The sequence below is a fragment of the Puccinia triticina genome, chromosome 5A (genome assembly GCF_026914185.1).
Source record: "Puccinia triticina chromosome 5A, complete sequence".
In the NCBI taxonomy this organism is placed as follows: Eukaryota; Fungi; Basidiomycota; class Pucciniomycetes; order Pucciniales; family Pucciniaceae; genus Puccinia; species Puccinia triticina.
This window is the reverse complement of record NC_070562.1, coordinates 6,178,846-6,250,934: the sequence shown is the minus strand read 5'-3', so window position 1 is coordinate 6,250,934 and position 72,089 is coordinate 6,178,846. Positions and strand designations below refer to the sequence as shown.

The window sequence follows — 72,089 nt, the reverse complement described above, 5'->3', positions numbered from 1 at the left end:
TTCCCCTGAAGATTAATTGTGTACCTTGAATGACCACAATACCCCCAAATGTAGCAGCTAGGATGTGATCAGTTGCAAAATATCACTAATTTGGTAGTTTCTGGTGTTTCTGCCACTATATCTCAGCGCAGCGTGGGATTTCTTCCATAATATTGGTATCAAAATGATCAAATTCCCTCGGAGGTTCATTGAGTACCTGGATTGACCACAAAACCCCAATATGTAGCAGCCACAATGTGATCAGTTTCCAAATGTCACCAATTTGGTAGTTTCTTGGTGTTTCTGCCACTATATCTCAGCGCAGCGTGGGAATTCTTCAATGATATTGGTACCAAAATGATTAAATGCCCTCAAAGATGAACTGTGTACCTTGAATGACCACAAAACCTCCAAATGTAGCAGCTACAATGTGAATGGTTGCCAAATATCACTAATTTGGCAACTGATCACAGTGTGGCTGCTACATTTGGGGGTATTGTGGTCATTCAAGGTACACAATGAATCTCCAGGGGAATTTAATTGTTTTGGTACCAACATCATGGAAGAACTCCCACGCTGAGCTGAGATATAGTGGCAGAAACACCAAGAAACTACCAAATTAGTGATATTTGGCAACTGATCACATTGTGGCTGCTTCATTTGGGGGTCTTGTGGTCATTCAAGGTACACAATGAATCTTCAGGGGCATTTGATCATTCTGGTTCCAATATCATGGAAGAACTCCCATGCTGCGCTGAGATATAGTGGCAGAAACACCAAGAAACTACCAAATTAGTGATATTTGGCAACTGATGACATTTTGGCTGCTACATTTGGGGGTTTTGTGGTCATCCAAGGTACTCAATGAATGTTTGAGGGCATGTGATCATTTTGGTATCAACATCATGGAAGAAATCCCTTGCTGCGCTGAGATATAGTGGCAGAAACACCAAGAAACTACCAAATTAGAACATTTGCCAACTGATCACATTGTGGCTGCTACATTTGGGGGTTTTGTGGTCATCCAAGGTACCAAATGAATGTTTGAGGGCATGTGATCATTTTGGTACCAATATCATGGAAGAACTCCCATGCTGCGCTGAGATATAGTGGCAGAAACACCAAGAAACTGCCAAATTAGTGATATTTGGCAACTGATAACATTGTGGCTGCTACATTTGGGGGTTTTGTGGTCATCAAAGGTACTCAATGAATCTTTGAGGGCATTTGATCATTTTGGTACCAGTATCATGGAAGAACTCCCACGCTGTGCTGAGATATAGTGGCGGAAACACCAAGAAACTACCAAATTAGTGATATTTGGCAACTGATCACAGTGTCGCTGCTAGGTTTGGGGCTTTTGTGGTCATTCAAGGTACACAATGAATCTTCAGGGGCATGTGATAATTTTGGTACTAATATCATGGAAGGTCTCCCACGCTGGGCTGAGATATAGTGGCAGAAACACCAAGAAACTACCAAATTAGTGATATTTGGCAACTGATCACATGGTGGCTGCTACATTTGGGGGTTTTGTGGTCATCCAAGGTACAAACGGAATCTTCAGGGCCATTTGATCATTTTGGTACCAATATCATGGAAGAATTCCCATGCTGCGCTGAGATATAGTGGCAGAAACACCAAGAAACTACCAAATTAGTGATATTTGGCAACTGATCACAGTGTCGCTGCTACATTTGGGGGTTTTGTGGTCATCCAAGGTAACAAATGAATTTCTGAGGGCATGTGATCATTTTGGTACCAATATCATGGAAGAACTCCCATGCTGCGCTGAGATATAGTGGCAGAAACACCAAATTAGTGATATTTGGCAACTGATCACATTGTGGCTGCTACATTTGGGGGTTTTGTGGTCACCCAAGGACCTCAATGAATGTTTGAGGGCGTGTGATCATTTTGGTACCAATATTATGGAAGAACTCCCATGCTGTGATGAGATATAGGGGCAGAAACACCAAGAAACTACCAAATTAGTGATATTTTGCAACTGTTCACAGTGTGGCTGCTACATTTGGGGGTATTGTGGTCATTCAAGGGACACAATGAATCTTCAGGGTCATTTGATCATTTTGGTACCAATATCATGGAAGAACTCCCATGCTGGCCTGAGATATAGTGGCAGAAACACCAAGAAACTACCAAATTTGTGATGTTTGGCAACTGATCACATTGTGGCTGCTACACTTGGGGGTTTTGTGGTCATTCAAGGTACTCAATCAGTCTTTAAGGGCATTTGATCATCTTGGTACCAATATCTTGGAATAACTCCCATGCTGCGCTGAGATATAGTGGCAGAAACACAAAGAAACTACCAAATTAGTGATATTTTGCAACTGGTCAGATTGTAGCTGCTACATCTGGGGGTTTTGTGGTCATCCAAGGTACTCGATGAATGTTTGAGTGTGTTTGATCAGTTTGGTACCAATATAATGGAATAACTCCAATGCTGCGCTGAGATATAGTGGCAGAAACACCAAGAAACTACCAAATTAGTGATATTTGGCAACTGATCACATTGTGGCTGCTACATTTGGGGGTATTGTGGTCATTCAAGGTACACAACAAATCTTCAGGGGAATTTGATCATTTTGGTACCAATATCATGGAAGAAATCCCATGCTGCGCTGACATATAGTGGCAGAAACACCAAGAAACTACTAAATTAGTGATATTTGGCAACTGACCACATCTTGGCTGCTACACTTGGGGGATTTGTGGTCATTCAAGGTACTCAATCAGTCTTTGAGGGCATTTGATCATCTTGGTACCAATATCTTGGAATAACTCCCATGCTGCGCTGAGATATAGTGGCAGAAACACGAAGAAACTACCAAATTAGTGATATTTTGCAACTGATCACATTGTGGCTGCTACATCTGGGGGTTTTGTGATCATCCAAGGTACTCAATGAATGTTTGAGTGTGTTTGATCATTTTGGTCCCAATATAATGGAATAATTCCAATGCTGCGCTGAGATATAGTGGCAGAAACACCAAGAAACTACCAAATTAGTGATATTTGGCAACTGATCACATTGTGGCTGCTACATTTGGGGGTTTTGTGGTCATTCAAGGTACCCAATGAATCTTCAGGGGCATTTGATCATTTTGGTACCAATATCATGGAAGAACTCCCATGCTGCGCTGAGATATAGTGGCAGAAACACCAAGAAACTACCAAATTAGTGATATTTGGCAACTGATCACATTGTGCCTGCTACAATTGGGGGTTTTGTGCTCATTGGAGGTACTCAATCAATCTTTGAGGGCATTTAATCATCTTGGTACCAATATAATGGAAGAACTTCCATGCTGCGCTGAGATATAGTGGCAGAAACACCAAGAAACTACCAAATTAGTGAGATTTGGCAACTGGTCAGATTGTAGCTGCTACATTTGGAGGTTTTGTGGTCATTTAAGGTACACAATGAATCCTTGGTGGCTCTTGATTATTATGATACCAATATCATGGAAGAACTCCCAGGCTGTGTTGAGATATAGTGGCAGAAACACCAAGAAACTACCAAATTAGTGACATTTGGCAACTGATCAGATTGTAGCTGCTACATTTGGGTTATGTGGTAATTTAAGGTACAAAATGAATCCTTGGGGGCTATTTATCATTTTGATACCAATATCATGGAAAAAATCCCACGCTGTGTTGAGATATAGTGGCAGAAAGGGCCAGAAACTACCAAATTAGTGATATTTGGGAACTGATCGCATTGTTGCTGCTGCATAATGGATGCGACCCCAAATAAATTATATTTTAAAATATTTCTGGGTTTTGTATGCAGAAAAATTGTCTGATGAAATTTTATGTGGAAATATTCCTCATTAATCTGTGGTTGATAACAGAAGTAGATAAAAAAAAGAACCTGACAAAAATATGCTAAACCATGGTAAACTAATTTCAAAAAGGCCTTCTATGCATGTAGCACTTCAAGTATGATATGCAATATCTTGAGCAAGTTCAACCAACCAAATTAACAATGTGTGCAGGATGGTATCATGAGAGAGGTCAGGGGTCAATGTTTTTCCTCTTCTGAAAAAAAGTCAATTTGGAGACTTCTGATAACATCAATTGTTGAAGTAAAAAAAAAAAAGAAAAAAAAAATTGAGACCCCTCAGCTACCCTGGATTAATACTAAAACTTGCAATGTCTTTTTTTCAGGAAGAATTGAGTGGTGTATGTAGAAATTTATGAATGTTATCAGGCAAAAGAAAAAAAAAAATCCTGTGGCTTGAAGCTAACACAGGCTGAAGGAGAGAGATTATAGAATAGTATCAAGGAGACATGGAAAACAGACAAAGGTATCAAGAGGAATAATCAAAAAAAAAATTGATCAATATAAATAGATCAATATATGCTATATTGATCAATATACGACATAGCAAATTCATCCATCTTGGTAGTGATCTGTATGCCTGCTCGCCAAGGATTTCTCTTGTCAAGCAGGTATACATGCACCTGCCCGCGGAGGGGCTCTCGGTGAGCAGGCTCGGCGTGCAGGTGTTTGTATACCTGCTCGCCAAGAGTTATCCTTCTCGGCGAGCAGGCAAGACTCTCGGCGAGCAGGGATACATAAACCTACCCGCCGAGCCTGCTCACCGAGACCCCCTTGGCGAGCAGGTGCATGTATACATGCTCTCTGAGAGGTTCTTGGTGAGGTGGGATCTGTACCTGCCCGCCGAGGGGCTCTTGGCGAGCAGGTATACTTGCACCTGCCTGCCAAGGGGCTCCCGGCAAGCAGGCACGGTGTGGCGGCGTGCACGCCCTCGCACGGACTTGCAGGCCCTTGAAAAAGGGTGTGCGGTCCCACGCGCCCTTTTCGAAGGGCGTGGGCGTGCCCCCGTGGGACGGGCGTGCGTTTATCAATGCCCGTTCTTGCTCAGGCAAAGGCTGAGCAGTGGCTTGTCCCGTGCCAAGACTGAGGGGCAGCTGGGCCTGGGCCAAGGCTAAGCAGCAGCTGGGCCAAGGCTAAGCAGGAGCTGTGCCTGGGACAAAGCTGAGGAGCAGCCTGTGAAAATTCCAGAGGCTTCAGCTGTGCCAAAATGGGCACTGAGCTGTGTGCCAGCCAGCCCTGCACTAGCAGATGGAGTAGCTTGGTAGCTGAAACCAGAGCTGTGTTATGTCAGTTGTCATCAACTGACTACTTTTTTTTCCTGGTGATAGGACCATTGTTGCTACAATGTGATCATTTGCCAAATATCACTAATTTGGAAGTTTCTTGGTGTTTCTGCCACTTTATCTCAGCCCAGCGTGGGAGGTCTTCCGTGATTTTGGTATCAAAATAATCAAAAGGCCCCAAAAATTTATTGTGTACCTTGAATGACCACAAAGCACCCAAATGTAGCAGCTACCATCTGATCAGTTGCCAAATCCAAGTTCATTAGAACCACATTTTCACAGGAACTGAATTCATGGGTTCATGCTGCATTTCATTGAATGAAATTGCAGGCAAAAAACCAGGGGAGATATGTTCCCACTCCCCAGGGAGTGCAACCGCTGAATTTTATGTGAGTTTTGGTTGGATGTGAGCCTGATGGGAATAGTAACTTATCCCTACATGATTGTGAGCTTGGTCACAAGTGAGTCAGACATGATTTGAACTTCATTCAAAAGTGATTCACCATTGATGCATCAGTAAGGTTAAAAAATGAGGTTGTATTGGGTCTCAAGTCAGCCATAAAACTATTGGGATCTAATACAATTTTATGTAGAACGCTTTGATTTCCTCTGGGTAAATTGAGGTCAACTGATTATACATTGAGACATTAATTGACTACATTTGACCAGTAAATCTAGTTGAATTTGTGTGGAACACCAGATCAACTCAATCATAACTCCAGAAAAGATTTTCATTGTCACCTGCCCTTGTGAAAAAGATTGCTGTTCTCCACTTCAAAACCAATTCCACTGTGACAGACAGGCACAATGAATGTGACTTCTTGAAAGGCTGTGTTATATTGGAAAATTCTGCTACTTGAAAAATGGAAAGAGCCATAAGACTAACTAGATGGGAATGCAAGATGAACTTCACTTCATGTTTCATTCATGTGAGGTACCTATGCTTTTGGAGAAATGTTATATTTTGCAGTTGCAAATGTAAAATGAATCCAAAACAACTGCATCACTGTCAGAGTAGGTCTCTAGAGTGACTGTACTCTGAATAAAAAGGAGGTTGTTTTACAACCAAGCTTGGCTCTACGGAGCAAGAATACAAGCAGCTAAACTCAACTCTACCAATGACGGGAGGAGGAGCCACACCTCTTATAGTAAGAGGAGCCTGGGTAGAGCTTTGTTGTACCGGAATCCAAGGGATCCACTCAAAAGGGTAGTTATATAATAGAGATGAAGAAAAAGCCGGCTAGCTTACCTGACCGGAGATGGAAGCAGATCCAATGTGAGCGAGTTAGTTCCAGAGGGAGTGGGTTGAGAAGATGCTAGGATGAGAGACAGAGAGGATGAGGTAAGGGTGGTAGTAGTGAAAGGGTGGTGGTCAAGTTAGTACTGGAAAGGCCCCAATTGTTGATGATGATCAACAATGTGGTCGGGCTTGGTACCAATTAACTCTGGGGAACTTGCTTCAGGCAAGAGCCCCGTACTATATAGGAGGAGAGGTCCTCGACCTCATCTTCCAGCCTCTTCTTGCCCGCTGTTAAGCGGGCACATAAACTCAACTAGCGCACGACTTCTGGGTAAGTCCTGGCCGTACGCACTGCTTTCTGGCTGACTTGCCCGGCAGTTACATGGATCCTGCCAACGGAGACACCTTTGAGTCTCTTTGTTGGCTCTCCGCGCTGTCTGAGTTAGCGGAGGGCTGACACTTGCCCCCACAAAAAAGGACGGCTTGTATACAGGCCTCAGGCTTTCTCTTCTGCGCCCGGAACCTCCTCAGTAAGGTGTCCGCATTGGGTATTGCCGACTTGGGAAGCCATTTATTGGCATCAGTGGACTGATTTTTAAATTTTGTCAGGTAAAGACAGCAGTCTTGGCCTTGGACGCTGTGGAACTCCGTCTGTGCCAGGCGGCAGCAGCTGTTGGAGGGGAAAAAGATTTGGGGGAATGCCCTCCGGGGATGGTTGCAGAAAGAGGGGGGGATCTGAGAGCAATGAGGTATGGGGGTGTTTGATTTACGACGGCGTTGAGCGCCCGTCGGCGGGGTTGTGAGTTGAAAGGAGGAAGAAAGAAAACCGGGAAGGTTGAGGAAAGTTTGAGCATGAAGGGATTGTTGAAGGGCGCCGGAAGGCGGAGTCAGAGAGGAAGAAGATTGACAAAACTACGCCACGTGCGTGATAAGAGTCCTGCAAGCCGGCGGGATGGATAAAGCTCTGAGAATACTCAGGATCGCAATGAATAATGAGGATCAATAAAATTTTGATGGAAAATATGGTTCAGAGTGTTTCCCATGCCGCCCCATCATCTGAGTTTGAGCTGAACTCAGATTCTGGGGTTGTGACATGCTGCGGGACAGCTCATCATGCCCCGTGCGCATAACAAACACAAGAAGAAAAGAGACAGACAAAAAGAACAAAACCAAAACAAAACCAACAAAACTCAGACAAAACCAACCCACCACATAGCCAAACCATCCAACACGCGCAGATAAGAAACAAAACAGTAGACAAAAGTAGAAATAAAGAAAAGAAAGAACATGAGAAAATGGACACAAAACTACATAGAGGAAAAGAGAACCTGCACGCCAATCCGCGTGCCATTGTGAATTTTGATCTTGACACCGCGTGTACCAGATAGCGCACCACAACGCGCACAAGCTTTTCATCCAAAATTTTTGATGGAAACCCCCTTTCCGCTTCACCCTCTGCCTTGGGTAGTAAAACAGGCGGGGGCACTTCGCTGTTGGTCCCATCCACAACATACTTTTTTGACAGGCTCACCGGGAATGTCGGGTGTTTAATATCATATCCCTCGGTGAGTATCAACTCGACCGCGTTGCAGCCATGGAGTGCCTTAACAAAGAAAGGTCCCACGAATGCATCCTTCAATTTCCTATTACCTCCCAGGTTTTGGAAGTTGACGGTTGACACCAATACTCTGTCTCCCACCGCTATATCATGCTCGCGGTGAGTCTTATCCCAGCGCTCCTTATTATAGGCCACTGACTCCTGGACGCACCGGCTGGTGTGCTTTTTGGCGCTCAGCATCATGTGTTGGAACCTTTCCGCCAAAGGATGCAATGTAACAGCCTTGCTGAGAATCAAGTCGCGCGGCATGTGGGGAACCCATCCCTTCTCTAGCTCAAAGGGTGTCTTCCCCGTTGAAGCATGAATGCTAGAGTTATAAGCGTACTCCAAAGCGGGTAGCAAGGAAACCCAGTCGTGGGTATAGCCTTTGCTATCCTTAAAGTTAAGACCAAAAGCACAGTAATGCCGTATCATATCCTCGAGCGTCTGGATCATACGTTCTGCGAGGCCATCTGTCTGAGGATGGTACACTGTCGAAAAAGCCAGTTTTGTGCCCAGCAAATCAAAAAAGTTCTGCCAGAACTCCAACGTAAACTTGGGGTTGCAATCACTGATGATAACTTTGGGGCACCCAACGTCGCTGATGATCGAAGACCAAAAGAGTAGTGCAATGTCCATCGCAGTACTATCTTTATAACACGGCAGAAAACGCGCTCTCTTCAAAAATTGATCAACTATCACTAGCACTGAGTTGTAGCTGTCCTGCCCTGCGGTTGGTAGTGCCGTGACAAAGTCCATATTAATAACCTCCCATCTCTGTTTTGGCTCCTCAATCGTCTGGAGCAGCCCATAACGCTTACCAGTGGATCGGTTGGCTTTCTGACACCGGTCACAGCTTCGGCAATACTTCTTCACATGCTTGGGCCAACCCGGCCACCAAGCCAAAACCCCCAATTGCTCAATGGTGCGGTCTTTAGAAAAATGACCCAACATTATATTGTTGTGGCATTCATGGAGCATAGTTTTGATGTGTTCTTCCGACACCAATACTAGTGCACAGTGGTTTCCGCTGCGGTGATAAAGTAGACCATCAAGCAGAACAAACCGCCCCGCCGCGAATTTAGTTTTCCAAGGCTCATCTGGCTGAGCCACCAGGTCTTGCTGCACGTGCTTTGATTTCAAGATACTCACTAAGCAGGCTGTGTTCTTCTTGACACCATAACTCGCCTCTACCAAGTCCCAGAAATCGTCCACCAAGCCGCTAATTGCAATGGCCATGATAGGCACCTTGCGAGTCACCTCCTCAAGATCGGATGCTGGGTTTGTTTTGTTGTTGGGTAATGCCCAATGCAACAACCCATCTGCGTTCTTATGGATCAAACCATCTTGGTGGACAATAGTCATAGAGCCTCGCCAGTCCTGCACGGAAATTTGCCATTGCAACATGTGTTGGCTGGGAGGCTTCATATTAAGCAGGTACTTCAGCGCAATACAGTCCGTAATCACCTCAAACACGCATCCATCCAGGTAGTAGTATAATTTATTTAGGGCCCACACCAGGCACAGGCATTCCGACTGGGAAGCTCCATACCTCTTCTCTGACTCCTTTAACTGACGCGAGATGAAGCATATAGGGCCCTCCTGTTTCTTGTCACCGACAATTTGAATCTGATGCAACGCTGCGCCCAGGCCCTCCATACAGGCGTCAACATATAGCCAGAATGGCCTTTTAGGATCCGGGTAAAACAGTAAAGGTGCAGTGGTCAGCGCTACACGCAGGGCTTTATAGGCCTCCACCCTTTCTTGATTCATTTCAAACGCTACATTGGGACTACAGATCTTGTAAAGGCTCGAAGCCATCTTGTTGAAATCCTTGATGTGCAGCCGGTAGTAGCCCGCAAAACCTAGAAAGTACTGAAGCTCCTTCACCGTGACTGGTATTGGTTTCATCAAAACCGCAGCTACCCGGCCTTGGTCTACCCCCAACGTCAATCCGTTGACAATGTGACCCAGAGCCTTCAGCTCCGAAAATCCAAACCAGCATTTGGTCAGCGAAATTTTCATTGCCATCTTGCTAACTTTTTGCAGGACTATGGACAGCTTATTCATATTGTCTTCCCAAGTTTTGGTGAAGATAATAAGGTCATCTATGTAAACAATCAGCCACAGTTGACTGAGCTCCTTGTGGAATTCATTATCCATCATCCTTTGGAAATGGGATGGAGCGTTCTTGATTCCAAATGGCATTCTCAAATACTTGTGGAACCCCATGTGGGATATTATTCGGAGATACTTCCTACTATCTTCTTTCACCATGTTTTGGTGGAACCCTTTTAACACATCCATACAGGTAATGAATTTTGCGCCATGTAGCCTGGTCAGGGACTCTGTGATCATTGGCATAGGGTACCGGTTGGGCGTAGTATACGTATTCAGTACCCAAAAGTCACTTACAAGTCGTGATTTCTCCTTATTCCAGGCAATGATTACTGGTGTTGTAATGTCAACACCCTTGTTAGACCCTACCTTGCAAATAATACCCATCTTTGTCAAGGTGGCAATATGCTCCTCAATAGCTACTCTGGTGTGCGGACTGGCTGGGTAGGGTGCCTTCCGTAAGGCAGGTGGATAAGGCTTGTCCACCGTAAGGGTTATCTCCACCTTGTGGCCCTTTATAGCACCAAAAGGCTTGTCCGCGCTTGCGAACGCCACTCTAAACTTCTCCAATGTGATCATCAGGTCGGTCTGTTGTATAGCGGTTAACTCGTTGGAAATCTTAGAGTCGCAAAGGACTTCTTGTCTAAATGAGTCTCCGGGCAACTCCTCGGGTGTCACTGCGTTGATAGATTCGTCGAAATCAAAGGTTTTTTTACCAATAGTAAACTGCCGACGCTCCCCATTGAGAAGGGAAATTTTGTAGTGTGCTAGATAGTCATTACCCACAATAAAGTATATGGAAGACATGTTCTCCATGACCACAAACCGCATCGCCATTTGCATATGTCTGAGCTGCAATCTAATATTCACTACCCCCAGCGGAACAAGAGCTCCCGATGCGCTATGAAATTTTCCGGTCTTTGTTGGCAAAATGAATTTCCTCCAACCCGGGCAAAATTGTTGAAGGTAATCCTTCCCCACCACTGACCACACTGCACCGCTATCTAGAAGGACCATGCAATCCAGCTCGCAGCACCTCATTTGCACAAGATTATTCTTTCCGGACGGGGGGCCAATAGCAAATGCTCCTTGCAACGTTTCACCAATGATGGGACCTTCAGGGTCGTAAACGCTAGCTTTGTCGTCTTCATTGGCTTGAGGATCCTCTTCACTAACATTATTAACGTTCTTAGGGCATCTTCTTGACGTATGCCCGGTCTCCTTGAACGTGTAACAAATGATGGCCCCCGTCACCGCCGGTGCTTTGGCCTTTGCGACCGGAACGGCGGACGCCTTGTCTGTGTTTGATACTCTTGTTGCGAACCGCTTTCTACCTATCCTAGTTTTGTCGCAAATGTCTTCCAGAATGTTTTTGAATTCCCTAAGGTCCGCCGCAGGGTTCCTCATGGCTGTCTTAACGGCAAACTCCACTTTGCTATCCATCAAGCGAAGTAACTTAAAGTTGATAGATTCTTGTGATATACCTGGTGAGAAGCATTGGAGCCTGCCATACTGGCGCGTGACCCAATCCGAAGGGACTGTGTCCCCGGGAATGAACTTGTCAGCGTCAAAGGCATCCTCCTTCTTTTGCTTCCAGCTTGAAGTTCCACACTTCTTGCAGATCTCGGCTCGCCAAAAACTCCATTGTCTATTTTGATGTATAGCTTCCATTGTCTTGAACCAAGAGCGAGCCCCGTCAGTGAGAACCGTGAGCAACTTGAGCACTATCACCCCGTCGTTCAGATGACTGTGGCGCTTAGCCAAGTCGATCCAGTGAATGAAATCCATGTGGTTGTACTCGCCCTTACCGGAGAAGGTAGGCCAGTCCGACTTTGCAATGGCATTAGTCAATTGTTTTTGGACCTCTAAACTCACATTCTCCTGCCCATCACCTGAACTTTCTGCTTGGCCTCGATCTTCTGGCTGGCAAGGGATGGTCTCTGCGACATTCACGGCTTTCACTAATTTAGCTAGGTCGCTAATCTTGGTCCTCAGCCTGGCCCCTTTGGACCGGTTCTGACTCATCATGGTGTCAAACCGTTCATTGAGCTTAGAAAAATCCCTTCTCTGGCCTCCTCAATGCGGGATTGTAACTCCTCAGTTATCTCTGCGTCAAGGATCGCAGGCTCTTTAGCTTTAGCAAGAACGCGGTTTATCTTATCCACATAAGTACTCATGGCTCGCTGTACCTCAGAAGCCACTTGCGCCCCCACATCAATTGCTGCAGGTCTTGCGACCAAATTGGTTGCCAGCAACTTATCAAACTGGCTGTTCACCTTAGCCATTGTAGCCTCAATGGCCGCCGCCACGCTTTTTCCATTGTCTACCGGCCGTGACTTGGCCTCAATAATTTTTTCCAGGCGCTCTAGCCGACCCACTATGTCCACTTTGAGCTTCTTATTATCCAAAATAAGAGGCTTCAGCTTGACAGCCGCCTGCAAGCAATGTACCTTAGCATCCAGCTCTTGAAGGACCTGTACTACTTTAGCCAAATCACACTGCGGGCAAGAGTCCAATGCCGTCAATATAGACTCATTGGCGCTACAAAGGGAATCAGATAGAAGATCTCCAAAGCCCGTTGTGTTCTGCACCGCTCCAGTGACAGACAACGACTGCAGAGCGCTCACGGACTTGCTTAACAGCTTAAGGTCTCCTGCTACTCCATCTATCCTTTTAACAGCCAAATGTGCGGCTGCCAAGGTTGTATTAGCCATAGCAGTCAATTTTGTTAGAGAAAATGTCACTGATTTAGAGTTAGTCGCAATTAGATCCTGTAAATAGGATATCTTGTTGGACAAAGGCGTGGAGACTTTGGAAGAAAGAGTAGAAATAAACTTTGTCATAGATTTATCAAGGTGAGCAACTAATATCTTAGAGTTCCCGTCCACCACCTTCTCAATCTCCCGGAACATGTAAGAAAGGAGACGGCTGGCCTCCTTCAGGGTAAGTCCCGCCGGTTCCCTCGGTTCCGGCTTCGCAAGTGATTGATTGCTTGGTAACCCCCTTGGATCGTGCGACTCATGCAAAAGAGCTCGCCGTACACCTGGTTCCAATACTGCTGACGGCCGCGCATCCGACCCTGACCTCTCTGGTTCACCTGCAGTGCGTGTGCTGGTCTCCTCTGTTGGTCTGGCTGGCTGTGCTGCAGCGGTTGACGGTTTCTCACGTTCCTGGCGTTGGGGCGAGCCGCTGCCGGTTGAGCCGGCCCTCTTGGAATCGGAGCCGGTGCTTGGGCGGGCCTGGGGCGCGTGTTGTGAGGGTTCCAACCCTCCACTATATGGGATAACCCCTCCCACCCAATCAGTCTCACTAAGGTGTCGTGGGTCGGGATCGATTGGTCCCTGAAAAGCACCATCTGCTTGTAGCTCAAGGCCGCCATTGCTTGCTGCAACGCCTCCCGGAATTGCAGGTGGGTCTGGATGATTAGCTCTGTTGCCGGACTGAACTCGACATCCTCCTCCTCCTTGCTTGAATTTGCCGGCTGGGACAAGTTTGGGCTTTGAGGCCCTGGTGCAGGTTGATTTAGGACCAGGGTTAGTGCTGGTCTTCTTTGGAGGAACCATGACACCTGGGTAGTATAAGAGGCAATTGACTAACTATCAACAATAATTTCCGTGCCGGCTTCCGACTCCGGTCAAGGGTGAACAGCCGCAGTAGGATTACCGCGCAACTCTTGATCGACTAGATCGGTTGATGCTACGGGCTGGATCTGGTTTTGTGTAGGCGCCACTGGCTGGGGCGCTGGTGGAGCTTGGGCGTGAATTCTATTGATGAATCGTCGCAAAACGGGGTTTGCTGCTGGGGTGACTGGAGAGTCTGATCTGACTGATGTTGCGGTCGACGGCTCCGGGCCAATATTTGCTGGTATGGCCCCTGTAGCCTGGTTGGTACTGGCTGGAGCTCTAGCCGTATTCACCCTAGGACGGAACAATGAGTTGAATAGAGCCGCTACTCCGTTTTTGGTGGATGTTGGCCTGTTTGCCGTTGGGGCGTTGGGGTTAGATCTAGTATCTGCTGTCTCTACTGCTGGCGGAGCCGAACTTCAATTGTTAGGGGCTGCAGGAGTCCCACGGTTCAACACAAAGAAGTTATGTAGTGATATCTGACGGGGCGCCACTACACTTGTTTTTGATGAGCTTAGGCCTTTTTAGAGAACGGGACTAAAGAATTTCCGCTTACTGATAACGCAACAACAACGTAGACAATCTCGCTATTTGGGCAAGACAATCACGGACAACTGTGGTCCTAGCTGAGCTCCCGAGGGACGGAGGAATACAAAAGGAAAAAGGTGGAATAAGCTTTTAGTCAAAAGGAACTGGGCTCAATGAGGCCAATAACACAGGTCTGGATAAATAGGATGAGGCCCCCAAATTTCAGAGTAGGTCTCTAGAGTGACCGTACTCTGAATAAAAAGGAGGTTGTTTTATAACCAAGCTTGGCTCTACGGAGCAAGAATACAAGCAGCTAAACTCGATTCTACCGATGACGGGAGGAGGAGCCACACCTCTTATAGTAAGAGGGGCCTGGGTAGAGCTTTGTTGTACCGGAATCCAAGGGATCCACTCGAAAGGGTAATTATATAATAGAGATGAAGGAAACCCGGCTAGCTTACCTGACCGGAGATGGAAGCAGATCCAATGTGAGTGAGCTAGTTCCAGAGGGAGTGGGTTGAGAAGATGCTAGGATGAGAGATGGAGAGGATGAGGTAAGGGTGGTAGTAGTGAAAGGGTGGTGGTTGAGTTAGTACTGGAAAGGCCCCAATCGTTGATGATGATCAACAATGTGGTCGGGCTTGGTACCAATTAACTCTGGGGAACTCGCTTCAGGCAAGAGCCCCGTACTATATAGGAGGAGAGGTCCTCGACCTCATCTTCCAGCCTCTTCTTGCCCGCTGTTAAGCGGGCATATAAACTCAAATAGCGCACGACTTCTGGGTAAGTCCTGGCCGTACGCACTGCTTTCTGGCTGACTTGCCCGGCAGTTACATGGATCCTGCCAACGGAGACACCTTTGAGTCTTTTTGTTGGCTCTCCGCGCTGTCTGAGTTAGCGGAGGGCTGACAATTACACATAATGGATGTTTCTTTTCAGTCTCTCATTTCCACCTTCTCCAATTTTATCCTACCAACCAGATCCAGCCAAAGACCCGCTCTTAGACACATTTGTTTTCTTTTATTCCCTTTTTCTCTGCACGCCATTGTTGGTCTACTTTATCTAATTACAAGAAATACAACTCTTAGTTCTGTGGATTCTTACAGACATCACACAGGAATCATAGGAATTGCAGAGGGAGTTGAAGTAACTATTGGGAAACTTACTCAAACAGTCCATTTCTGGGTAGTGTGCGGTGCCTTAAAACTTATCTTTGGAAAACTCTTCCTAGTTGACATAATGGCAACAATTGAATATAACAAAACCGGAGGTGAGTCATTAGCAATGATGGACAAACAAGGCCAGACGTACTTAATTCCAATAATACTCACACCTCAGAATCAGAAGTTTGAAACTGTTCTGCAGCCAAATCCAATAACTCGGGATTTTTTAGACTAGATACAGGGCTTTGGCTGTCTAAACTAGACGAGGTTCTGGGTAATCAACAAGAATATAGCTGTAACACAAAATATAGTACTATAGCAAAGAAAATTAAACCAGTCAACATACCAATGCTGTTATCTATTAATCCTCCACTTTCTGGGCTGCCTCTTTTGCAGGATCCTTATTAAACTACATTCACCCCAAATCCACCCCTTTTTGAACCTACAGATTAAATTACTGAAGGGAGATTAAAATTATTAACTTTGGGCCTCCTAATTGATTATCGGACAAAGAATCCAAGTTTATTAAAGACACAGTTTTTTCCAACTCACAAAAAAAAAAAATCCAAGGGTTTCCCCTAAAAATAATCAAGGGTTTCCCCTTTTACAAAAAATCATTCAAAAAAGCACAAATCTCCCTTAATTAATGATAAAAAAAAATCTCAACCTAGCCCCCCAGCATCAGCAGAAGCGCTGTGTCCACAGGCTCACCCCCCAGCCTGTGTCAAGTGCACAGGTCAAAAGGGATGGACGTGAAGGCCCCCAGCCCGCAGCTAAGGCTACAGACCAGTGGGGGGCCCACTCTTTAGCCCCCCAAACTGTGCAAGTGCAACAGCGGAGGGGGATGAGGGCAAACCACATGCTGGAAGTACAGCGGCAGAGGACACCCTGGGGAAAACACAAACACACATCCCCTGCTTTTATATTTGGTCCATCCCCCAGATCCCACAAGCCACATGCACGCCACACAAGACAAACCGGCCAAGTTGGTATCCACCACTGCCCTCAGCCAATCCACTGTTCCCCTAGGCCCAACTATGTAGCAATGTGTAACCAACTAGGCGGTAACAACGGGCTCAAAAACCCCAGACAAGGTACTCAACAAGGCTTTGCTGATCAATCCAGAAGCGGAAAGCCTTGCCCCGGCCTCTACAACCAAATCCTACGCCTTGACACCGTTGCCCCAGATGAGCACTCCCCAAGTACCACTTCAAGCTGTATGTATCATCATCATCATCATAGTTTCCTTGGGGTCCTCCTTTATCTCTGCATTCTCCCTTACCTTGCAGCCCGCTAGCGTCTTCCTCATCAACAAGTACAGCAACAAACACAACCCCAAGTGTAAGCAAATCACTTGTACCATTCATCCTGCCACACACACACTGTATTGACTGTATCGGATGGTTGTCCAACAGACTTTTGGTTCAAGATCTTGCCAACACCATCAGCCAACCCTGCTGTCCTCAGCTAGCTTCCGCTTGGGCTTGGCCGCCAGTGCGCAATCCCCAGCCTCCTTGCAATTATCCGCTGGCTCCCAGAGCCTGCCCAGCTTGGCCTGCAGCCACCCCCACCGGTCCCCGCACCTCCTCTGCCTCAAACCACTGTCCCGCCCCGCCCCCGACCAAGGCCTGCGCTGGCCCTAACTATATATTTTGTGGGTGTATGTGATCCCTGCCGGTCTTGTCACCCTTTTTGGTACCTTCGTGGTCACCCAAGCTGTCACAATTCTTGTCCCAAGATGTTTTCTGATTGAGCCCACAGCTCAAGAATCCTTTTCCGATCAAGAGCAGTCGGTAGCCAAACCTTCCAGTCTTCCTATCCCGACTTTTTGAAGCTGCCTGGCCAAGGAAACACCCAATGAATTGGTCCCAGCAGGCCGTGGACAATAACTCTTCAGACATGAACAAGCTGAAAGGTCTTTGCAGGTAGGTGCTGCAAATTTTCTTCAATTTGTCTTTTTTTTTGCTTGGCGATTGAGTACACATCTGACTGTTGGGTCCTTCATGTCCTGCCCGTCAATTACAGCTCTGTGATCAAATCAGCCCTTGGACATATTGAATCGGAAAATGTGAATGAATTGATCCTCTTGATCAACTCATCCCGGTCCTTCCGTCACAAACAACAATCTGGGATTTTGATCTGTCCGCTATCAACCTGCAATCAACCAGCCGCCGATGGAAATGACGCCAGTTGGCTCAAGGTCCCATCGCGCTCCTTTGGGGCACTTCGAAGGCCCCCCTAAGTCTCTTTAACCAAGGACCTCTTTGACATATGATCAACAAGATGAGCAACCTGTCCAAGTGCTCCCTAGACGCCTCCTCAGACCCCAACCGCAAGCAGCTCCAAGAAAAACTGGCCCAACTGAGCGACATCTGCTGGCTGTCGGCCCAGATCAAGCAGGCTATCCTGGCCTTTGAGGCCGACCCCAATCTGCTCCGCCAGCGCAAGGACCACGACAGGAACCTGTCAGTCCACATGTACCAGCTCGCCACACTCAAGAAGCGGTTTGTTGAGACCGACTAGTGCTATGCCAAGGTTAAGCAGGCTGCCCGACAATCCATGAAGTCCCGCATCAAGCGCCAGGTCCAGATCATCAACTGTAGCAGGGCCCGCTGTAGGTTACTTGTGTTGCAATTTCAAGGTGTTTCCAAGGGAAGTAGCATGCTTCTACTAAATAAGCCTGGGATGAAGATGTCACTTCCCCCATGAGCATGCCTGCAAGCCAATTGATGCCATGCTTGTTTTCAAGCTATGTTTATGTCTTGGCTGGCAATTACTGCCAGGTGGCAAGTGCACCCCTGCCATCTTCCTGTATTCCTAATGACCGTTGTCACTTGCTTTGCAAGAAAGAGCCACCAGAGAAACTGTCTTGTAAGTATACACACAACAGATGTTCAGGATTGGTTGACAGACCTGGCGTGATCCTTTGGTGTAAACTGGCACCCTCTTTCATCACAGGTAACAACCTTGTCCCTAAGCTAGACAGCCAAAAGGCCTGCAAGGGATGGATTGCCCTGCCTGGGGCTAATGAGTGCCCTGGATGAAGGCATAAAAAATGAACTAAATCCCTCCTTTTCCTGTCCCTTAGCAGGAAACAGGTTTTCCAAGTGTTCCACTACTGAGATGTTCTCAGCACCATTACTTTCAATAGCTCTACTCATCTTGGCATCATATTTCCCTAGAATGATTTAGCCTCCTTTGCAGTGGTTTGCTGCTGAAGCATTAGCACACCAGTTTAATTCTGGTTGGCCACTGATTTAACACGCTTAAAATCAACACTTTTTTCCAGTTATATCAATCAGTGGTTAGTGCATTGATTGGACCGCTGGTTTTCAGCGCAACACAGCAGTCAAAAAGAACACTTCACTGAAGGCTTTGCTGTGCTTTTTGATGCACTGTGGTTTCACACTTTCCAAAAGTGTGTCATCCACATGCCAATGATCATCATCTAAATTGCCTTTTTAGTGAGATATGTCTTACATAATCAAAGAATTCATTCTCTTGTTGTGAGATTTATCAATAGGGGGTATCAAATATGACCAAACCCACCATTACCTAATCAACGGGTCTCACGCAATCCTTGATTGCAAAATCCTCAATTGCAAAAGCAAAAAAATGTTCTTTTTTGGCCAGGGCCTGTCAAATATAAGACAAAAAAATACCTGTTCTCAACCAAATACATCTGATTTTGAAGTACAAATCAAATCATCCCAGCCAAAATATCATCCACACACCAACCTCAACCAGCCCGACTTCATTCAAATCTGTTTTTTCAAGGTAAGTTTTAACTCCACATTGATTCAAAGTATACTTATACCTTTGATCCCATTGATCTCTTTCTCATCCTTCTTCATCATACCAACAGAATGGCCCGAAACAAATTTTTGGCAGCGAAGAAACCAACATGGAAGGAATCAAGATTGTTCCTTAAGAACCGATTCCCAAAGAACAATTCAGGAGAGGGGGACGAAATCGCTACTACCCAAGGTCATCTGAAGCAAGAAGATTACCTTATCATAATCAACTGGCTCAGAGACAGGAAAAACTACATTGCTTGTTTTGGAGACAACAAGGCCCCTAAAGTTGGACGACCAGTTAAAGGGAAGATCAACGGTTACGAGTTAATGGCTATCAACCTTTGCAATCAGTCTCCCTCAAAAATCGATCTCACACCTCAACAAATGAAAGATTGATTCATGTCTTACCGGACGAAATACAAGAAGGCTCATACACAATCACTTTCTGCTGGATTTGGTCTAACCCCCAACGATCAACAAGCTGGAATCAGTACAATTGCTGAGAAGCTTGACAGCATGTGTACCCTTTATGCTGAAATGGACGACTTATTTGGTAATCGTCCAGATGTGAATCCTTGGTGTTGGAAAGATGCAGAGGATTCAAGTCATTCTTCTGAGGATCATTCAGATGACAAAAACCAAGACGGCTCTGATGGCTCCGATGAAGAGAAGCAATCAAACTCCTCCGCAATCGATCCTTTGTTGAGAAGTCCAAAGAAGCATCAAAAAATTGGACCCAAACCAACCTCTGATGACGATAGCTCAATTGAGTATGTTGAGGAGAATCGAGTGAGTGTAAGCACACCTAAATCATTCATACAAATTGTTTTGTTTCATAACTAAACTGAATACAAATTGAAATTCTTAGAGCGAACATTCAGATCATTCAAATGAAAATCAAGGAGATCCAAAAGCTGTGGTAAGATTAGATGTACGTTTTTAATTGAAATCAAATTCATTGAAATAATGTTTACTGATACATGCTCCTGTCCAGCTTTCCAAGAAATTGTTTGTTCAACAATGTGATAGCCTTCCATCAGGCAACGATTTTATCAACACCGTAAGAAATTCTAAAACGATCAATCTGGCCTCTCAAATTGATCTCAACAACACTTCACAAGATATTGGCCTGCGAGACGACAATGATTTTAACGACTCTCCATTGAAGAAAATGGGATCAAAGAGGAAGCGCAAGGAACTTTATAAATCAACTTCAATATCATTCACCAAACCTTCTCAAAAGGACGATTCTGATCAAAGTGAAGCTGCAAGCCCAACAAAGAAAACTGCAGCAAAGAAGAAGAAGTCCACATTTTTCTCAGCTGCCGAGGTTGCAGTACACGATACAACTGATGAAGACTCCAGTCGACCTAAGGAACCAGCTTCAAGAAAGAAGAAGCACAAATCTTCATCCACTGGTTTGACAGCTGCTGAGCTTGCCTTGGACGATTTGACAAATGACGACACATCTTCTGAAACTCCGAGGCCTAGTCCAAATAAAGGGAAACACCAAGCTTCAAAATCCAGAAACATCAACCCTAAAAGCCAGTCTCGCCAAAGCAGTGTTCCTAGTCCTTTTGTTGCCTATGAAGATTACGCATTGAAGAGGGAAGCTGGTCCGTCATCCTATTGAATTTTTGTTTGGAATCGTAATTGATGCAATTTTTTTGGATGTGTTTTTAGGCAAGTCTGAGGTTGCTTGAGAGAATCTAAACTTTGAGAAGATGAAGTATCACCTATTGATTGAAAAGGATAGTAAAGGAATCGATTTGGACGAAAAGAAATTCAATCATACAAAGAAACTTGAGGTAAAAAAGTGGGATCACGGAATCAAGTTGGAGGAGAAGAAGTTGACCTTGGAGAAGGAGGAGAGGGACAAAGATCGACAGTTTGAATTGGAAAAACTCGATCGCCAAGGTTCTCAAGAGAATAAGTCAAAGAAGATGGAGTTGTTTGCCAAGTTTTTAGATGCTGGAAAGTCTATAGATGAGATTGAGAGAATCGCTAAGCTCTTGAACTAACTCGCAATTTTTGTTTTATGTGACTTGGATTTTGAATTAGTTAAATATTATTATCAACTTTGTCTTTATCATTTTAAAAAACGAAACACATCAAGATAAAAACTCAAAATGAACCTCATCAAAACAGGGTTATTTGCAGACAAATATATGAGCTCTAAATGACAAATTATTTTTTTTGTTTTTTTTTTGGCTTGACAAGTGAATCTTCAACATTTTTTCTCTTCTCTTTTTTAGGATATGCAAGTGAATCATGAAGTAGTTTAGCTTTATCACGAGGAACCCAGTCTTTTTTGTCTTTACTTTTTTTGTAGTACTCATCTTTGATCCGTTGCAAAGCTCTTTGGGTTTTGGCAGGCAGCTGGACGGAGTAACCAAGTCGAGTATGTGAAGACAAAATGGGACTAGTGGAAGGGAAAGTAAGATGAGCATAGTGTGTAGCTTTCCATGCACACTCAACAACACCTTGAAAACCTGAAAAATCAAGACCAAATCCATTTTTAGGGAAGACAAATTTGCCACCGTGCCCATCTAACTTGCCTTCAATTAAGTCACCAGTGGATTTGTCAATTGGGAGCCATGTGACAAATTTGTAGGGGGTTGAGTCTGTTGTGGCGGGACTATGGCTTTACAGATTATTGCATATTTCTCATCATCTTACTCCATATCTACATACTATCTACTTACACTTATTTACATAGTTCTAGTATTTTCCTTTACATAGTTTCTCACCAACCCAATTACATACTTGTAAATACTATAAATACCGTAACTCTATGGCAATACTATTTTCCCCTTGGGGGAGTTTTCCTTATTTCTCATTATACTCAACCGCTGCGCTCTACAGGTTATGAGCCCGCGCTGTTACCAGCGGGGTTTTACTTTATTTTATTAAGCAAAAGCAGTATATTTTGAGAAATCTTGTTATTAAGGATCTTTCGGCTATAGCTGACATCCGCGCAAACATACTCTCCTCAAGGGATCTTTCAAAACTATAACTTTGATATCCCCAAATCATTTAAGATTTTTCAAAGACTTACTTTTTCGATATCTTACATTAAGTTTTTATGGTCAATACTCGGTCCAACCATCCTCACATTTTGAAACCTGACTTTACTTCTCGCGTAACTCCTACCAAACCCAAAGTTCTCATCTCAACTTCTCCGGCGATGTCTGATCACGAAGAGTCCCGAAATCCCTTCTTTCCCGGTCTCTACCCTCAGCCTCAATCCCCTCCCGAACAACCATCGGCTAGCACTTCCAAAGGCAAATCACCAATGCGACCAAATCCATTCGATGATCCGGTGGCGACTGACCCAGCTCCGGCTCAAAACAACACTCAACCACCAGAACAATCGATTATTCCCGAACCGGATTTCACGTCGATGCTAAATCAGGAGATCATCCGAAATGGACTCTCAAACTTTGACAGTGACATGCTCAAGCTACTGCTCATCAAGAACCTCACGGTGTCGCAATCGGCGGTGGTCGGGAATCAGCTCAAATGGCAACAACTCGGCAAGGATGTTCAACCATTGCTTCTACTTGACGGTTCCAACTACCCACACTGGGCGGCTTCTGTGAAGGATCTGGTCGAGACGGTCACCAAGAAGGACGATTACTTCAAGGAGGATTGATATGAACAGAATCCGGACGTCGCGTGTGGAGTCCTGGCAATCATCAAGGCTTCAATCAATTCGGCGCTGCGCTCATTGCTCAACGGGATGAATGCGCACGGGGCTTGGATCTCGTTAGAGAGGCGATTTGCAAATCCCTCCTGGTCGCTTCTTGTTAGTCGATGGTCTGACATTGCGCTAGCCCCGGATGGCTCAGACTCACCAGCTGCCAGCTATGAATCTATTAAGAGGAGCTGGCTCGACTTAGACAAGCGACTGGGGGGGTTGACTATAGATAAGTTGATCTCCGTCTCTTATCTGGTCAGCCTCAAACGTTTCACCCAGCCGCTGACGGATGCCTTGGATGCCCAACAATTGATCAAACCGGACTTATCAATCAAGTCGGTGGAGCTTCTCAACATGGCGTCTCGGCTTTGACAAACCAAGTCGTCTTCTTCTTCTCTGATGGGGATGGCTTCTCAGCGTGGCTCTGGATCGGGCAGAGGCGGACGCGGTTGAGGCGGACAGTCATTCAGAGGTTATCAAGGGCGATTGAGTGTTTTGACTTCTGGTTCGCATAAACAACACAAGCCAGATTCGTGGGGCAAGCAGTACCTCACCGCTGCATTTCCGTGTAATGTGTATTGGGAGTGGGGTCATTGGGCGCAAGATTGCCCACGCGTTAAGGCCGGTCTGCCCCCCCTTGAAGATCCTCGAAAGCACATTTCTGGTTGGCAGCCGAAGAAATCCTCGGTTTTATCGGGTCGCTTGGTTGTCTCGGACGGTACTTTGGCGTCTGTATCAGCCAACCCGGAAAATGCTGGCGATGTACTCTGCGACACAGGAGCAACCAACCATGTAACGTCGCAATCAGATTTCTTCACTTCTCTGAGACCCGCTAATATCCGACTCCGTGTTGCATCCAAAGAATGCATTCCCATAGAAGGCATTGGGGATGCTTGAATTCCCACGGCGCAAGGCATTCTTTGTCTCAGCAACGTTCTCCTGTGCAAACAAGTCCGCGGAACGGTTCTCTCAGTCGGTTTTTTCGACAGATGGGATGGTCAAGTTACGTTTCAAAACGGTCTTTTCTCTTTCACGCAAGGTCACTGTCAATTCTCCTCATATGTCGACAACTATCGATGGTTCATTTCAACCAAAATTTCCGACGCATCTGTTTCCTCGTCTTGTCTTTCTTCTGCTAGTCATGTCTTATCCTCATTGTCTTCTCAAGTCTGGCATGCTCGTCTCGGTCACTTAGCAATGCGAACAGTAAATAAATCCATTGTCAACAATGCCACCCTTGGTCTACCTGATAAACCAATCAGCCAAATGCGAGGAAAATGTGATTCTTGTTCCCTTGCGAAGAGCACACACACACCGGTGAAATCTCCTCCCCAAATTCTTGCTGATAAACCAGGCGCAATTGTATCCGTGGACCTAGTTGGACCATTTCCTCCTGCATTGGACGGCAGCTGCTACGGTCTAGTGATACACGACATTTTCTCACGCATGACTTCGGTGATTGGTTTGAAAACCAAAGACCTGGCAGGAAAAGAGGTCATTTCTTGGATCGAGAAATTCAAAAAGCACTGTTCTCACGACGTTCTATGTATCAGGTCAGATTGCGGCGGAGAGTTCATCTCCAATAAATTCAACAACTATCTCAAGAAACACGACATCAGGCACGAGATGTCTGTTCCATATGAACATCATCAGAATGGAAGTGTGGAACGGACCAACCAATCACTGTTAGATATGGCCAGGACTTTCCTCATTCATGCAAAGCTCCCTAACTCACTCTGGTTTCTGGCATTCAAGCAGGCCGCTTTCATTTTCAATCGCATCGTGCATGACAAAGCAGTCAAAACACCTTACGAGATCTGCATGGGGAAAACCCCTTCGTTAGACATGGTCAGAGTCTTTGGTTGTCGGGCGTATCTTCATAACATCAAGTACACCAAACAGTTTGTACCGCGATCGTCTCCATTCATCCACGTCGGCGTATCGGACACCTCTCATGGCTGGATCCTCTGGAACCCAGTGTCCAAGAAGCTGGAGGTCGGAGCCTCGGTCATTTTTCACGAAGATGAGCTTCCTTCCCAAATGACAAACTTGGGCACGCTTAATGCAGTTTTGAATTCCATTCAGGCTCTTCATCTAGGCGATTTTGCGCAGATCAAGGAGTTTGAAATCCAAGATGCATTCTTGGCCTTGGCGGTTTCAATATCTTCTTTCATGTCGGATGCCCCAAACACTTATCACCAGGCCGTAAATTCCGATCTTAGCGCTGAGTGGCTGAAGGCTTGCGAAGCTGAAATCTACATGATGCTCTCGTTGAACTTCTGGGAAGAAGTCCCCAGCTCGGATGACTACGAGGTTTTGAATTGCCGATGGGTTTTCGCTCTCAAGCGGGATCAGGAAGGAGAAATCACGAAATTCAAGGCAAGGATTGTCGCGCAAGGTTTTCGTCAAGTACACGGCGTGAACGTAGGGGAGACTTTTGCTCCAACTCCTACTTTTCCGTCTCTGCGATTGCTACTAGCAATGGCTTCCCGGTTTAAATGGCCGGTTGCTTCTTTCGATGTTAAGTCTGCCTTCCTACACAGCGACATTGATCACGACGTGTACATCAGACCCCCTCCAGGTGTCAAGGTCTCTCCTGGTTGCGTCCTTAAGCTACGGAAAGCATTGTACGGAACCAAGCAAGCCAGTTGGTGCTGGTGGCTCCATCTCAAGTCAAAACTGGAGTCCATTGGTTTTCGTCCTAACCTCAAGGATCAATCAACTTACATCTATAAGTCGGGCGATGGGATGGCGTTTCTGTGGGTTCATGTAGATGACGGACTATTCACGGCGAGCTCACAGGCCTTGATGGATCGGCTAAAGAAGGCTCTTGATTCTGCTCTTGATCTGAAGTGGGATGATCGACTTTCAAGCATCGTTGGTATCAGAGTGAAAGAAGTAAATGGCGGTTTCACACTCGATCAGCCAATGCTTGTGGAAAAAATCTTGAGCTATAATCCCTCCAACATCAAGACCCGTTCGCCGCTTCCTTCATCTGACTTGATTTCTAATCCTGCGGTAAAGATGGATCGAGAATACCTCTCTCGCATCGGATGCATTCTTTATCTAGCTCAGGGATCTCAACCGGATCTTTTGTTTGCCGTCAACTACTTGGCTTGATTTTCAATGGCTCCTGATCAATCCCACTGGGATGCTCTTGAACATCTTATATCTTATATTCGTTACACGGCACATCTTGCCCTCCCAATCAAATTGACGGGCAATGAACTTGACTGCATCACGACATTCGTGGACGCAAACTGGGGCGGTGAAGGTTGGAGATCGGTACACGGATTCATCTCTACCATCTGGGGTTCTCCCATCTCATGGGCTTCTAAGCGGCAGTCCTGCGTAGCTTGATCCACATGTCAAGCCGAGTACATGGCTTTGTCCTTTGCTTCGAAGGACGCATGCTTTCTCCGCTCCCTCCTGTCCGGTTTTCTCCCAGTTCTCCCACCTCGCATCTGTTCCGATAACAAGGCTGCTGTTTACATAGCAAAGGACTGCGGCACCAGGAAAGAACATTGCCACATCGACCGAGAATTCCACATCATCAATGAATTACTCTACACCAACAAAGTCCGGCTAGAATGGATTTCGACAAACAATCAACTGGCCGACATCTTCACGAAGGCTCTTGGTTGGCACAAGGTCTCGGACTTTTTATCTCAGACGGGGCTCAGACCGCCGTCTCATACCTTGGCAAGTATTGGGGGGAATGTATGCGCTGGCTGCGATGATCATACGCCCCCCGTGATTGTTCGTCTCTCTCCGGGGTCCATTGAATTTAAAAAAGAAGCAGGGTCTTGATTGGTTCAGCAGAAGTTAACCTATTTGTCTTTATATTGTGTCTGTCGATTTATCCAGGATCTACTGCTGGTGGTTCTTTTCTCATCATTCGACCGTATTGGACCAATTCCTATTCTTATGTCTCTTTTTTGTATTCCTTGGTTTCAATACTTTTCACTTTTGTTTCTCTACTCATCAGTGTTTTTCTTATTTTTTACTGTTAATTTCATAGGTTCTATATTTTGTTGTTTTTCTTCCTTCAATTGTTTTCTTGGTTTCTTTTCTTTAGGGTTGTTGAGGGGGGGAGTGTTGTGGCGGGACTATGGCTTTACAGATTATTGCATATTTCTCATCATCTTACTCCATATCTACATACTATCTACTTACACTTATTTACATAGTTCTAGTATTTTCCTTTACATAGTTTCTCACCAACCCAATTACATACTTGTAAATACTATAAATACCGTAACTCTATGGCAATACTATTTTCCCCTTGGGGGAGTTTTCCTTATTTCTCATTATACTCAACTGCTGCGCTCTACAGAGTCTCGATTGGTGTGGCAGTTGTTTGCAAAATTGTTGAGGGTATAGGATAAGTGACAAGTAAAAGCTTCAGGATCTGTGACGAAATCTGGAGACAAGCCTGGAGCATTCAATGGCTGAAAATGTTCTTTGACTTCATCAAACAGAGGTTTAGAAAGGGCCTCAAATTGTTCACCAATAAATCAATTGACTTCAGGCCAGTTTGAAGTTCTTCCCACCCATCACAATCACGAGCTACCTTCTCCGCAATACCCGTTATTCCAATTGTAGTCTTTGCTTCGTACGCTTTCCGCCAACCTAAACTACAAAGATTGCCTTTGTATGCTGGACCATTTGAGGTGTTGGGATTCTGGAATTTGGATTGCTGGATTAGATGGCGGCTGAGATTTTGAAATCGGGCTTTCAATGAGCTGTCCATGGTGGCAAACGGGTTGAATTTGACTACACAAACAATGTGTTTGCGGCTGCTGTTGGCGTAGGAAATGAAGCTCTTGCGAAACATCCGAATTCCTGCATTGTGGTCCTTCCCGCAAACATGTGCCGTAATTTGTTCTTTGCCAGAGTATTTGAGGTTGGCCTTCTGCCTGTCTTGAAGTTGTTTGGCTGCTTTGAATTCTCGATGTCGTAGCTGCTTTTTGGAGAGGAATTGTAAGGCAGGTGGAGCACATGGAGCATGACGGTTTGAAGTTGGTGGCCCAATGCAAAAAGGCAGCCCTGATACATCAGGTAATCTAGGGCATTGATTCTGGATGTTTCTGACACACTCAAGAGGATCGTGGGAGTCGCCAGGACAGGTTTTTCAAACAGGGGTTTCAAGGGTGTTTGGCGGTGGATTGAAGTACTTCTTGGTTGATGCTTTGCTGAGCCGGATTAAGCGCTTTGGGGTTTGCAAAGCTGCATGTGAAATCCGGTTTGGAGAAAGCCGCTTGTTCAACTGATGAAAAAGAGAATTCACAAGTCAGAAACGTAGGAATTCCCCCATTCACCTGAACCATAGCCCATCTGCCGATCCCATCCATGAGGGAGGCCCTGACTCTTGGGTTGATGCAGGGCATCTCAAACGGATGGTTCTTACACACTCCAGAGGAGGCCTCCTGAGGATGGGATCTGCAGATGAGCATTCCACCTTCCCATATACCATTGGCCATGAATATCCTTATAGGAGGCTTTGCCTCTGGCAGTACATAGGGCATCTCAAACGGATTGGTTCTGATGTACACCAGAGGAGCCTCCTGAGGATATTCATGTCAATGGTAATTAGGGGAGGTGGTGGTTTACATCTCGAGGCTTGGGGTGGCTTTCATAGTTTGGATAGTGAAAGGACTTGCCTGTGAGCTCATGATGATCGGTGAATGCGTGTGATAACACTCCAGGTGAACACAAATCCTAAAAGGAAAAATCCTCCGCGAGCTGACAGAACACCACAAGGCCTGGATAGTCAGCCAGGCCTCAGAGATAAAAAAAAACATGACCTCGATCGATCGATTGAGGTCCAGGACTGTTGTACAGAAGCCCAGGCTCACCTGGGTCCGTTGGGGGGTGATCGCGTCACCAGGGTGGGTCTGGGGCGAGTAGGGGTGCAAGGTTTACTTCAAAGGTCGTCTGAGGTACTCCGCGAGCTGACAGAACACCACGAGGCCTGGACAGTCAGCCAGGCCTCAAGAATCAAAAAAAACATGACCTCAATCAATCAATCAAGGTTCAGGAGTGTTGTATAGAAGCCCAGGCTCACCTGGGTCCGTTGGGGGGTGATCACGTCACCAGGGTGGGTCTGGGGCGAGTAGGGGTGCAAGGGTTGCTTCGGAGGCCTTCTGAGGTACTCCGCGAGCTGACAGAACACCACAAGGCCTGGACAGTCAGCCAGGCCTCAAGAATAAAAAAAACATGACCTTGATCGATCGATCGAGGTCCAGGAGTGTTGTATAGAAGCCCAGGCTCACCTGGGTCCGTTGGGGGGTGATCACGTCACCAGGGCGGGTCTGGGGCGAGTAGGGGTGCAAGGGTTGCTTCGGAGGCCTTCTGAGGTACTCCGCGAGCTGACAGAACACCACAAGGCCTGGACAGTCAGCCAGGCCTCAAGAATAAAAAAAACATGACCTTGATCGATTGATCGAGGTCCAGGAGTGTTGTACATAAGCCCAGGCTCACCTGGGTCCTTTGCAGGGGGATCACGACCGCACGGCGGGTCCGGGGCGAGTAGAGGTGCGAGGCATTGGGGGGGGGGATCGCAAACACACGGCGGGTCGAGGGCAAGTGGAGGTGCAAGGTCGAGTTTGGAGGCTTTCCGAAGGTTGTCCGCGAGCTGACAGAACAAAGGGAGGCCTGGAGAGTCAGCCAGGCCTCAAATATAGATATAAAACAAGGCCTCAATCGATCGATCAAAGCCCAGGACCATTAAAGGGAACACCAGACTCACCTGGGTTTGTTGGGGGGGGGGGGGATCGTGTCACCACGGCTGGTCCGGGGAAAGTTGAGGTGTGAGGTTGAGGTCCCGCGAGCTGACAGAACACCGCAAGGTCTGGACAGTCAGCCAGGCCTCAGATATCAAAAAAACATGGTCTTGATCCATTGATCAAGGCCCAGGACAGTTGAACCGCCAAAATGCTCACCTGGGTTTGTTGGTGGGGGATTGTGGCACAAGGGCAGGGTCCAGGGCGAGTTGAGGTGCAAGGACAAGGTCAGAGGCCTTCTGAGGTCGTCTGCCAACTGATAGAACAGAGAGAGGCCTCAACAGTCAGCCAGGCCTCAAAGATTAAAAAAAACCCTGGCCTTGATATCACCCACCGTTATTTGTTGACTGGGTTTCCGTGGCAGTGACTATGAGATTGAGAGTTGAGGGGTTTTATGCGCTTGGGAAGGCTTTTGATGAAGAGTTGAAGCTTGGCTTGGTCAAAGGGAAGAGGATGAAACGGCAAACATGAATCCACTGACTCAAGTGGAAGAGTTTGTCTGGGAACGGAGGAAAAAAAATCAAAGGTGAAACATGAATATGATATTGGTGACACTGTATTATTTGAAAGGAAACCAAAGTAACGCCGTGGCATGAAAATGGTTCCAGACCACTTCAAGCGGTTTAGAAGACCCAATCTAGGTGAATAGAAATCAATTTCAGTCAAACAAAAATCATCCCCCCCAGCCCCCCCCCAAATGATCCACTTGCCTTATTCAAAGTGGGCCAGTGTGATGGGACGCAAGATACGTCTCAGATCATACAAAGCTTTGTCAGTGTGGGGTGCTATTTCAGGGGGTGGTTCAGGAATGTCATCTTCATAGAGCTTGTTCCATTGATCTTTGAGGTCTGCCAGCAGATTATGTAGAATGATGCATGTAACAATCCATTTGATGGCTTCCTTCATCTCTTCCTGCCTGCCTAATTGACTTCAAATCTCACATAGGCTAGCAAATCGACCTTTGAGAATCCCAATGGCATGTTCAATTCTGACTCGAGATTGGGCAAGGCGGTAGTTGAAATTGACGTTTCGCTGGTCAGATAATTCTCTGGGTCCTCTGTATGCAGGGACAACATATTGATCATTGGTGTAGGCTGAGTCTGCAAGTAGGAATTGGTTTTGATCAAAATATTGTTCTGGTTCCTGGGCAACCTTCATGTGTGAAAAAACATAAGCATCATGACAGGAGCCAGGGAATCCCGCCAGGTACGATATGAACTTCTTGTTGACATCACATATGAGAGTAACTGAGATTGAGTATCTGAGGGGCAGGCCAAATATAAAAAAATCAGTCAACATGTTAGAAGATTCCTTTATAGAAGATAGTATCAAAAATATGACCTCTTCTTTCAATCAAAGTAGTGATTCCCACCTACTGGGGGCTTCTGACTCAAGGGAATTAACATTCCATCAACAAATCCGACACAGCCAGGAAATCCTTCCTCTTGCATGACCTGTGATGATTTGATTCGTTCGGATTTGGTTGGCCATGATATTAGAGAAGTTCGTAATTTGTAAATAGCATTGATGACTCTTCTAGTATACAGGTCAATTGTTCCAAAGCCAACTTGGAAAAGATTTTTCAGCCTTAAGACAGCTGACCCGTTGCCATTTGATCCAAGACGGCACAGAGCAACGGCAATTTGAATAGGTGGTTCACGTTGGGGGTTCTGAGAGTTGTTGTAGAAGATGGGGTTTTGTTCGATAAGCTGGAGGAGGTTGAGGAAACATGGAAATGTCATACAAAACAGTTGTAAAAAGCTTGAGGCTGATAGGTCTTGAAGTTCAAACATGTCATAGCAAGGATTTAAGCGAGTGGTGGAATTGCGGTCTTCTAGGTATTGTCTCTGAAGCTGATGCATCGAAAAAGCGTAAAAATCTTCAAGGTCTGAGTCATAATCAGAATCAGAATCAAGCATCAAGGCAAGGGCAGCAACATTGGCCCCTTCAACTATCTTTTTTCTTCAAGATACTTTTGGCATGATTGCTTTTGAGCTCTTGAAGGTTCCAGGAAGTGAATTTGATCCAGGTATCAGTTTGTTAGAAGGCTCCAGGAAGTAAAATTGATTGGGGGTTCAGTTGGGTAGAAGGCTCCAGGAAGTGATTTGGATCGGGTGTCAGTTCGGTCAAAGGTTCCAGGAAGTTAATTTGATCGGGGTGTCAGTTGGGCCAAAGGTTCCAGGAAGTGTATTTGATCGGGGTGTCAGTTGGCTTGAACGTTTGAGGAAGTGAATTTGATTTGGGCATCAGTTGGATTGAACGCTTGGCAAACTGAATTGGGGCTCAGGTTGCTCAAGTGGGGTGAGTTGAAAAACTATGATAATTTGAATCGACTGATTTGAGTGAAAAAAGTGTGATTTAGCTATTTCAAAATCCACCTTGGTTGGGTTGGTGGGTTTCAAAAACCCGTCAATTAGGAATTGTGGATTTGGCAATTTCTAATTGACTGGTTTGTAATGGTGGATTTCTCATATTTGATACCCCCTAATAGCACTGTTCCAAGGGGTTTATTTTTACTAATTTGAATTGAAAAATGAGATCAACATTGGGAAAAATCATGGTATAGAAATGTTTGAGTTAGGGGAATATTTACATACTTAATCTACATCAAGGAGGTGGGAGACTGAACCCCACAGCGGCGCAGCCGCCTTGGCCTCTAGTATAATTTATTTTTTAATGTTATCAAAATCCAACAGAAAGTGCTAGCCTTCACAGAGTCAGATCGTGGAATCCTCAAGCATTCTTACGGTAAACCTTATGTAATACCGGTTATTCTGCACAATCTGTGGCAATTAACACCCATACCAATTCCAGGAACTATTAAAGAAACTTTTATTGAGTTAATTCAAGAGTGGCTACAAACCGGTCTTTATGAGCAATCATTTTCTAGCTATTCTACTCCCGTCTTTTGTGTCAAGAAGCAGGACGGAAAATTTTGAATTGTACACAACTTAAAACGGTTAAATACAGTTACTATTAAGGATTCAGGACTTCTGCCATCAAAAGAAGATTTAATTCAGTCATTTACGGGCTGTGCATGCTATGGTTTAGGCGACATAATGGGTGGTTATGATGAAAGATTACCTCAGGGGGCCACAGATTCTGTTGTGGTTTATCAAGCCCAAATGATGTGGATTCTCCAACCAGAAATTTGGCAACATGTTGGTATTTTTATTGATGACGGTGGGATTAAAGGACTGGAATCAGACAAGACTCTAAAATAAAATTCAAAAATTAGGTGTTTTATCTATGAGTACGCAGTAACTTTAGAAAGAATTCTATTCAGAATAGAAGAGGCAGGGCTTACAATTTCAGCTAAAACATTTGCCTGCTACGTACCAGCGTTGGATCTAGTTGGTTACAATGTATGTAAAGAAGGTTGATGGATGTTGAATAAAAAGTTGAATAAAGTCAAAACCTGGCCAATTCCAAAGAATGTAACCAAAGTCAGAGGTTTTCTAGGCGTATGTGTATATGTACAAATTTTTATGAAGGATTTTTCAAAAGTAGCAGCACCTCTTTGCAAACTTACTTGAAAGGACGTGGCTTGGGAATGGACAACAGCTTGCCAAGAATCCTTTGATGCGCTGAAAAAGATTGTTGGTAGGGATATTACTCTTAAAAATCTAGATTAGGAGAAAATGCAGATAAAATTAAATTATCAGTTGATTCAAGTGTCATTGCGGCGGGCGCGGTTCTTATGCAAGAAGGTGACAAAGATAAGGACAGACCTGTCTTATACAAATCCATAGTTTTCTCTAAACGCAAGTCTAGCTATTCTCAATCAAAACTTGAGCTCTGGGGAGTATCTAAAATACTTAAAAAAATACAGACAGTATTATGGGGTCAACATTTTCAGTTAAGCGTTGATGCTAAGTGTTTAATTGGGATGATCAATAATTCCTCCTTACCAAATGCGCCAATGAACCGGTGGATTGCTTTTATCCAGTTATTTTCTTATGATTTAGTTCACACCCCCGCCAAAACATTTACAATGCCGGACGGTCTTTCTAGACAACCGCCGGATTCTGATGAAGAAGATGTGTAGTGTTGTATTTTGAAAAAGATGAAGAATGGAGTAATCCCCCCCATCCTGGTTTTGGAACTAAACAGGCCTTTTTCAGTTCAGCTGTTGGGGACAACAGCTAAGTTGGGGGAGGATGTTCTAGTTTTGCAAGAGGTATTTTTGAAGAGGTTAGAAATTTACTTATCCACAATGAATAGCCACCAAACACTAGCGCTGAGGAATTTAAAACTATTATTCAAAAGTCTTTCTTCTTTTTTATTTTGAATGGAGTGTTGCATAAAAAGATTCAACCTTTTTCTCAGGTAGCAGCTACACCGCCGCAAATACAGAAGTAAAATATTACAGGCTTTACACAAGAGTCTTGGGCACCGGGGAACTAAAGAAACGTAATGTTGAATTAAACTACGCTTCTGGTGGCCAAATTTAAAGAAAATACTTAAAAATTGGGTTTTATCCTGCAAACCGTGTCAGAAAAGAAGCAAGCTTTTACCTTCAGAAGAAAGAAACCCTATGGGAGAATCAACAATCTTTGGCAGAGTTAGTTTAGATACGGTTCACATTAAAGCGGGAAGATGGAAGTATCTAGTAATTGCGCGGGATTATTTATCCGGTTGGATTGAAGCTGTGGGGATGGAGAAGATTCAGGCAAAGAAAACATCTCACTGGTTTCAAGAAAATTGGATTTACTGTTATGGAGCGCCAAGAACAGTTGTGGTAGATTTGGAGCTCAATTCCAGGAATCAATTAAAAACTTTGACATTAAGGTTAAAGTCACAACACCATACTATCCTGAAGCTAACGGCATGGTGGAGCATGGACATCAAGCAGTAAAAGATACTTTAGTTAAACTCTGCGGCAAAGAAGGCAAGAAATAGCACCTTTTTCTTCCGCTAGTACTCTTTGCAGATAGAATATCAATGAAGAAAACTTCTGGATATACACCTTTGGAGCTTGTTTTTGGACAACAAGCTATTTTACCGCTGGATCTGGAGCTGGAAACCTTTCTGGGAATCAATTGGGAACAGGTTGAGACAACTCAGGAGCTTCTAGAGGCTCAGGTACTTCAATTGTGTCGACGGGATAAAATTCTACAACTAGCGCACTCAAATTTGTTAAAAAACTAGAAAACAAGCTATTGAATACTGGAATGATAAAAATAAACCTAGAAAACCATTACAAGAAAAAGATTTTGTTTTATTTTACAATAAAAGTCTAGAATTACAATACAGGAAGCTTTTTGAGAATAAGTGGAATGGTCCTTACCAAATTTACCAACAGTTTCCACAAACTGGAGGAGCTAAACAGCGCAGTTTTATCTAGAAAATACGCAGCAGTTCATGTTAAGCTCTATAATCCTTGGGATAAATAATAAAATGAGGTACTTACTGCTTTGGTGACCAAAATAAACTGGTCTCATGAATCTGAAGCCTGAAGAGCTGGAGCTTGGATCTGATTTGACCTGCTAGACATTGGATCTTCTTGTTTGATTATACGCTTGGGCCTATGGATGTTAGTCTAAAAGAACAATGAAAAAGTAACATTATAATTAGTAATAACAAGAACTGCTTGGTAAAAGATATATTTTAGGAAGACTTACTTTTGCAAACAAGGTACAGAATTTGATATATAAACAAGCTTGGTTTAAGACTTCTGTTTTGTTTTGCGGAAAATCCTCATGGTAGAAAATAATATAATCACAAAGGATATTCTTCTCTAAGTCATTAAACTCTGTTTGGGTAAAGGAATCTTCGAAGACGGGGCTAATGCCATTTGGAGAAAGAATTCTAAAGGCACCTTCAAGCTCCGCGGCATGTAAGAGCTGAAGCTCTTCACTGGGCTAGAAATTGGCACAGGTGGGAGACAACTAGGGTCTCAGCGGGTCTGATACCAGTGTGGGACTTGTATCTCACGTCTAGCTCAGGAGTGAGGAACAGTCAGTTGGGGTCCCTGCTATATACAACTGAAAAGGAAGATAATGAAAAGAGATATGAGAATGGAAATGGAAGTGCTCACCTAGCTCAGGAGAGAGGAACAGTCAGTTGGGGTCTCTGCTGAGCTAGGAGAAGGCATGGAGACAAGGCTATAATGGGTTGAATTTGGGTCTTGTGAAAGGCTTGTGAAATATGTGGCGCCTACGCCGCGGAGGTTTCACAGTCTACCCCCCTATATTGAGAAGAAACAAGGCTTAGGGGTCTGTTTGAGCAGATGGTGAGTGAGTGGGGTACCAGTAATTCAGCGGGATCACAGAGTTTGAAGGGGATGAATGTACAACAGCAGTGATTGTGGCAGCAGAAGATGGTGAGACGGGGGGTGAATCTGGGGGGCTGGGGGTTATGCGGTCATGGGCATTGCTAGGAGGAACGGGTGTAATTGGTTTGGTTGGAGGGGAGACGGTTGGATTGATGGTTGATTCAATTGAGCAAGTGAAAGCAGTTGGGAACTTTGAATGCAGTTGGACAATAAATGTCCTCAAGTGGAGGGCTTGACCGGTGTGGAACTTCTACGCTAGGCGTGATCTGAGCTTGGAAGGGAAATGTAGAAGTCAAGGATAATGTCAGACTACACGTGTGCTTGAAGGGCATCCTTCATTGAATAAGCTTCTGGGAGAATGTACATCTAATATTTTTGGCACCACATTTTTGAATGAAGAAGCTCAGGCCACAGCTGTTAAGTCATGAGATTGGCTACAGGGGTGGAAAATAAGTTTCTAAGAATGATTATGAAATAAAAAAAGTAAAAATAAAAAAATGAAAAATGTGGAAATTTTTCAATTTCTTGCAAATTTCTCAGAATGTTCATTACTGTTCAAACCAAGGGGGAGAAATTAGAGAGCAAAGTATGGCAATATACAACAAGAATGATAAAAAATGAATTCATAATCATTCTTAGGAACTTATTTTCCACCCCTGTAGCCAATCTCATGAATTAACGGCTGTGGCCTGAGCTTCTGCATTCAAAAATGTGGTGCCAAAAACATTAGATGACCCACTATACACTAAGAATTTATAGTGTGGCGCAATCTTTAGAACTATTCTTAATTCTATCTGACTCTGAACCCTAATTACCTGTGTTCAGTGTGCAAGAGACAAGGAATGTTATATGTAAGGGATGTAAAGAGGAATGTTATATGTAGGTGACTAGAGGCCAAGCGGCTCCGCCGCTACAGGCCTGCCCCGAGCGGGTGCCCTCCCCGTCCCCCCAACACCCCGGCCCCTGCGGGAGCCCCCTCCCTCTACCGGAGGCAAACACACCCAAACCAAGCAGTCTACCGCGCTCAAACACGCCACCTGCCCAACAGTTGCCCGGACCACCCAACATGCAACCCCCCACCAAAACCTTCACCGCACCAAGGCAATATCACCCCCCCCCCCCCCGCCCACCAACACGCGCCACAAGGCCCAGGTCCGCCCACACACAGGGGTCAACCGCAGTGAACCATTGAGACCAAGTCAGTCGCAACTGGCGCTTTCAACCACTGACGCGCGCTACCAGTCACCCCTAACAATACCCAAGTCATCGACGGTACCGTCAGCGCAAGGCTCAAGACCAATGTCCGAAGGTACCTCAAACTTCCACCCCTTACACCCTTCCTTGACATCACTTCCCAAGACCCCTCATTGAAAACCCCCCAGATTAATATTGTCACGACAGGAACCATGGCCCCAGGCAATAGATTACTCCAAACTACTCACCATTAAACTTCACTGGCCAACAGGGTAAACTTTTGCGGCCACATATATATTGATGAATCTGTGTGTACGATTGTCATCACAAAGTTTAAACCAAACACCTGACAACATAGCAAAGCTCCCTACACAGGCTGACGGCGTGCCCTTGGGCAAAAGCACATTGTTCCGCAGCTGGTTATTTTTGCGCCCGCCCGCAAACTCTAACTTCTTCCCCATCAAGTTGAAGCGGGCATTCAATGATGGCGCAATTCCCGTTGCCGAGCGGGCGTACAACATGAAAGGGTTCATCAATGGAATTGGCCCGGACGGCGCACTACAATTGAAGTTCACATCTTCAGTGATGTCCAAACAACCATTCCGGAGTGTCACCCACCACAAACCACCCTTAACAGTCAACGCAGTTGGAACCATATGCGCACTTTTGATGGCAAATATCCTAAGCAAGAACCCGGTATGCGCCATCACCCTCAAGCACACGACGGATGTGAGTAAGCCTAATCTTAAAGCAAATTACAAACCAGCTAATGCCTTGACCAGAGTCCTATGACAAAGCTCGTTATCGACTTCATAATACCATTACATGCCAATTGGAGTTTTGACCTTGATTCAAACCACATTGGCCACCGCGCCTGGTTTTACGGCCATTTGGCTGGGGTCAATGTTGCAAACGGGCAAGACTTCATTGTCAAAAATCTTTTCATGCTTGATTTGACTCCTTCTGTCATTCAATTAGATACATTCTGGAAGAGTGTTTGGCGTCAAACATTGAGCCTGATGGAAAAAACTCTTGACTGGAAATCAGGGCCTAAAACGCGGAATCTATTTTGTAATTACTACCTAAACTTGCGTTAAATAACATGTCACATTGCGGGATAGTGAAAGTATGTTAATATAAATGCTGCACACTTGATTTAAGCTCAATACAATTATACACCATTCCCCCCAGGCTCAATCAGCTCCTATCAGATTTTGCATTTGCAAGGCTACACTATAGATTGTGTGCACGTAACAAGCGTTAATGTTGTTGAACAAAAATACCTCAGGCCCACCAACTGAACTTCTAATTGGCGATGCTCTCCACAACTCATCTATGTGTACTACAAGCAACCATCAGCCTCGGCAAGCCGTTGCGATTAATACGGTCTACATTGTCCAAACAGTTAGATTCGCAGTAAATGCAAAGATTACCAGGCCAGTCCGCTCTCACCTTGATTTTATCAAAGGCGAACTGGTCACCGTCTCCCCAAAGTTGAGGTAACGGCCTTCCCCGTAGATTGGATCGCGCACAATCTTCTCTGAACATGAGTTGCCCTCATGCGAGCTGCCAAGACGGCCAAAACCCGCTCCTTTGTCCCAATGGACTGCCCCGCAGGAGGAACACCACATGCTTGATGACACGACCAAATCTGGAACGCTGTAGTTGAAGACAACGCCCATGCTCATGTTCATAAAATGCCCTGATATATCACGACATTGAGAGTGGCTTCCTGCAACCTCGTGAATAGCTGTTTTTCCGTTTGTGTTCATATTGACTCTTGTCCTCCAGCCACTGAATACCTGATTAAACCCTATTTTGGAATCAGTTTGTGCGCGTCAAACCTTATGCCAATCATACTACATAGGTTGGAGAGCAACACGCGGACAAGTACTGTCAGACAAATCCTTGCAACTTCTCCAACCTTTTATGATTTGCCCTTGTGATGAGATGCGCCAAAAACGGAATTGTGTTCAGAGTTGTTTTGTAGCTTCAAGGTTTGTTTGTAGTAGCAACAGAAGTGATCAACTTCTATTGCATTTGGCATCACCGTAGTTTTGAGTCATTGCAAAGCTCAACTCAACACAAACCTTTAACACAACTAAACACACAAAAATCAACCAGATGCTTACTGCAAACTGTCCCCACGCGTGATCCTTCAATGTTAAGTGATTAGATGAGTTAGTAAGTACCAAGTTGCTGTTTAATTTCTTGGCAACACGTCAGTCAAAGGTTTATTGTTGATTCATAGAATTCAATTGTCTGCTTGATATCAAGGATGTCATCAGAGTTGATCTCATCTAAACCCTACACGTCAATTGCCCGCAAACACCGCGCACAAACCCAACAGTGCAGATCACGAGTTATGCAATTAACCCAATGTCAAGTTCAAAGCCTTGGTTGACAGGAAGGCCCCAACCCACATTAAGGTACCAATTGGCCGCCAAGATCTTGCTTATCAGTTCCAGCTGGTTACCCGTAATTGATTTAGATGCAAAACAGTGATTCAGAACCGTTGTTTGATCAATCAAATCCTGGCCTGCCCCCTGAACATATCCAACCAATTCTGTCAGTCTACCAACACGGTGTAATAGCCGTTAGTAATTGGAGGCTAACAACCATTGGCATTGGTTTCATCCAGCCGCTCAACATGAGGACAGCTCCAAAAATCAATTGCAGTAGACCCAATTATGACATTAGTCGGGCCTGATCAATGATTTTGGTCTTGCCTAGGCCTAACTTGATCTCCCAATGAGACGAATTCGATTCGACGCAAAGAAAGGGCAACTCAAACCTTTAGATAGGCTATACCGGTCAGGACTACGATTCAAATGCAACCAGGCAAGTCAACGGCAATGTTGTGCCAGTCAGCTTGGAGTGTTTAAATTTGCCCAATATTGTCATGCCAAGCCTATAGTCAAAGTTGCCTATCAAGGCAATCTGTCAAACTCGTTGTTACCCTCATCTGGGCCATTGATTTGATTGACCCACATAGGATTATGTACTGCTATCATCAGTTAAGGTTGATAATTGGGAGGGTTGGGGCTGCCCGCGGGCTAGCCCAGCTCAACCCGCTACAATGCTGGACAGGCCAGGCCGGGTCCAAACACCAAAATATTGTTTCTGGCCCAAACCTGTGTCTGCCTCATTGCAGACACAAGCAGCTCATGGGTGGCTCGTGCGGGCTTGGAGATAGGCGGGTAAAGCGGGTACCTGCAGGCAACCCGCAGGCTTCCCATTGGCCAGCAAAAAAAAATTTGTGATAACATTGATTTTGTAAAAAAAGAAAAAAAGACATAAAAGAAAGATAACAACATGATTGATCTGATAGGATGGAGAGCAGAGGGACCAAGGATAAGAGAGAAAATCACATTCTACTTCTTCATCCAGTCTTGGGTGCACAAAAGCCTCAACAGGTGACTTAGTGTACATAGACTGCATATTTTCAGAGACACCACCAAGGGTATTTGGTGAAGGGCACATACATTTACGTACTTGGGTAGGTCTTTGGGGGTCATTGAGGTCAGATTGGTTAAGCCCACGGGCCCCCGCTGGGCAGCCCACGCTGTTTGATAGCAGTAGCAGGCCGGGCCAAAGTCTGATAATCCTAAGAAAAGTGTGTCCGCGCCGGGTTTGGGCGGGCCAATGGACACCCAGCCCAATTATCATCCTTATCATCAGTAGCACCAGTCACATCAACTTAGTCCTACCGCACAAATTTACTTTTATCACTGCCTGACATTGGTATCTCAATACATCAAGTTTTTTTCCTTGAATTGGTCAAATCATCCTTTTCCTTGTTGGTCTCAGACAACCATCTTCTACAAATGAAGATGACCAGCAGGGTATCAAATGTGGAGTGTGGATCTGCTAATTGCACCACAGCTGTTTGCAAAAAAGGAAGCATTTCCAAGCCCAAGAAATGCAAGACCCAGGCAAGTTAACTGGAATTATTTTAGAATTTTGTTACTTAGAAAAGAACATTGTAAATTTGATACTTGATGAAATACAGTGCTATTTAATTGCTTGATTTTAGGAGTGGGTTAATTATCTTGTAATATTGTTTCCCTGCCTCACCACGTTGAAGCTCTGCAAGATCTGGCTCGGCATTGATGAGTTCTTTCAAGGCATTGATTAACCCTTGAATAAGACATTTAATTTCATCCAAATCATTAAAGAAGAGAGAGGCCTGTTGGATGTTTTGTCCATTGGCTTCATCATGTCCCTACGAGCATTTGAACTCGTAAGATCAGGCCAACTTGACTGAGCACTGTCCAAGTTGATATTTACGATCAGATAAGGGTTGCTGTGCTGGAGTTGAACATACAATAAAGTATTGGGTAACTGTTCATCTTCTACGCTGTGGTCCATTTGCCAGCTACTGGCCCAAATTCCACAGAATGAGATGTTCTTTTCATGCAGATTGTCTGAGTCACATTTGAGGTATATTGCAAAAATCTGGTTGATACCTAGCTGGTCTGAACGGCATTGTGCAGCAATGCATTGGTGCATGAAACCTAAAAGGTTTTTGGGTGTTTGAGAATAGTTAATGCAAGAGAAATGATTCCAAAAAACCATTCCGTTATCCAAAAGATCCTTCTTCTGCTTGGGGCCTATTGAACCAAGAACCAAGTCGTTTTTGTCTTTGCCAGTTAAAGCTCTCAAGGAATTCACCAAACAAACCGGACGCCCAGTGCGTACACCATCTTGGTCCAATGTAGCTAGAGCGTGTTGCATTGCCTGCAACAAAATGATCCAAGTAGCAAGTTCACAAGTGCCTCTGGCGGGAGCGAGTCCAAGTTGCACAATTGTAATGAGTGATTTGATGCATTGAATCAACATACCTTCATCCTGCAGAACGTTGAGAGAAGCTGCTGCAAGAGTAAATTGCAACGGGTAGTTACTAATCACCGCATCCCAGTCTGGGAAGATGTGATTGCAATGAGCGGCATGGCATGCGATGAGCTCGGCGTTGACGTATAAGGCGCCATTGATCCGTGGCTGGATGGTGGGAACAAGGAATGCAAAGGCTTGCGCTCTTGTTAAGATGCCTGGTTGAGTGAGTCCGGTCGGCCCAAGCAGTTTAAGCCCAGCCAAACTCAAAATGGCCTTGTAAATTTCCGCGGGTGGATGCTGTTTGGCCATGGCATCACAAAAGTAGGCACCATAGATTGGACTTCCCTACTTGAAGAGTTGCTCCTGGAGACACCAATTCCGCCCAGGATTGGGGTTGGTCAGACGGGACCATTGCATCAAACAAAAGAATTTTGTAGATTGGTGGATAAAGCAGTTCTTCTCCCACAAAACCATGTCTTGCGCCTGGGTCAAATTTCCTTGAGGACTTAAATTTGGCTACTGGGGGTGTGGCATTGACCAGGATTGCAAAGAACCCCATGTGTTCAGGTGTCCTGCTGATTGCTTGACGAAAGGTGTTGAAGAATGATGGTTCATCATTGGAGCCAGGGGCTTGTTGGTGTAGTGTGCTGGCTTCATCAAGTGCAAGTAGTACCCTCATTGACAAGTTTTCATTTACAAACTCCGTAGATCTACTCATGGCTTTGGCTGCTGTTGAAACGCTGTCTTTGCCGTGTTCAAATTTCGACATTTCCGCCTGAACATTGTTGGCAAATTTTTGCTGGGTTTGTTTAGACATATCAAGCTGTTCAAAGCTTGCCACCTCAATGTAGTCGCTCCAATTCTTCAGCCTTTCTTGCTTCTCCTCCGCGGGATCCTGACTGTTCAAAAAATTGGCAACAACTTTAAAGATAGAAGTAATAAGATATTGATAATGCCAGTGAATACTGCCAAAAGCCACTGGTACCAGACTATCAGCAAGGGCGGATCTAGGGGGGTAGCCAGTGGATTCCTCAGGACGAAGGCAGATAAAAACCACGCAAATGTGCCTTGACATCTCCATGAGCAAATGAGTTTTCCCAAACGTTGAAGGGCCAACCAGTGTAGCGTATGGCACCAAATATGTAAATCTGTCCCACTTTTTTGCATATTCATTGAGTGTTCCTAAGATTGGATCAATGATGGTTTCAGATCTCAAAAAAGGGGAATTGTATCCTTTCTTGATGATGCTATCAGAAACTTTGGAAGAGGCTATTCTTGGACCGGCTTTGAGTATCCGGCGGCCCTCTTCCTTGGTTGATTTAGCCTGAAGATCCAAAGCATCGTTGACAGTCAAACTAAATCAGTTGATAAGCAACAGTAATCATTTGGAGGTGATTCAGCATGTCATTAACAATTCATTAGATGAGGGCCAACAATGTAATAACATGCCAACCAACCAAAATTGGATGAGTGGTGGCGGCAATGGGTTTTAGTGGCCCGAGGTGCTCTTGCAAGCCTAAGCTGCCTCCAACATACAATTCCAATTTCCTATGATAGGAAAAAAACTACCGCGCAGACTACGTTTGGGTTGACAAAAGTATCACATGTTTGCTTGTATTTGCTTTGTTCTTGCAATAATCAGCTTTTTGCATGTGCAAGATAATTGATCGCACATTCACGTACATACTGGACGGGATCCTGCAATTTCTTGGCCTGATTGGTTTGGCATGCAGGCATGTGGGATCAACAGATTCCTGATTTCCGTTGAACTTGGGGATGCCACCCAGGGCATCGGGCCCGGGTCTGCCCAATATCTGAGCCTGGCGAATATGGTCCCAACACCGGGTATTTAACCGGTGCGCGGGTATTGAACTTGTGTAACACAAGTGTACCCTCCTTGGGGGAGCGTTTGGGAGACGCTTTGCGCCTCCTTGGAGAGGCGTTGTTAAGCTCGCGAGGGTATCACTCAAAAGACAAAGGGGAGACTACGGGTGCTATGAAGATGGCTTGAAATCTGGTTGATTTCGACGCAAGACTGAAACTCAAAGCTTAATAGGGTTCCTTCATCATAACCCAAAGTACTGGATGACTTCCTGTGATGACAGCGGGTCTCCCAGAGGTACTTTAGAGCCACAAAGGCTAATTTCCCTGCTTGTTGGGTCTTTCATCTAAAAGGGTCTGATTGAAATAAGAGATCAACAAACAATTGTTCAAGATGTAAGAACACAAAACACGCCAAAAGTAAACGGAAACTAATTTGCAACAAAGGGGAACAATCAGAAGTTGGTGCACTTTTTTGTTGGTCTTACAGTTGGACTTGCAGAGCCAAAGGAGCAGTTTTGGCAGCAAAGTGTAACAGAGCAAATTTATTGACTTTCCCCTTTACATTGGTGTTGATGTTGCTGTTTGTGGACCACCCAATTGAAGAACTTGCCCAAATTCTTCATCTCCGGCGTCGGCAGCGTTTTTGACCTGAATAAGTTACTTGTGTTTGATTGGTTTGCGCTTGCCGCCCAGAGCGGTTTTCTTGCAAACGGATTTGTTGCTACAAGAAACTGGGACAAGAGAGTGTTTAGATGAGTGAGACAAAGTTATGTGAGGAGAGGTATATAATTTGTGAGCTCTGGCTTACATTCCCTGGCAGTACTTTGGGGTCTGGCTGTTGAGACTATATCCACTAAACTGGGGACGTTTGGCGCTAATGATAAGACTTCCAAGGTCATAATGAGCATCATGCATGAGAGAATTGGTAGTGACTTTGAGAATCAAGCTCAGATTGAGTTGATCCTCTCTCCAGCGTTCTTTGCCTTCCTCCTGAGCTGTGACCTGGTTGGCCTTTCGGGTGGGCGCCAAGGCTTTGAAGATAGTTCAAGACTCTGCTGGGACAAGCAGACGACAAAGCCTAAAAGGGCCTCAGGAAGATATTGTTTTGCTTGCTTTCCGCTTCAATGATGATTTGGATTTGGCAATGATCTGGTAATCTTCAAGATGTGCATACTTCAATTTTTGTTTGCCAAGGCCAGACGAGTCCAATAAATCATTTTTGAGCTTTCTTGCATCTCCTAACTTGGAAATCCTTTCCCGTGATCCGGAGTGAGAAATTCTCAGGCTGTAGGGACGTAGTTCCAATCTGATTCTTCTTTGCGTAACCTGAGGATGCGGAGACTTGTAGTATGCTTATCAGTTCAGCATTTTCGCAAGGATTCATGCTGGTAGAGATGTAAAGAAGTTGATTGATAAAAAAGGTAAATTGGAAGGGTTTTGGGTTTTTATTTCAAAGAAATAAATATAAACAATAATAAAAAGAGGGGCCCAACGTAGCGGGAGTGGTTTAGTCCCTCTGATATACACTGGGGCCTGCAAAGCAGGTGTGGTTGTGATCCCAGGAGTGGAAATGAAGACAGGTTGAATAAAGAGAAGGGGTTTATTACTCACTAATAAGGCTCCTTCTTGAATTCAACAAGTCTTCAGGGAGACAAGAGGCTTTAGAAAACAGAACAATTCCTCAAATTGCAAACGGCTGGGACTTCAGACAGAGTCAAGCGGACAGCGGTCAGGATGTTGTTGGGTGATGTTAAGCTGAGGAGAGAGAAAACAGAGGAAGAACAGACCTCTTTAAATATTATTTCTCTCTTGTGCTAACAGATCCTTTGTCAGTCTAGCTAGTTTTGATGGGGCTGTTGATGTTTTCAATCATATATTACTAGCAAGCTCGGATGGGGCAGTCAACATCGCGATGATCCTCTTTGTGGAGGATATCCCAGTTGCTGAAGGATATTGGACATGTGACTAGTGTCACTTAAGTATCTGTGACATGGGTACTGGCGGCTTGCGCACGCGGGTATGGATTCTTATCCACCCAGACCTGTTCTAACACATGTAACCTGTAACTTATTTGGTGCTAGCGTAGATGGAATATAATTCATTAAGTGTGCACCTTTCAATAAATATACACTATTATCTTTGTTTTATTATGTACTAGATCCCAAAGCGGCTCTGCCGCTGCAGGGTCCAAACCTATGGCCTACCACCCCCATCCCGCCCAGATACCTTTTCCTTTGTCACCCAGACGTCTCTCCCTCCCACTTTCAACTTACACTTGCCAGTAAAGGCAATGGTTTTTTTCCAGAGCCCTAACAGCCCACAATACCACAATAGCGCAGGCATTTGACATGAGGAGTCAATAATGGTTTTTTTTTAACTAATTTGAGGTAGTCTGCTGGCAGGTGAGGATAGCAATGATTTCTCCAATCATTACATGATAATGTTTTCTTGTATTCACATTTGAGAGAGGTTACATTGAGTGATATAGAAGGCAAAGGCTGAAAAACAAGATCTTGTTACAAAGCCGTGATATGAAAAAAGAGCAGGAGAGTGAAAAAGTCATGAAGAAGTGAAACCCAAGCTAAACTGAGTTAATGTGACACTGGAATGATGAAGGCTTTCAAATAGTGGCCACAACAAGCAGAGAAAAATGGAGAGCATTCCAACAGGCAAACATGTAGACAAAAGATAATATTAACCCTTGTGAAGCAACTGGCCCTGAGATTGACCGCATACCGCCAAGGGCCACTGGCCGTCATCAAGTGTAAAGAGCACCAGAGGATGTTATTCTTGCCGATTCCTGATTGACCAACAAGTTCAGATACCTCAACCACAGCAATCAATTTTTGTTTGTGTTCACAATCAGAATATAACTCACATCATGCTCAACATATATCTGGCTGCGGAATCTTAGCTTATCACAAAGTTGATGTTCATTGACCTCAGCAAGCGATTAGTTTGAATCATTGCAGGACTTGGGCTGGTGACTTGCAGGAAAAGTTAAAATGAAGGTGAGGGAGTGGTAAGTAGGTTGCCAGTGTTGTGGATGAAATGCAATTAGATCAAATGGCTGCTGAATTTGCTCATTGCTGAGCTTGAGGGTAGCCTTCTGTTAATCTCATTGACCAAGCCCCCATTTGAGTGCAGCCGTTTGACACGGCAAAGGCGTGAGGATGGCAACGGTTTGGTCCCCGCATGTTTCTGATGTATGAATAAAATCTCATGATTTCACATCCAATAATACGTACAGTGGGGGTATTAAAAAGCGGACAAGAAATAGCAGATTTGCCAGTTGATTTCATTTAATTGGTTTGCCTAAAGAGAGGAGCATGCTTTGTCTTGAGTAAAATTGGCAATAGAATTGATTTGGTTTATTTCTTGTTTCTAGGCTTTGGAAAAAGTGATCCAAAGTTTGTACCTACACTATTTTGAGCAAAGAGCCTTTTGTGGGAAATACTGACTGGTCTCGTGTGTCCCGGAACCAAGATAATGTGACAGCTGACTTCAGGTTAGGGCTAGCAGCTGCTGCCTGTTGAATGCTAGGCATCAAGGATATTGAATCAGCCAACTGAGCTTTCTCTGTGATGATGGCCAAAAACTGGGGAATTGATCTGGCTAACCTATCTGATGCACCGGGAAGTAGACTGCCAATGGTACGGGTGGTCAGATCATAGCTTAGTTCATGGGCACCATAGCCGGTCTCAGTCTAGACAATCCAAATCTAAAACCAAACGTGCAAAATAATAAGTATTCTTGCAAGACCAATTGAATGAGCCTTGTAACTCACCTTCAGTTTGGCAGCCACACCCTTGACGGTTTTGTTACAGCTCACAAATTTGCTAAGGTCATGTTTGCAGGCGTTGACAGCGAGCTCGGCACGTGCTCTTGCCGCCAAGAGCGGAACCTCGGCCCGGACCTGTCCGCAGGCCAACGCCGGCCTCAAAGACTTTGGCTCGACCAAAGAGGTTTTGGGCGCGGGCGAGGCTGGTCAGGGCGCCCTTGCCATTCCCAAAATTGGTCAAAGCCTTGAGGAAGAACCGGCCGCGTTTGACAAAATTGACAAGCGCCTTGATCCCCGTGGATTGTCCTTAGTGGCCGCTAGAGAGACTTGGAGGTGGGAGAAGATGCCCAGCTTGGCAAGTTTGTCTTGGAGCTCATCCAAACGTCGGAAGATTTCTGGCAGCATTTGTTCCTGTCCGTTGACAAGGAGCGGGCCAAATAGCTTGGACAAGAACTCGGGCCGGGTGTGGTGGCTTCCTAAGACCCGGACAACGCTGAGCTGGTAGATATTGGAGCGGTGGAATCGCGCAAGGTCTGCAACAATCCACCTCTGGTGTGCTTCAATCCTTGATTGTAGTCGGCTCTGATGCCAGGCTAGTTGTTGCTCGACCTCTCCCTCGTCAAAGAGGCTTTGTGGGGGGGGGAGTATGCTGCTGATTTTCATGTATCATACCATGGCAACGGGCGTAGGGGATTGGCAACGGGCGTAGGGGATTGGCAATGGGCGTAGGGAATTGGCGACGGGTGAGGTGAGGAACTCAAGGCTCAAGCCAAGTCTATCTGGTGGAAGGGAGGTGGGTATTTAAAGGTGAGGGTGTGGGGGTAGTGGGCCCCCAGGGGATCCGGTTTTGTCCTACCCCCTCCCTGGAGCTGCCCTAATCAATTGATTAGGCCCTCCTTGATTTCCAAAATGACCAATCCCTTTTTGCGTGTTGCTGCGGCACGAGCTGGGGGGTCAATCCAAGGTGCCCTTTGGGGTGTTTGGGGATTAAATTCAACAGTGATGAGTGCCTTTTGCTAAAGAACACAGGCAGAAACCATGATCTTGAGTTCTGTGTTTCTGTGGATTCAATAAACTTGGATTTATATTATAGGTGACAGTTCACATAAATATCTGTCACCAAACTGTTACTTTTGAGTCACTCATATGTGACATATTAATTTAGTATTATTTATAACTGCTTTTATTGTGTTATGCTGGCTTGCGCTGCGTAGCCAGCTGACACAGGGCCTAAAGGTTTGTAGTGAGAACAATCAAATTCCCTCACAAATTTATTTTGTGCCTTGAATGACCACAAAACCCCCAAATGTAGCAGCCACAATGTGATCAGTTGCCAAATATCACTAATTTGGTTGTTTCTTGGTGTTTCTGCCACTATATCTCAACACAGTGTGTTAGTTCTTCCATGATTTTGGTGACAACCTAATCAAATGCCCTCAAATGTTCATTGTGTACCTTGAATGACCACAAAACCCCCAAATGTAGCAGCTACAATGTGTCCGGTTGACAGATCTCACTAATTTGGTAGTTTGTTGGTGTTAACAAAAATATGGTCAAACATGGTAAACTAATTTCAAAAGGCCTTGTATGCATGTTGCATACCAAGGATGATATGCAATATCTTCAGGAAAGTTCAGCTCAGACCAAATTCACAACACGTGAAGGATGGTATTATGAGAGAGGTGAGGGGTCACTGTTTCCCTTTTGCAATCTCCACACTGGCAAAATGGTGCACAACCCAAGAAATCGACGTCCTACATTTGTTTGCGCTGTTTGTTCCTGTTTACACTGGCTTGATGGACACAGTGATGAGATATCTCACCTGGTTGAATGTTCTTTCCGCTGCTTGTCTGTTTGGGGTGACACATGTGGACTTCATTCCTTTGACTTTCTGGTCCCAGATGGAGCAGGTGGCATTTCAGTCGCATGTCACACACCAATCAACAGCTTCTGGGTCGCACAAGCATAGCACTGTTTTTGTTTGACTTCTCTTGCCTCCCTCTCCTCCTCCAACCCACTCGACTTGTGCCTCTAATCTTCTTCCCAGAAAAACACATGCATCTGGCGTAATTCTTTGTTTGGTAAGTTCACTTCTTCTTCCAGCTTGCCTGGTTCCCTCCTCTTCTGGTCCTTAATCATCACCGGTTTGTTTCACTTCTGTTTTACCCTCTTCAGTGTTTGTTTGGCTTCCATGCGATCTCAACACTACAGGTTTCCTGGTAACCAGATTTATTCAACTTTCTGCTTGTTCTCTTGTGAAATATTTATCCAAGGTCTGTTTGACACTTCAACTCTCATCCAAACATCTTCTACGCTATAATGACCTTCTGTTTTTGCTCCCTTCCCCAACCTCTTGTTGATCTCATCCATAACGTCGTGCAACTCCAATAAGCTCTGATCCTCTCCTCTCCATCTACCAAACCGGCTTGCCCCAAACAATGCCCTTTGGGTACACCAGAGTAATTCATCATTTGTGCACTTCTTCTTTGCGTGATGAAACTGAACTTTTCCTGCTCCCAACTCCATCACTTGAGAAATACGCTTGCGACCAATGCGCTGATGTTGGCTTAAATGAAGAATGCCATCTCGCTCAATCAAAAAAGTCTTGCCAGCATTGCCTTGATAACAACATTCAATGCTCCATCACCACTTGTCAGTGTCCATGCTTACTTTCTGTGTCTTCCTGTGGCCTGAGTGCTGAGTGTTCCTTTTCCCCTCCCAGTCCAAAAACAGCTTTGCAACGCATTGCACGACACTTCCATGGTTAAGGCGTATGAGCTGGACTATGTCACTGATCTTTCCAAAACTAGGGGTGATATGATAGATGATTTGAATGTGGAGGTGGAAGCTCTTGCCGCTGAAAACAACAGGCTGGTTTGACGGTTGCGTAAAATCCGGGCTGAAGGCCGTTGTTGGGGTTCTTTTGTGGGGCGCTTTTGGTCCCATCCTATTTAGTATTGTTTCTGCCCAGTGTTACTGAGACCTGCCGCCTTTTTATGCTTTCCTTGCTGCCTGCATGGCCTGGTTGTTTTCTTTATCTTCTCTTGCTGGATCCTTGAAAGATGGCAATCAGTTCAACCCTTCCTGCAATCATATTGGACCAGCATGCAGATTTACAATTGTTTCTGGCAAAACTGTCTGCTGTTACACTATTGCTTGGGCTCTTGTGGTTCATCAGTTTTTTCACTTTCTGGGCCCGGTTCACGGGGTTCACACTCATTTTGGGGCTTTTTTCCCCCGGTTCTTGAGGCTCATGCTCAATTTAGGCCTGTTTTAGGCCGGTTCACGTGGTTCGCCACTTCACATTTGCACTTTTCTGCCATTTGCCTTCAATGTGCCTTTTTTTATTGCAAAACCACATATTTAAATTGGCCTTTTTCCTGAATAACAACCCAATAAAGGGTGGTTTGTGGCTTGCCCACTGAGATCCTAGTGGGCCTATCCTACAGTTAAACTCATGAGTGAACTTTTCTAGAAACCAGAGCCAAGTTTCACTTGCCTTGAGCTTTGTCTCACTTTTATCCAATACTAGTTCAATTGCTGTGTATAGGTTCCATTTCATTGCATGATAATCAGACCCTATCCAATCTGCATATTGTGTGTGGTGTCACTTCCTCATGTACAAGCTGCTCCTGCAAAGATATTATCATAGCGGACTGGTACAGTGCCTGTTGCACCTCACCAGATACAAATTATAGTATTCAATTTGACATCAAACTATCCAGACATTTTCAAGATGCTACTTATCATATAAAAGTACTTGGTTGTTCCCATCCAAAAATCATGTTTGTAGGGAGGGAGCCATTATCCCTGTCAAAATGATCTGGGCTTGTTTATTCCCCAGCACCATTCCTCCTAGGCCGTGAGCTTCTCTTTCTATCATAAAGGTTTCACTCCCAGGAATAATTTTGGTGGGGACTGAAATGTCCTCCTGATCAACACCTTTGAGGGGGCTGTTCACTTTGTGAAAATGTTTGTTTTTTGGGCGGGTGAGCTGTTATCTGTATCCAAAACGTTACTGGCCTTTTCACTCCAACCATGTTTTCTAGGAAGTTAACTTTTACCTCCATCAAAAAATAAGCTGCCTGGTCCACTTCTGGAAATCCAGATTTCTTGGGTGTAATCAATCCCCTCTCTCTCCCAAGAAAGATGGCGGCATGTTCACTTTGAGTAGCTGGATAGCTAGGCTTTTCTTCCCTGGGAACCTAGGGAGTCAACTGTTTGTTTGCTTTCTAAATTGACCACTTGGGAGGGCCAAGGTTTCTTGATAGTAGAATGTTTTCTTTACCTAAAAAAATGAACACACATTTCCACTTCCGGTAATCATGTTTTTTAGGGTGTGGACCAGTCTTGTTATCAAGTAAAAATTCTGGGTTATTCACGTGTATAAAACGTGTTTCTACATAGGGTTGTTCACTTCCATAAATCATGTACCTACATTCTCTCTATCAAACAGATACTGGGCTGTTAATTTACTCCCCAGAACCATATTTTCTAGGGAGTGAGCTGTTGTCTCTATCCAAAAAGAGACTGCCCTTTTCACTTCCATGATTAACTTTTCTTGGCAGTGAACTGTAGTGAACTGTTCTCGTTATCAGAACATTCAACTAAGCAGATCACTTACCAGAAAGAGCCCTTATTGATATCCAACACCTTGGTGGCCTTTTCACTTCCAACAACCATGTTTTCTGGGGAGTGAACTGTTCTCTTGATCATTACAAAACAAATATACTGGCCTGTTCACTTGTGGCAACCATGTTTTCTAGGGAGTGAGCTGTTTTCTCTATCAAAAAATAAGCCGGCCTGTTCATCTTTGGCCACCAACTGTTTTCTCTATTGAAAAATTGTGTGTCTTGATCGTCTTTGGCCAGCCCAATTCCTTGGCAGTGAATTGTTGAAGAAACCAATGGATTCTGCTTCAGAAACCGCAATTTGCTGGAATCTTCACTTCTGAAAAGCTTTTTTTCAAGGGAGTAACCTGTTGTTTGCTTTTAAAACAGAGCTGCTGGTCTGTTCACTCAGGGGTACCCAGTGTTTTGGCGGGTGAACTGTTGTTTGCATTCAAAATAGAGACACTGGACTGTGACTGGTCTGGTAACTCCCGCCAACTTGGTTTTGTAGGGAGTGAACTCTTATCTCCATCAAAAAATCAGGTGGCCTGTTCATCTTTGGCAACCAGGATTCCTTAGGAGTAACCTTTCTCTGTATCAAGGAAGAAACATATCAATTTACCATCTGAAACTCAGATTTGCTGGACCCTTCACTTCCGCCAAGCATGTTTTCTAGGGAGTGAACTGTTGTTGGCCAACTGGGTGGTTCAATTCCAATGTTTCAAGGGAACAACTCTTTCTCTTGCCCCCTCAGTTGCGCAAAGCTCATGGCAACACACTCTGAAGGACTTTAGATAGCAATGACTAACTAATATTTATTAAGTGGTGTGCAAGCATCTAACAATGTTAATTGTCACCCAACCTCCACCCCTCCATATACAACAAATAAAAAATCATAACTTCAACAAAATTGGGCCATGAAACAGGGTGTAGAGGAGTTCTGCGAGTTACCCCCAACCACTCCGCATATTCACCTTCATCCATCTTATCAACCCCAGGGTACCAATCCCGAAGGAGCTCTTTCCTTTCACGATAAACATACCAGCCGAATGCTTCTGCCACTCCTGAAAACCCTGTCTTGCAATTACTGGCAATCTTCCTCCCTGGGTGAAAGTTGAAACATTCCTGTGCCCCGGCTGGCAAGGGGGCATTTGTAACACGCCGTATACAATTTTGGCCTGGTGCGCTCCTTCTTCATTGAGTCCAAGAGTGATAGGACTGTGCACCCTCCAGGCTGGTGGTCTCCTACAACATAGGATTAATACCTGATCAGATCACCACCCCCAACCAACAAATAATGGAAATCATCACTCACTTGATCAACAGCGCAGGCATTGGCCCCAATTGTGTTTGCAACAATTGGGATTTGGGTGCTTGACAAAGTCCTGGTGCCTTATATAGCATTCTGGACAATGGCCTTGCATATCCTCCACTGTGTGACACTGAAAGTTTGCTTCATTATCCACAATTGTTTGGATCCGCTGCGCCTCAGTCATATCCACTCAGTTGCCACTTGCAGGTCGGGATGTTGTTCCGGTAGGTGGTGATTGGATCCTTCTCTCCTCTTCTACACAACAGAATTTCTGTCTCTCAATCAATGGCATCATCTCAAGCCTGCTCATGCTGGGTCCCGGTTCATCCGGAAATCATGGTCTCTTGCCTCTTGCATGCAGTCCTGATACAGTCAAGCTCAAATTCCTCTCTGTAGTGTTGGTGCCACTTGGTCCATTTCCTATGTCTCCTGGCCAACAGTTCATTCAATCTCCTCTTAGTGATGCTACCCAAGATTACGGCTGAGCTGCTTTGATTGGCTGCAGTAGCTGAAACTTGTAAAGTTTTGACAACTTTGCACCTCCTCATCCTCCTCCTCCAAAAAGACTTGCGCCGGACAGTTCAACAGATTCATCAGCGCCCTTTTGAAATCTTCCATATCTTTGTGGTCTTGCTTTGGGTCCAACTGAGGTACATCGATGTGTTGCGGTATTAACTCAATCCTTGCCTCCTTTCCATCCCTGCCAGCACGTCCAATTTGTTGGTAGATCTTGTTGACTTCCTTCAAGTTTGGAATGCCTTCACTAATCACTAGTTGCAAATGGGCATAGTTGATCCCAGCCCCAAATCCACTTGTAGCAACCATCACCTGTCTTGCGTCAGCCATCCGTCAGATTTGGCCTTCCGCCCCACTTTGCTCAAGTCCCCATGGTGAAAGGATGCTTCAAGCCCTGTGGCCATCTTCATCACCTTCACCTTGTTCTCAATATAGATCATTGCTTGGTCCGCCTTCTGCTTCACATGCTGCAAGATCTTCTCTCAACAGAACGCCTCAAACACTTCGGAATCCATAGGCTGCGGCTGGACTTGAATTCTGAGTTCTGGTCAGAACATTGGTTCACGTTGGACTAGAATGCGCCTTTGCCAAAACAGACTTCCAAGTAGTTTGCCTTCTTGTCTGGGCGGAAGTGACACCGTCATGAACACAAATTGCATTGCCAGCTGCCCCAGATCAATCACTCCCGGCTGGTATGTTCAAAATCCATCTTCAAGAAATGTGTGCGGCACATCTACAATGATATGTGTTGACAGATTTGTCCGTAGTTGTTTGGCAAAATCAACCTTAGCTGCATGGTCAACAAGCGCCACTATCACTTTTGCAGTCTTGTCAAGTTTTGTCTCTGTTGTGTACAGTTGGCTCTTGACCCGTTCTAGTCGTCCCAGATCTTCCATTGTCTGATCTACTAGCACCTTGAGCGGCTGAATCAATACTAGCCTTTCATGCACCTGGATCAACGGTGGCAGGCAGAATCCTAAGAATTTTTCTAGAAACAACTAGCATGTCTTGAAGGTGAGGTTTGAACAGCTTGTTGATTCATCCATGTTGGAATTGCGTACAAAACGTGGCGTCTGGGTTCTTGGTAAAGATTGCTAGTGCTTGTTGCCCTTTCTGTTTGGGTTGCACATTCACAGGCACAGGTACTATTGGCTGATTGCACGCCACCATTGACTCAATCTGTGCCATATACCCCAGTTGGGAGGTTAGCCATTCTTCATCAGCTATCTCTGCTTGTCCAAATCCAATATCAACACAGCACTTACACCACAAAACGCTTGCCAGCATAAAATTGAATTCAACATTCTGTACTACCCTTGTTCCACTAGAGTTGCCATACAGTACATTTGACGTTGTCGTCGTGTGGTTTTGTTGGAGATCCATAACGGTGCTCAGTCCCATATCATCTTCAAGGTCTTCTTGAAGTGTCTCCGCTGTTGGCAGAAGGCTCTTTGGAAAGCTGTGACTGAGATTTGCAGCAACTATACTAACTGAGGCGTGTTGCCATGCACACATCCCCAATGCATCCGTCCCTCCAGCTTTGAAGAATTTGTTCAAGATTCAACTCAAGTCTGGTGTTTCCCATTGTCCTTTCTTTGAGCTCATCCGAAGATAATCTTCCAAATTGTCTGCAACTTGCTTCTTTGACAGGCCCGTCAACACCAAGCTGTATATACAACACAGAAAACCAGTAGTTAGCAATCTTAGACCTTTTTGTTTTTTGGTTTTGGTTGCCATCGTGCAAAGAGAGGCTCACATTTGAACAGGTCGGATTTATGCCAGGTAATTGTGCATCTGGATTGTCAACTCCCCTGTCAGGTACACTTGGCAAAACTTAGATCAATGTGTAATGTTTTCTCCTTTGTGGTACCATGTTTGGAGCATTAATTGTGGTCCTTGCAAGTACAGATTCCGTGGTGCCGCTTCTGTATTTTGCACTAGCATCCCAGTCTCCTCCGTCCCTTGGGCCGGTTGCCCACAACCAACATGATATAAAAAGTAGAACAACTCTAGCAGCTTGTCAACTTCAGTGAGCCATTTCCACGGAACAAACAGCCCTGTGATATCTAGATTACCAGGCAATTCCACAATTTCTTGCCAGTTGTCTGCCAAGATTGAAGAACTCCCGCCATTATAAACCCACACCTTGAGAACATCCAGCGGTTCAAATTCTTCAATCTTGGACCCAACAAGATAGTTGTATTGGAACTGAGTTTTGGTTGCATTTTCATTCATTGCAGAAGGAGAGAACATGGGCAACTTGGCTCCTTTGAGAACTTTTTGGAATTGCAATTGACTCTACATCATCCCCCCTCTCAGAACAGTTTGCAATCCAACCATCATAAGAGTTGCCAATCCAACCACCCACTTGGTCATCACACTGTCTGCTCAATGAGTATGATCAGGATGTTGCTTGTTCATGATGCAACTCAATCCAAGCCGTATCCAGTCTTGTAACGTCATGAACGGTGACGCTCGTGTGTCTGGAGAAATCCATCCAAAGTAGTTCTGCATCATTGCTATTTCAGTGTCATTTGTCAAGTTGTTTGGATCGTCTTCCAATTCTTCTGCCATTGTCAGCCAGTGGCTCATCAGTCCCAGACAGATCCCGTATTGTACTGCCGCAATAGTGTGTGTCAACTGGAGAGCAGCATAATAGCTTCCATTTTCATTCACCATGGAAAGCGCTACAAACTGCTCCAATGCAGACTGAATATGTGATCCTCCCCTCATGCGACACAAGAAAGAAACAAATTGATACATTGCCTTGTTGAGCAGTGGGTAAAGCTGGTTGATGTCTGGACTACCCGTACTGATCAGTCTGGCTATCCCTTCAAGCGTTGCCTTCAGAGGTCCCTGTCTGTTACACCAAAAACTGGCAAGCAGCGTGGATGCCTGCTTCCAAGTGAATACTAGTAATGCTGTAATTGTCTTGGCATATTGTCCCTTGGTGTGCCGCCCCTGCAGTGGTGATAACCCCACTGTTGGTGTTGCCGCATCACTGTCCACACAAAAAAGTAATAGCTGGTCAGAACGCTGGTTGATTGCACTGGGTGCATACAGTTCATGAATGTTGGATAGAGCAGAACGTGTATACACTCCCATGAAGCAGAGGTGGCAGGCAGCATGACCCAGCAGGAATCAAAACGGCTACACAAACTATCATTCTGCTTTCATGAATGGATTGGTGAAGACCAGACCACTAGCCACTCCCCCCAACTTGCTGTTATCGGGAGTAGAAGGCCATGGGTGTTTCAGCAAAAAAGAACACAGGCAAGTGAGAAGACGTCATTTGGCCACTCCCGCCAACTCTTGTTTCTTGGGAGTATAAAGCAAGATGCTCTTCACCACTGCTACAGATTTGTGGAACTGGAAGGCAATATGGTCTGGGGATCTCAGGCCACTCCCACCAACTCTTCGATCTTGGAAGTGAATAACTACCTCTGCAACAGCAACAGACCTGCAACGTTTTCAATATGGAGTGGAAGGCAATATGGTCTTCTGGGAGTGTTGGGCCACTCCTGCCAACTCCTCAATCTTGGGAGTGAATAACAACATGTTGTTTACATCTGAACAGACCTGCAATGATTTCAACATGGAGTGGAAAGCAATACAGTCTTCTGGGAGTGTCAGGCCACTCCCACCAACTCTTCAATCTCAGGAGTGAATCACATGTTGTTTACATCTGCAATAGAGCTGCAACGTTTTCAACATGGTCAAGTTTTCCAGTCATGGATATAAACCTGGTGGCAAATCTCTCCTGCCAACATGCCTTTCTTGGGAGTGGGATGCAATATGTTCTGAGCACAGAGAAACAACTTGGCTGACAGCGGTGAAAAGAAAGAGTGCTGTGCATCCTGTGCAGATGCAGATATTTTCAGAAATGAGACAACTCACGTTGATTCCTTGAGACCAGCTTTCCTCAACTGAAAGTTAAGGTCTGGCAGTGTCTTCATCTGATCTCCTAACCAATCTTCCACCGGCCCACCCCATGCCGTCACCCCCTCCTCCAAGTCAATGGCTTCGTGCAATTGAACTGACGTGAGCCCCATCTTTGTTTTGAAATTTTTGACGTGATGGTAGATCCCAGAGCTCTTCAGGTGGTTGCTGACCAACAACACATGTGCTGCCAGGCTGTTGGTCGGCGTTGGACCATTGCCTAGCACATCAGACTCCTTGATGGCTTTTTGCAGCTGGTCCCAACTGTTTGACACCTCCAACGGAGCTCCGCCCACCGCACCACTACCCTCCCCACCGCTGATCCTTTCCGGCGACCTGGTCTCATTCTTGACACAAAAGTATTTGATATCCGTCTTGCTCAGGTGTTGTACAAACTGCCGACAGCAATGATTGTCCCAATGACCGCTGTTAGCTGTCCATGGCCAAATGTACATTAGCTTTGTCTTGCTTCATCCAACTCCCTCCCACTGCTTACCCTTGTGCTCCAAGTAGAAATGGTTCTTCATTGAATTCTCCTTTTTGACCGTATGCCCCTAAGTACTCCCATTGTGTGGTGCCGTACACATGTAACCAAGATGCAAATAAAGACCTTGCACAGCAAGACATGGATCCGTTTGGCCTTTATGCAAAGGATATTTTGGTGGCGGATCCATGATTTCAACGTCATGATTCTTGAACGGCTTGATCAGCTCATAGTGACTAAACTTCATTTTGTGGGTGTTGAACATGTGGCAAGAAGCATCTTGCAGTGTGACGCCCACGTTGCAGCTGATGCAAATAGGGTGATTTGTGTATGTGTTGTACACAATGTGCGAAAGCTCTGGAACAGCTGGGGTCCTCATGGTGTTAATCTCTGCCCTGCTGAAGACATGTGGTCACAGCTTACTAATGAATTGTGCCCCAACATTCACTATCTTTGACGTACCACTCGGCAGGACCGGCATGCCTTGTTGTACTCCAAGCTGACTGGGGTCACAAGCTTTTGTGTGTTTCTGCATTCTGACTGGGCCGTTTGTCTTTTCCATGCACCCATTGTTGGGGCACACAAATTCCCCATCAGCAAGCCTCTGCAGGTTGAATGACATTGTTTCACCAAAATTATGACACTTCACCTCAGCCTGGTGCACAACCCGTGTGTGTTTTTTGAGCTGGCTGTTCTATGGGAAGGTTTTGGTGCAGTTCCCATTTGTACATTTTCTCAGCCCTTCCGTAATCGGTTCTGCTGTATCAGTGGCTGATGCCATGTTTGCGAGTCCTTGCGTCTAAAAATATATGGGAGGGAAACAGGCAGGGTTAATACATATGTAGGCTAAAAAACCTTGTTGCAATAACAGATCAAATGAGGACAAGATGGGGGAGGGAGGTGAAAGCCTGATGAACAGCAGTTTGTGAAAATAACAAAACCTCATGCATTATCAGAGATAGGTTCAAGCTTGTCAACATATATGTTTGAGGCAGCTAGTTTACTGTGTTAAAGCATCAATAAAAACAAATATAAATTGTTTGGTATTGATTTGCTGATCAAGCAGCTTTGCTTGCTGCTCTCCGCATCATATAAATCAAGTCTAGTTGACGTATTTCTGCATCTCATCAATAACAATCATATTTCAGGATGACCAATCAACTTTTCCTGCTTGCTGGAAAGAATTTACCTGATAAATTATGCTCCACAGCCACTATGAGAACAGCAAATGATGCACGGGGAGAAGGAGGGGGGGAAACAGCTCAGGGGAGGCAGTATATATACTAATTTATTATCTTCTATGAACCCAGTGTATTGCAAGAAAATTTTCATTCTGCCCAGCCGGCTTTATCAGCTGCGCCGCATGTTCTCCATGGCCAGCTTGTGGGTCTGGCTGTGCCGCAGTTATTATTACTGCAAAGCTTAATCTCCTGCGGCAGCGGTGTTGGTGTGTCTCCTATTAATTGTTGTCTGCTGCTGCTTCAGCATTATCATTTTTTGGTTGTCTTGACAATATATCTTCTGGCACACTTGAGCTTTCCTATTGCCACTCCCAAAGACAACTCAATCTTGGGAGTGCTTCATCACTCACCTGCACTCTTTATCTTCCCACAACGTACTTGTCTGTCTGCCTTCCCCATTGAGGTCTCTTGGTCTTGGCTAGCACTCTCAGTCTTTGCAATGAACCCAGAGTTAGAATCAGTAGTTTGTTCACACACATGAAAAAGCCCTTCTTCCTGTTGCCACTCCCAACAACAACTTATTCTTGGGAGTGTTTCATCTCTTCTCTGCTCTCTTTCTCTTGATGCACCACACTTGTCTAGCTTTTGAACTCTCTTGGTCTTTGGGATCACACTAGAGTTAGTCTGCAATGTTTCAGTTCCTGCTCCACTTGTCTGGCCTTTAAGGTCACTACTTCTTTGCCATTGAACATCACACCCAAGAATAGTCTGCTAGTGGGAGTGGGACATACTGCATCCCACAAACACCCGTCCCAATATTCACAGTCTCCATGTCAGAGTACCATTGCCCCCTGATTCAGCAGATCCAAATAACAATCTACAAAACTCTATCTATAATGACAACACCCAACATAACAACCATACACCAAATAAAACATGATGACACATTGTTTGCCCCAACAAACTTTAACACGCTAATGAAGCATCTGCAACTCTATCTATGCTGACGCCACCCTACCTGCCTGCTGGTCCTTGGCCAAACAAAGCTTGATGACACATTTTTCAACCCAACAAACTTCATCTGCAACTCTATCTGTGCTAACACCACCCTTACCTCCTCTTCTGCCGAACAAACACACTAATGAAGCATCTACAACTCTATTGATGCTGACACCACCCTTCCTGCCGCCTCATAACGGCCAGGCGCCAAACAAACCTTGATGACACATTCTTTGACCCAACAATCTTCATCTTTAATTACTCTGTCTATGCTGACACCACCCTCACCTCGTCATCCCCCCAACAAGCCTTCATGAAACATGGTTTGCCCCAACATGCTGCGCAGTATTTGCCCCATTTTTTTCATCATCATCTTGCTGTGGCGGGTCCAGCTCCTTATATTTCCATCATCCTCTCCGCCTCCTACTTGCCAGTCTTTCTTCAAGTGAGGATTTTCAATTAACCTTATACCCGACTATTCCCGCCACTAGTTTCCCGTTATATGGGGCTCCCAGATTACTCTGATATAGAAGTCCCTACCTCTCCACCTTCTTCCAACCCTCGCCCTGCTCCCATACCCCAGACTTGGCCCAATAAATTTGTGTTGAACGGTATAACTCTTTATAAATATTGTGAGAAGGATACAGATCGTGCTGCCTGAGATCAAGCTGCCCAGCACAATAATCCCTTACCCCCTGCAGCCAAGGTTGGTCAGCAACTTGCCGATGCGCCCCTAGAGGTTCCTCACAGACGTATCCTCTGCCCCCCATCCTCTTCAATGCCTGCCAAAGACCAAACCCCATTGCAACAGGTATGTTGTTTCCACACACTCTCTCTCTGCAACCATTGTTCTGCAGCAGCTGACCATCTCACTCCCTCATTTGTGGCAGCATGCTGGAGAGGCTTGGACCGTTGTTTCTCCGCGTCATTCACCACATCTTCCTCCAAGGCCCCCTTTAATCTTGCAACAGGCCAGACCAGTAAGTCTTTGCCCAGGTGGGGTGCTTTTTGCCAGTCAAGTTTGTTGAATTCTAGTCTTGCTGACTAAACATCACCTCTTGTGTGCAGGCTTACCAGGTGCCCCAAACTGAAATGGAAGGGGAGCCAACGCAAGACCACACAAATAAAGCTCTTCAGGGCGCTGGCCGTCCCTCACCCTCAGTAAGTGTCCTCACACTCCTGTACTACAACCCCTGAGTGACAATTGACTTGAGGTGCCTTAGGCTGAGCGGGATGAGTCAGGTGCCGTCAAAGATACCATGGATTGTGATGATGATCAGGAGGCAGATGTGTCTGCTGATATCATGAGCAGCTTTCCCTCATTGCCATATCAATTTCATTCCGTTGTGTTGATTGTTTCTTTTTTTGTTTGTCTTTTTTGTGTGCAACAGGCCACCACCATTTTGCAAAAGGGTCTCAAGTCCTTGGAATTTTCTGCCAATGCTTGAGATGGTGTCAGCACGTCTAATGCACCTCCCAAAAACACTAGCGCCAGCCCCATCAAGACAGCTGCTGCCGCTCAAATGACCACAACAGACTTGCCTGCACCTGGTTCTACTAGTGTTACTCCAGCCACACAGAGCAAAGTATTGCCACCCACCAACAATTCTGCCCAGCTCGACACCAATCCTTCAACAAAGCCCCCACCCCAGCTCTTCATGCCCAAGTGTCTTTCAGCCGTCTTGACGCCTATGCATAAGGCGTCCATATCTCAAACTCCCTCAACCAGTACTACATTAGGTTGTACCATTGGCATCCCAAACATTGCCACTGCCTCCCTTGAGCAAATGAAGGTTTTAAAGGATATATGTGAGTGTTTCCAGCCCCCCAACGTTGTGGGTCTGCTGACCCATCTTTTGTTCTTTTATTGCAGGGGAGAGGAACCGTGAACCAATGGCGAAAACGGTTGAGGACTTGCAGGCAAACAATCTTGACCAGAAAATCCCTCAGGCGTATGATATGGCCGTCCACAACTTTAGATGCATATCTAGGTTTTGCATCCAGGTCAACAAACAAATCAATCACTTGTTGAAAGCTGGCCAAGTGAAGGATATTGAGATCATTGACTTGACTGCTGAAAATGCCGCTTAAATTTTACCTCAAATAACCCCCAACCACAGTTTAACTTTGGCACGTCACAACAAGAGGCCAGCCAGTGAGTAATTTCTCCACTAGATATCCAACCACTCCTTGATTACTCATCAAGAAACAAGACGCGCACCACTGGCACTCAGGCCTGTAACTGGTGAGTTATCCGTGTTGATTTCTGCCCACTCCCAGGAATCAATAGTTCTTGGGAGTGCCCTGCTTCATTAATTTCTTTCAAAAAAATACTAACCTTCCACTTGGTGTGTGTCCATGCCAGGCAATTTTAATAGCCACACCGCTCCTGCCACTCAACCAGACCTTGCTTGTGGGAAGCACGCAACGGTGGCTCAGGTGCACACAAGGAACACCCCCACAACTGGTGAGCTTGCAGTTGTTTGTTCAGCCAGTTTTTTTATGTCAGCCATCCACTCCCAACAAAAAGTACTTCTTGGGAGTGGAGACTTGCTCTGTCTGCTCTATTTCAACTTGCTGATTGTCATCTTTCCATGTCCTTGCCAGCAGATCTTTGTTCCTAAGCTGCTCAGTCCATGCAAAAAGCCACTCCTCATGACAACCCCAAAAGTTTGGCACCCGCCCACACAATGATGGCTGGCCCAACTAGTAAGTTCTTGGTCTTACCACTGCAACTCCCGGACAGCCTGATTAGCAGGAGTGGAGATGTTTGTGGTAATACTGATGGTTGCCTCTTTGCTTTTGTCCGTGCCAGTCATTGTTATTACCCAAAAGGCTCCCACTCAAGGGCCCCAACTTTCCAATACAACTTGACTTGCCAAACGTTCTGCTTTACCAACAGCCCCCCCCAGCCACTGTTGAAGATCCAGCCAGCCCTACTTCAAATCAACAGCACCCAGAACCCGCGCCGCCCGCTGATCATCCACAACAAAGCCCTGCCGCCCCTGAGGAGCCCACATCAAGACCCGCAATCAAGGTTTTTGGAAAGCCAAGGGCCTTCCTCTCCTCATCCAAAAACCGCGATTCCAATCTACGACCACAAGTTGAAGATGAAGGCCCAGAAGCGATCCAACAAGGAGAGGGTCAGAAAACCAACTTCAGATTCTGGTGGCTCCAAGCGTGTAGCCCATGAAGAGCCAACTGTTCCCGCCACTTCTCAGGCTGCCACATCCACCACCAAAACTGGAAAGGACCAATTGGAAAAGGTGCCAGCAGTAGAATGAAACCAATAGAAGTATTTGAATGTCCTGTAATAATCCCTTACCCAGCAGGATCTGTCAGAATGACAGTTGAACTCATTTATGAGAAGATGCAGTTAGTAGCAGGATTCAAAGTAGACCCGCACATGCCACTTGCAAGGCAAGGCAAGCTGGTGTTCAACTCAAATGTTGACACTCTCCCCGCAAAAATGGGTTATGCAAAGTGACCTGCATGCACACGCGGCTCTACTTTGAAACCCACCACTATTAAGAAGACCAGTGTCTCCAGCAAGCCCCAGGGCAAGAGAAGAACCCTGCAAACACCTGGATGAGCTAGTAATACTTAATGTCCGCAGGAAAGTAGGGCATAATGAGGAAGTAGAAATAACTACACCAGTCATCATAACATACCATAATGGGAAATCACATAGGGTAGGAGATTTCCGTGCACTTACACAGTACCAGATAGATATTCCATACCTAAGATACAAGGGAAATTAACAAATTCAGCTAAAGCAAAATAGATCACTAGCATGGCTGGATGCCTTGAAAGGATTTCACCAAAATGTAGTAACAGAAAGGGCACAGAAATACCTGAGAATCATAACTCATAAAGGAGTTTATGTATACCTCAGAATGGCTTTTGGAAATAAAAATGCCCCGTCCCACTTCCAAAGAATGATGAACACCATTTTCTGCAAAAAACTAGGACTGGGATGGCTAATCATATACATAAACAACATAATAATATGTTCAGAAACATGGGAGATCATATAAGTAGAATAGAACTAGTCCTCACAAAGTCATTCGATGTCAATAGGGGGTATCAAATATGAGAAATCCACAATTGAATGAAATTTTTCACCAGTGGATCCCAAAATGGGGTGGAAATGTGCATTTGAATTTGCAGAAATTGAAGCACTAGGCCATATAGTTTCTGGACTAGCACTATGTATAGACTAAAATAAGGTAGCAGCAGTAATACAGAAACCAGCACCAACTAATAAGAAAGAAATTCAAAGCTTTCTTGGGTTTGCAAGCTACTATAGACAACATCTAGAAGGCTACGCAGCTATGGCCAGAAGCCTGTATGAAATAGCTTCCAATGACACAGCCTTTGAAATGACCACAGAAAGACACATGGAATTCAACAAAATAATAGAACATCTGACTAGAGCACCTCTATTATTAAGGCCAGACTTTAAGAAACCTTTTGTCTTGTATGTTGACGCCTCAATGGAAGGATTAGGAGCAGCACTCCACCAGCTACAAATCATCATTGATAAACCAGTAGAGGGTCCTTTTTGTTTCATATACAGACAACTCAAGAAGACATAAGCCAACTATGGAGCAAGCCAGCTAGAATGCCTATGCTTAGTCTGGGCCCTAGAAAAACCTCACTACTACATAGATGGAAGTGTCTTTGATTTAATCACAGACTGTACAGGTATACAGAGGCAACATGACAATCATCCATAAAGAAGGAAGACTGCATAAAAACACAGATGGGCTGTCCGGATGGTCTCTACGAAATACACCAGACAACCCAGCCTGGGGACCAGAGGACCCAAAAGAACTACCAATTGTGGGAATTAGCATCACTGAGTTGGAAGATGAGTTCTTTGAAGAGATCAGAAATAGCTACAAACTGGACAAAAACTGTGCCTTACTAGTGCAAAAACTATCTAAAGCAGATACAAAGGATATGAGCTAGTTGCAGCGCTGGACAAAGCATGGAAAAAATCTTATCAAAAAGGAAAATTTCACTTATTTGACGGAATCATCTACAACAGATCCAAACAGACATGTGTATTTACTGTAGTGGACAGAGTATTGATATTAAGGTACAAATGCTTGGATCAAGAATCATCTTCTCAGCTGCTTCAAATTTGTAAATGGTTGGATGAGCTGCAGGAATCTTGCTCCTACTGCCAGTGCAAACAGGATATAATGAAAGAGTATTGTAGCTTCTTCTCATTGTACGTGTATCCGGGTGGAACATATTGGTATAAGCTGCAGCTGCTTTTAGCATCTTCTTCAAGTTTCTTCTTATTGTCATACCTGGCTCTTTTATTCATGTTAATGATTCCTTGTCCACTTTGTTATGAGGACAATCAACACATGTGATTGTTCACACAAGTAAGAAATAACCCCATATATGGGAAGACAAATTGAAATCAAGAGAGAATAAACACAATCATATTGTGATTCAGTTGAGGACATTTATCCAAGGATGAACGTTCACAAATAAAAATCACAGTCCCATATATGGTGATTGGTGAGCAAAATCCAGCGAAAAGATAAGACTTGGAAGGTATGAAAAAGAAAAGAAGACCGGGAAGGGTTGACTTTTACTGAGTGAAATACAAGCAGATAACAGAACTCTTAAGTTGGAAAATGTATCTTTTTCCATCAGGGGGCAAAAACTCAATTTCATTACCCAAAAACCAGTGTACCCCATCAGTCGAAGTGGAATGCAAATGTTGGATTAGCTGGAGGCAGCTTTCAAGTGAAAGCATGATTGCAAGGAGGCCCCATCAAGTCAGCATGGCAAATAACCAGCCCCTCTGCAGCTCTTAAGCTACAGAGGGGCTTTAGCAGAGACTGATTGCTTGCACCTTGTTCTGCGGTTGGTTGTTGATGGGGCTGCTGACAAATAGGTCCTGTCAACAAAGGAGTCAGCAAATGTGAATAATGAGCCCAGCTGCAGCAAGGCTTAGAAACTTACTGGGTTGTTTGCTTGATGAAGCCTGTGCCCACTGCAAGGCCGTTGGTGCGCCTTTCCAGTCAAAGAGGAAGAGATATCATTTGAGCAAAAGGAAAAAATACCACTCTGCAGCTAAAAATCTGCAGAGGGAATTAAGAGACAATTCATAAATCAACTTACTGTAATAGATGTACATCCAATTCACACCATTTGAGGATTCCTGAGCCTATGAAATAGATGATCTCAAATTTCTTGCTACATACATGAATAAAGCTTGTACTTACGTTAACACAGTTGATAGTTTTAAGGAGTCTTTTGTGAGCTGATGTGGACCATTGGGTGGAGGAAATCTCAAGCTTGCCAAAACAGCTGGAAGATGTCTTAACCAAGCTGACATCAATCAAGATCTAGTTGGTTACAATGAACACATAGATCAAGGTCTTCATGCTGGTCAAATCATTCACAAGCTATTCCACACAATACCCAACACTGCTTCCAACGCTGCCAATAAGCTTCTTGCTCATTTCAAAGTGACTGCCTTTTACAATGCAAACTTGAAGTACAAACCCTCAAAGATTGACTTTGCCAACAACATTGCATTCACATGTGACAAATTTTCCAACCAATCCCACTGCAACAAAGACACATCAGACACAGCCTTGTTGCTTCTTTCAAACATCAACAAGAAGGATGGATCCATTTGTCTGCACAGCCACCTTGATCAAACATTCACTGGTCCATTTTTCATTTTTCCAGATCATCAAGTTGCAATTGATTGCCAAAAGTTGAATGGTATATGTAGGGTAGGTTTTGATGCAGCACAGCACAGTTTGAATATTGCACACACAACTTCCAGCCTCCTCATGCCACTATTACTTCCTTTGGTTTTTTGCTTCAAATGAGTTGTACTGATGCACATTTAAGCACATTTTTTCTGGATACTACCTTGGTAAACTGACTAACAGAGGTGATAAATACTTTGTTGGTGATAACACTGACATTTTGAACAAGTGTAGAAAACTTCTCAGCCTACGTGATGCTAAGGACTGCAACCTTCTAGCTGCACGTGGTGCAAAGCAAGATATTAGAGTATAAAGTCTAAGACAAAATTATAAGGGATAATTCCAAAGTAAATATTGGGAATTATGGTGTAAAAAATTAATTTCAAGAGGGGCCTGATAAATCAGGGGTGTTTAATCCCTGAAATATATTGTGCCAAAGCAGAAGATTTAGGTACCTGCTACACACTGGGGCCTGCAAACAGGGGTGGTTTAAATTGCAGCTAGAAATGGCGGAGAATCTCAAGAGAAGGGGCTTAAACTTACTAGTACAAGACCCTAGGGTCACTTGAGGTTCTTCAGGCGGCAAGTTTAGCAGTTGAAGGCACTCAGAAAAGGTAATCTTGAGGGCAGGGTGACTCTGGACAGCTTCAGGGCGGAAAAAAGGGCAAAAGATCACTAAACAAGGTTTTTTTACATGGCAAATCCCAGGCTGTTGAGGCTGTTCAGCGTGGGTAAATTCAATGTAAAGCTGGGGAATATCCTTTTGGGGGGAGAAGGAGCCCTTCTTATGGCCTAGGCAGGCCTCCAAGGACGCCCAGGGGACAGGGGAAACCTTTTGGGTGCATTCTGAGGTAAATTGGCTGCGCTAGAAGGCAACGTTTGGACGCGGAACCTTGGAGCTTGGATACAAGGGTTTCCAAGGATAATTTACAGAGGTTCTGCATGATTTTACACGTGGTTTACCAGGTCATATGGGCTGGTTGGAAGGTTCTGTAATGCTTATTTCTGTGGAAATGTGCCAGAATGTACTAGAACCAGCTTCTGTGGGATTGTATATGTGTAAGCAGTGCTTTATACATGATCTGGAGGCACTTCTTGATTGCTCCAGTTCATTTGACACCTTCCACATATTTACTACAGGTGTAATTTACTTGTAGGGAGGCTTAGGGTGAAGCTGGGCCCCTTCTAGGCTCTCCTGCACACACTACACATGGCCTTCTAGTCCAGGATCATTTGTAAAGTGTTTATATTAGGGTGTTTCACAAAAGGATAAAAATCAAACTTTAGAGCCAATTTTAAGGCCTTTGTCAACAACTTAAAATTTGGCAAGATGTACAGGATTGAGTGTCCCTTGACAACAGAGAAACTTCTTCATTTTTAAAAAAGTTGTTTGTAAAGGGCTTAAATTAGCTCTAAAGTTTTATTTTTGTCCTGTTGTGAACCCCCCTATGAGATGATGTGGTAATTACATCTCATTTAATAGGTAATCACATGTGTATAGTATTCATAACACATGATCCCTAGTGAGGCTTATTGTGGCCCATTCTTACTTAATACTGGTAGCCCAAGCGCTTTGGTTGTGGGCTTGTTTATGCATTGTGCATATATGTACACCATGTGCGCGGGCTTGAGCTCCAGGCAACAGAGCACACAGGCTTGGATGTGCCACACAACAGATACAGGCATCTTCTAAGCTGTACACAACACCTCAGTTTTGTCACAGAAACTGGGTATAAACAGATGTACTTAGGTATATAAGCATACGCATGCTCATGGGATGTGTTGCACCTGTTAAACTTTGAAGTTAGTTTACACAAGGAAGGGATGACATTTAGGGGTCGTGTAAGTGAGGTACCCTAAGGTTGTTGTGGCTGTAGATTCAGAATCTGCTATAATATTTTAGCTGTTGCTTCTGTAGGTCTCAGTAATGAGTGTTATCAAGTATGACCCAATCCACCATTATGTAATTGACTGGTTTGAAAAAACCCACCATTCTTAAAACATGCTGGTCCCTGTTCTACCCCATTTTGGGATCCACTGGTGACAGATTTTGTTTTTGGCTAATTGTCTGATTTCTAATTGTGGATTTCTCATATTTGATACCCCCTAAAAGTGTTTTGTATATATACCAATTTCTTTGTGTAGTTTTACGTCTCTTTCATATGTAACACTACTTTTTGTATTTCTATTTTGAATTTTTATGTCACGGTGGCTCTGCCATGGTAACCAGCTGACAAAACTATTGTAAACCTTTTTTCAAGTCACTATTTATATTATCTTCTGATTTTGTTTTTGTTTTTGTTTTTAATACATAAGAAATTGACAACAATCAGGATTTAAAAACAGAAATGGATGAGGACTTCATGACACTAATTATGGATCATGTGAAAAAAGGAGTGAACCAATCTTTCAAGAGACATCAATGATGTTAGTTGGTCAAAGTGGAAGGATTCTCAAAAATGTTGTTTGGATCAGGGTGTTCACCCTCTGCCAAATGAATGATGTGGGCAAGACTGGATTTCAGAGGAGCATGCTGTTTTATATCAACTAAAGTCCAAGGCCGCTATGCCGCTGCACTCGTTGGGACCAAAATACAAGTCACCCACTCCGGGCCACCACCCTGCCACTCACCCCTGTTGGCCCAATGAAGATGCAAAGAGTACCTGGACTTTCCTCAGCAATGGAGGATATCAAGCTCTCAATTTTTTCACAGAGTCCAAAAGTGAAAGTATGAAATTTGTCAAACAAGAGTAAATAAAAAATGTAAACATGATAAACCCCATGAAGACAAAACCAACCAAGACTAAAAACTGGAGTCTGTATAAAAAATGATACAACAGTTGTTACTCAAACATTGCTTGACAAATCCACACAACTGAGTTTGTATCAAAAAAGGAACTACTCTAACAATCCTCAATTTGTAACAAAAGAACTACTGTACTGTTTAAGTAAATGTGTAAAGAATAACTACACTGTCTGAATTTAAATACCAGAGTCCTAGGCCACTACGCCGCGGTACTCCCAGGGCAGCTCCAGAAATCCACCAAAGCAAACAACCTTGTAGCTCTCAGCCTGCCCTTGACTTGAGAGCACAACACTTTTTCAAGCTCAAGTGCAACTTGCAACACAAAGGGGACTTGCCAATCTAAATCCTACTCATACTGCGCATACAACCTTTTTCCAAGTCAAGAATGCAGAGAGAGAAAGATGTTGTCTGAAGAAAATTTTGAATGGAAACTTGTCCCAAGTAGAAATTTTAAGTAATCCCTATACACATCCAATTGTAGTCCCTACACCAGAAGAAATGATCATGGAAATCATACACATAAAACCGCCACCCGTTTACTCCTAGGAGAGCTTAGAAAGAGCCGCTGTCAAAATTCACCATTGAGTCAGCTTGAGGTCCCATTGGAATCATTGTCCAGCACATCGTTGGACAAAACCGTTGCATGGGCTACCTGCAGGGGACAAAGTTCAAGTTCAAAGCACATCAACCTTGACTTGCTCAATACAAAGGGCACACCCTTTTTTTCCTATGCCCGCCGCTCCTGCAGGTGTGTGTAGGGGCATGCAAGGGGATAGCCCCCGGCAAGCTGGTATATGTTACCAGCTTGCCAAGAGGGAAGTTCCTCCTGGCAAGCTCTCCTCTTGGGGAGCTGGTATATGTATACCAGCTTGCCGGGAGGAACTTCCCTCTTGGCAAGCTGGCGGGGCAACAGTTTGGAAGGCACCGCTCCCAATGAGGGTCCAGCCTCAAGAACACCTCTGAAGCGTTTTGTAGACAACCTGCTTGATACAGCAGGTGATGACATCAATCCGCCCGCCAAGTCAGATGGGGCGCAGTAGTCTCAATAGGGTTCTTGTCTGTGGGTGTTGGAGCCGCCGCGGTAACAGTAAGACAAAACAGGTGTGGCAGTCAGTAACACTCATGAAACGGAATCTCTAGCAGTTCACTCACCTTTGGCAATGTTGGCTGGGTGTGCCATTTGGATCAACTTGGGGCAGTCAAACGTTGGGTGTTCTGGGCTCACTACCGCCTTGGCGGGGCTGAGGTCACTCTGACTTCTCTTCTGATTGGGCACAGGGGGAAGTTGGGTTGCAGGTCAGTGGCACCAGGCCGCGCCTTGGCCCAAAAGATGAAACATTGGCATACCCTGTTGGTTGAAGGTCCAAAACGTGAGGCGCTCAGCACCGCATACAGGAACCAGTTTGAGGTTACTTGCATTCCAAATTGAATTCACACCTGAAACCAATCCCTTGGTGCAGGCGCCTGGGGAAGACCTTATAATTGGGCTCCCTGATTTTCTTTATCCCTGGCGGCAGCTCCAGCTCCACTGTTGCATTTGCGCAGTTTGTGCAGACCCCGTCCTGTCCCCCTCCACCTTTGCACTTGCAATAGGCCCAAGTTGAACAAAATTCTTTTTACTTCCCTGTTGCATTTGCACAGGTTTTTAACCCCCCCTCCATCAATTACAATTTTTTTTGACCCAAGGCGGACATTTTCCGCAATTGCGTGCTCAGCATTTTATTTTGCCCCCCTCCTGCCCTTGCAATTGCAACAGACATGTGGGGTTGAATCCTGCCCCTTTTCATTCCTGGTTCAGGAATTGGGAGCAGATTCATGGCATTTATGTTTGGGGACTTGAAATTAATTATCTTGTATTAAGTGTAATATGCTGATACCTGAGAAAATTGGAGGTTGGATT

At 44.9% G+C, this 72,089-nt stretch overlaps 5 protein-coding genes across 5 annotated transcripts; 1 reads left to right on the top strand and 4 right to left on the bottom strand.

Annotated features, from left to right (window-relative positions):
- Positions 1 to 37,193: 37,193 nt before the first annotated feature.
- On the bottom strand, positions 37,194 to 37,673 carry PtA15_5A727 (uncharacterized protein; the record flags this gene model as incomplete). Its single annotated transcript, XM_053169519.1, has 2 exons — positions 37,194 to 37,206; positions 37,534 to 37,673. The coding sequence occupies 2 exons, from the start codon at positions 37,671 to 37,673 to the stop codon at positions 37,194 to 37,196; spliced, it is 153 nt and encodes a 50-aa protein (XP_053020708.1).
- A 2,267-nt stretch (positions 37,674 to 39,940) lies between these two features.
- On the bottom strand, positions 39,941 to 42,297 carry PtA15_5A726 (uncharacterized protein; the record flags this gene model as incomplete). The annotated part of the gene is made up of 2 exons (XM_053169518.1): positions 39,941 to 39,972; positions 41,997 to 42,297. 2 exons carry the CDS (start codon positions 42,295 to 42,297, stop codon positions 39,941 to 39,943), a joined length of 333 nt encoding a protein of 110 aa, XP_053020707.1.
- Positions 42,298 to 44,469: 2,172 nt separating this feature from the next.
- On the bottom strand, positions 44,470 to 48,256 carry PtA15_5A725 (uncharacterized protein; the record flags this gene model as incomplete). The annotated part of the gene is made up of 6 exons (XM_053169517.1): positions 44,470 to 44,533; positions 44,621 to 44,686; positions 47,274 to 47,351; positions 47,433 to 47,518; positions 47,600 to 47,796; positions 47,851 to 48,256. 6 exons carry the CDS (start codon positions 48,254 to 48,256, stop codon positions 44,470 to 44,472), a joined length of 897 nt encoding a protein of 298 aa, XP_053020706.1.
- Positions 48,257 to 53,838: 5,582 nt separating this feature from the next.
- Positions 53,839 to 54,361, bottom strand: PtA15_5A724 (uncharacterized protein; the record flags this gene model as incomplete). The annotated part of the gene is made up of 2 exons (XM_053169516.1): positions 53,839 to 54,047; positions 54,094 to 54,361. The coding sequence occupies 2 exons, from the start codon at positions 54,359 to 54,361 to the stop codon at positions 53,839 to 53,841; spliced, it is 477 nt and encodes a 158-aa protein (XP_053020705.1).
- A 3,661-nt stretch (positions 54,362 to 58,022) lies between these two features.
- PtA15_5A723 (uncharacterized protein) lies at positions 58,023 to 63,105 on the top strand (the record flags this gene model as incomplete). Its single annotated transcript, XM_053169515.1, has 11 exons — positions 58,023 to 58,072; positions 58,165 to 58,329; positions 60,839 to 60,957; positions 61,336 to 61,445; positions 61,525 to 61,614; positions 61,703 to 61,795; positions 62,026 to 62,054; positions 62,094 to 62,443; positions 62,508 to 62,638; positions 62,755 to 62,789; positions 63,039 to 63,105. 11 exons carry the CDS (start codon positions 58,023 to 58,025, stop codon positions 63,103 to 63,105), a joined length of 1,239 nt encoding a protein of 412 aa, XP_053020704.1.
- Positions 63,106 to 72,089: the final 8,984 nt, after the last annotated feature.